At 43.7% G+C, this 60948-nt stretch overlaps 2 protein-coding genes across 6 annotated transcripts; one reads left to right on the top strand and one right to left on the bottom strand.

Moving 5' to 3' along the window:
* Positions 1-1032: 1032 nt before the first annotated feature.
* On the bottom strand, positions 1033-7677 carry si:dkey-171c9.3 (uncharacterized). Its single transcript, XM_066681780.1, has 4 exons — positions 7641-7677; positions 5348-5428; positions 3106-4965; positions 1033-1449 (listed from the first exon to the last, which is right to left on the bottom strand). The coding sequence occupies exons 2-4, from the start codon at positions 5426-5428 to the stop codon at positions 1300-1302; spliced, it is 2091 nt and encodes a 696-aa protein (XP_066537877.1). The 5' UTR covers positions 7641-7677; the 3' UTR covers positions 1033-1299.
* Positions 7678-17281: 9604 nt separating this feature from the next.
* ccnb3 (cyclin B3) lies at positions 17282-31319 on the top strand. Of its 5 annotated transcripts, none has more exons than XM_066681560.1 (13): positions 17282-17448; positions 18141-18240; positions 18327-18410; positions 18517-18546; positions 20480-20577; positions 20703-20802; positions 20897-20995; positions 22029-22121; positions 22338-22475; positions 23059-23214; positions 26330-26479; positions 27265-27395; positions 30865-31319. In XM_066681560.1, the coding sequence occupies exons 2-13, from the start codon at positions 18166-18168 to the stop codon at positions 30929-30931; spliced, it is 1221 nt and encodes a 406-aa protein (XP_066537657.1). In that variant the 5' UTR covers positions 17282-17448; positions 18141-18165; the 3' UTR covers positions 30932-31319. The 5 variants fall into 5 exon arrangements, with proteins under 5 accessions (XP_066537657.1, XP_066537656.1, XP_066537655.1 ...); XM_066681559.1 differs by having other exon boundaries at positions 18499-18546; XM_066681558.1 differs by having other exon boundaries at positions 18487-18546.
* Positions 31320-60948: the final 29629 nt, after the last annotated feature.

Here is a 60948-nt window from a genome sequence, read left to right as displayed (position 1 = left end):
GAGCCACGGTCGCCAAGAGTGGAAGAGAGTGGGAGGCAAGAGTTCACTAAAGCACATTCCTGCCATGTTAGGTATCTGTGCTCTGGGAGTATTAATGGGATGCTGTAAAAAGTCTGCTTTCACAGTCTCGTGATGTCGTCACAATATATTTCAGCAGTGCCTTTTCACGTCTGAACAGCGTTGCGTTATTATTGCTGATGTGTGGTATATCAATATCTATTTGCTCATATATATATATATGTATATGCTCATGTGATACAAATACTAGTGTGGTGCTGCTAGACGTGGTCCTATGACCCCTGACCTGAGATCAGTTGCAGTTTCTCTATAGTTATTGTCGTGATAGCAGTCTGATCTTACACAGTTAGCGTGCTCGTTGTGTGCCCTCAATCCATATTAATGCGTGAAACGAGAAACTGAAAAGCCATCTGCGTTGCATCCTTGTTCTGTCACTCCTTATTACTATAAGGTGAGGGTTACGTGGGCGGCCCCAATTTTGAGCAGATGTTCATCATGTTGTTGGCGCGAGACTCTGGTTTCCTCCCAGTTTGTGTCCAGATGGGTGTTACACTCAACTGAGACACAACTCTAAGTTTTTGTTAGAATGGTCAAAGTTAAAGTCTGGTGTAATAAACCTTTCTGGATCAGCGTTTTCTCCTTCGCAGCATTTGATTAATTCAAATCTACGCTCATGGCTCAGATGTAGTGTTGTCTTCCTCTGAAAACTAGATGGCATTTATACCACAGTGAATGTATGAGAACAATAGCAAGACGGCGTTGAACTGACAACTTGATTCAGTCCCAAACTGTCAGAAATGATGATTATGGGATGTAATATATGGTTCTAGGAAAAAGTGACTGCAGTATTTGTGATGAACTTTTAAAAAAAGAAAAAGACAAACCATAAATAAATAAACGTACACAAAGAAGGGAGGTTTGTTTCAAATAAAATGTAATTATTCAACATTATATTTTATTAAAGAAACAATTAAAAAGATACAAATAAAATAAGATAAATATTTAAAATACTTAAGTTATATATACGTATAAAAATATGTTGTTCTTTCATTACTTTTCTTATGCGCCCACATTTTGAAAAGCACTGCTACAAATAGCAGTATTTTCTCAAGTGCAAATTTAAGATGCGTATTAGCTGGTACCGTTTATTTCTATTACTACATCACATAACATTCCATGATCATTTTAACTGTAAGCATTTGACAGCTAAAGCCTATCTGTGATTGATTTACTCAGCTTCTTACATTTGTAACAAACCCTACTGCAGGATTCCTACTGCACTCAGAGCAGGAGGTGCCCCAGGAGAGACCTGTCGTTCTTATAATGCCCTCTGCTGGCAGCCTGCAGATCTTCACAATACTGGAGCAGAGATGCCATCAGATCTGCCACTGTCCATCCAAGAAACTGTGCTTTCAGAGACAGGCTTCCAAGCTACAGAGAAACACAAGCGTCAACAGTGTATTCCACCTGGACTACTATTTAAAACTGTATGTGTATATAGCATGGCTTAGAGGATAGTTGTCCTATTATACATTTCTCGTAAAAGGGAATGTACATTTTTACAGAAATGAATATGGTTCTCTAAATGATGCCATTGTACCATGTTTAAAAAGTAGTTTGAATACAAAAACCTTTAAAATCACAAATAACCCTCACTGTAAATACAAATTAAAGAGTCCTTCTTAGGAAGAGTATCATTAAACATTAAAATATTTGAAGGGAACGTTACTCTACTAGCGTTTTGCCTATAACCCTTTTGGCCTCTTCATTCCTTCCTCTCAAAATCTCATCATTTATCTTAGTTTCATAATAATTAGTAATTATTATTAGTAGTATTTATATATATATATTTTTATTCATTCATTTTCTGTAAAGTAAAACACATAAAACACTCACAGCCGATCCACCTACAAACCTGCGCTTTTGGACTGTGGGAGGAAAACAGAGCACCTGGAGGAAACCTACACAGACACTGAGAGAAAATCCCAACTCCTTACAGACATTGTGTCAATGCAGGGATTGACCCCACAAGCCTGGGGCCATGGAGCTGTGTGACAGGGACAATACATGCTGCACTGCACTGTCAGAAAAATGGTCACTGTTGTGGTACCCTCAGGGGAACATATTCTGGACGGTGGCGCAGCAGGTAGGTGTCGCAGTCACACAGCTCCAGGGACCTGGAGGTTGTGGGTTCGGTTCCCACTCCGGGTGACTGTCTGTGAGGAGTGTGCTGTGTTATCCCTGTGTCTGCGTGGGTTTCCTCCGGGTGACTGTCTGTGAGGAGTGTGGTGTGTTCTTTCTGTGTCTGCGTGGGTTTCCTCCGGGTGACTGTCTGTGAGGAGTGTGGTGTGTTCTCCCTGTGTCTGCGTGGGTTTCCTCCGGGTGACTGTCTGTGAGGAGTGTGGTGTGTTCTCCCTGTGTCTGCGTGGGTTTCCTCCGGATGACTGTCTGTGAGGAGTGTGGTGTGTTCTCCCTGTGTCTGCGTGGGTTTCCTCCGGGTGACTGTCTGTGAGGAGTGTGGTGTGTTCTCTCTGTGTCTGCGTGGGTTTCCTCCGGATGACTGTCTGTGAGGAGTGTGGTGTGTTCTCCCTGTGTCTGCGTGGGTTTCCTCCGGGTGACAGGAGGAATGATTCCAGGTAGGCTCTGGACCCACCGTGACCCTGAAGTGGTCACAGACAATGAATGAATGAATGATTATATACACTCCATTTCATCTCCAGGTCTAATAGATTGTACGTTTATTTTACACGGTTCTATAATGAAATTTTACAAATATTCGCCTCTCCTTCTGGAAAAGAGAATGTAATGTACCTTTAGGGAAAGCAACTGGACTTTAAAACCACTGCTGTACCTTTCAAGGTACATTTAAACTGCTTGTACCTTCAGTGATTAATAATGTACCATTCCCTTTTTTTTAAGAGTGTAGTATAATTTTATTTATTAGTTTTATGCTGAATGCAAAATATTCTCAAGAAGTCTATGATGTATTGGTTCTTTAAACTGCAGTTCTCATATGGCATTTTGAATTCTTAATATCCGAGTGTAGGTTTCAGTAGCTTTATTGATGATATCTGAATTTTTTCATACCTGTTGTTCGATATGGCTGTCAAGTACATCAAGCTGTAACACAAAGGTTCCAGCGAGGGATGCTGCAGCCCAGAGCAGGACACATTGTAACTCCTTTATATCCTGACCCAATTTATCCCATATAAAGCCTGTCAGAACAGTTTGTTCTGTACCTCGCTGAGAAACTCCTGATGAATCAAGTCTCTCTGAATCAACTGCTGGTTCATGGAAACTTAAAAGAGAGTTGGAGGCTTCTTGAACAGAGCACCTGAGAACTTCACATGCAGTTTTCTCAGCAAATGAGAGCTCAGTCATTGGCCTCTCAGTTCTGGAATCAAACGTGAGTTTTTTTTGCACCAAGCGTCCATTATAGCATTCAGAGTTTGTGATTGGTCGGGTCTTTGTGGTGTTCAGACAGAATTCATGACCCTGGTCAATTGCTTTTTCAAATGGCATTGGTTCTGATGCTTCATCTGGAATTTGTTGACTTGCGGCATGCTGTAATGCATTTTTTCCCAGCTCTGTGACTGCCTCTACCAAAGTGCTAGCAATTAGCCTGCCAGCTAAAGCTCTCATTGCCTCCATATCAGGGACATCTGGGCTTGACCTTGGCAACAAACTGTCACCTAATGCTAGGGTTGTCTTCCCAGTTCTAGCCTCCAAACATGAAGCCATTTCTTCAATTGGGCGTGACGTGTGAACGTGTTGCTCTTGTTTTCTGACAGCAATCTTGCTCCCCATCACCTCTGCTACAGACATTATTATGATCTCCTCTGTCAAATGGCTGGCCAGGAGCTGAACATCTCTGACAGGTGTTTCTCCATTTATTTTAGTACTTGGTTGAGCCGTGGTGATGCAGTCGATGATATTTGCAGACAGCCGGGCTGCATATTCTGACAATGTGGAAATTCCATTTTGAAGCCTGGCTTCATCTTCCCTTCCAGCTCCATCTTGCTCCTCCTCCAGGTCCCCATACTGTGAACAAGCCAGGGAGAGTGAGCGCATCAATCGGACCACAAACTCTGATTTATCTGTGGCATTCTCTGTCAGTTTGTCCTCTGATAAGGGCTCAGCCTGTTGATCTTTAGGGGTTGGAGGAGGTGGTGAGGGCAGGAATTCCTTTGCTAGTCCTCCTTTCAGCTTTCTGGTGAAACTTGCTCGACTCTTCATCATCTCTGGGAGCAATGGTGTGCTTGGAGGGGCATCAGGGTAATCAAGGGAGCCCATATTTGCCAAGTCATTCAGTGGGTTCGAGTAAGCAGTAAACTCAGTCTGTTGAACTGTAGAGCCCGTGTCCTCAAAAGGCCTATCATTGTTTGCACTTTCATTTTCCTCCATCTTAGAATCTCCTTCTATATCAGGCTCCTTTTGGTCGTACCAGTGAAGGGAAGAATGTTCACCATGGAGACCACTACTGCCACCATTTTTACCCATTTCTTCAGGTTTGTCTCCAGAGAGGACACAATGTCTAGATACCTCTGCCAATAAACTGTGAAATATTTCAGATGCTAACTTTGTAGCTAGCTTTTCCTGAGCACTGACTGTCCAGGAAGTGACTTCAGATGGATCAGTAGTGGTACACATTTTATCAGGATGGATCTTCATTACATCTTTGTTGGATTGGATTCCCATTTTCCCTAGTGATGTATCCAGTATATCTCTTGATAACATCTCAGCAAATTGGTCAGTAACATCTACCTGTACTGTCTGTACTGGCTTACATCCCAGATTCTCACCACTGTGTGCCAAATTCAAATCTGATCTCCTTTGCTGTGTTTCATCCAAAGCTCCCCTGTATGCCTCTAGTGTAAATAAAATTGATGACCATTCATAATCAGGTTGAGGGTATGACTGGGTATTAAACACCACTTCTCCTGGACCCTGGATGAATGAGACACATAATTGCAGATAAATATTCAGACAGTTTGAACGGTGCTGTTCGACTTCAATTGTATTGTGTGTATTGTGACAATAAATCAGAATTGAACAAAGCCATAATAAAACGAAGAATGTATTGGGTACTGTAGCTACATCTCTGTGAAAATTATAAATATCCATGTGTAAGCTAAGATTATCATAAAAATATTGCAATGTTAACATTATAAAAAGCAGCTGCCACATTCAAATTATACACTTTTTAGTTTTATTCATTTGTATTTATACTTTTATTATTTACAAATGTTATATTCTGACGGTGACAACAAGTATTCTGAAATCTGTTTATATGAAATCTAACTCAGAATGTAAATACATTTAGGCTTACCTGGACCTTTGATAGATCAGTGTTTGGGCCAATGTTCAGATGACATAGTTTAAATTTACTGCTTAACCACTCATCAGTCATCTATCAGAATAAAAATGAAGATTCAGTTAATGAACAAAATCATAATCAAACTGGACATCTTGAGTTTTGAATATAATCCAAAAAACTTCACTTAAGGAAAATGTTTTATTGACTTTTAGATAAATGCTTTGATTTTTTTAACAAGAAATTAATTTATTTGATGATTTCTGTTTTATGCTGAAAATTTCTCCTCAAGATAGCACAGTATTAAATGTGAACATCCCATATTTACAACATTTCCTATATTTCCAAACAACAAAAACATGGGACACTGTGCAAAATATAAATAAACAGAATACATGCAGACAGCAGATTTTTCTATGAAGTCCTTGTTTATTTCAGTAAAACAACACCAATCTAAAATCTGCATGTATTCCCACAGTATTGTCCTATAGTAAAGAGAAGTGCTAACCTTGTTCACACATTGAAAATATTGTAAAATACTGTAACAGGGACCTGAACCATTGAGCAGCTGAAATCCTCTTTAAGCATAAATGGGAAAATATTTCATTTTCAAAACTATAGCGAAGGGTCTCCTCAGTTCCCAAACATTTAGAGTGTTGTTAATAGTAGGGGTGGTGCATAACTCTGGTAAACATGCCCCACTACCGATGTTTTTTAAACATGGTGAAACAAAGTGACCATTTCAAAACATGCAAATATTCTTCAGATACAATTAAATCTCTGTTTCAACTTTTGAAGGGCTGTCTTTGCCTTTTTCAAATTAATAATGGTTATGAACATTTTTTATTTACATTGCACAGTGTCCCAACATTTCTGGAAATGGGATTTGAATTTTTAATGAAATATATATATATATATATATATATGTATTTATGTTTATACTATTATGGTTTAGACTTTTACTTTGTACTGTGTTAGTGCCATGTTGTGACTTGTTGTGACCATGCTGTGAGCAAAGTTTTAACACCAACTTCAGTCTAATTAAGAAGGAAACTACAAAACGGACTGTAGATCAGCGCAGCAAGCAGGCTGTGGACCTATTAGCAACACCCAGAACTAAAACTAATCACCGGATGAATTGGTGTATTTGCAGGAACTGGGTCATGTGACTGACAGGAAATAAAGTGGGTTTTGATGGCAACAGACGTTTCCTTTTGATACTTGTTACTGATTACACATAGTACTGTTCATTGGGGTCAAATATGTCAAATAGAATGCATTCAAGTTCAAAATCATAATACAGAGAGTGAAAGGATTTCAATATATTGCATTTATACTGGGTAATTAATGTTGCATTATTTAATGAAATAGCTTAGGACCCAGGTTAGATGCACATTTCTATGCGCACACACCCTCTACAGAGAACACAATTCAGAAAGTGCTAGTGCTAACCTATTGTTTGTTTGCTTCATTTTAAATGTATGGCACTTGTTGTATGTATTATCTTAAGAAATATTAGGTAACTGCAGAGGGTCTTTCAGATATTTACCTACTAATGTGCACTTGTTGGGCGATGGGAGTTTTGTTAAGTGGGCATCAACATTCAGAAAAAGATTCTAGATATGTGCTGCATGATTGAGATGTTACCAAGAAGTAACAAAAAATAACAGTGTTTTCCAAAGCAATACAATGCTCCAGGCAACCAAACAATAACGATATCAGAGACTCAGCAGTGTGTTCTTCCTGCTCTTTTTCAACACTAATGCTATCTCGAGGCAGACAAATAAAGATAATAAGAATGGGGGCATAAACCTGAAACACATCCGCCCTTTCCTTTTATGATAAAATAAAGAAAAATGATCAGGAGAAATGAGAGATGGAATGGTGAAAGACTGTTCAGCGAATCAGAGACATGAGAAAGTGGTTTGTTCCTCAGAAAAGACATATTGCAAGGACAGCTTGAAGGATTTCTTATAATAAAGATGCAGCGATTACTGATCTGAATGGCCACTGGGAGGGGTTTGACGTGTGAACATTACTCCAGGGGATCTGTGAAACATTACAAAAAAACTGCCTTTTGAATTTAGACTGTCTGCTCTAATCCACTCAGTCAAATAGTTTCAGAAGAGAGTCTGAGATAAAAGCCAAAGCCTAACTTCAAAGTACAAGAGGAAAAAATAGGCATGGTCAGGGCCTACTGCAGTGTAGAGGCTTAGCATTTAAGAAATAAAAGGACACAGAAAATAAGTAATTAATCTGATCTTATAAGGAATAAAAGTAACAGCTGGAAAATAAAGAGTATTCATACCTTCACTGAGATGAGTTCGAAATGTTTGATGCTTTTGCAAGTCTGAGCGGAAGTGAAAATGATGGGCTACAGTGGGTTTATGGGCTAGAGTTTACTTCCTCTCTGTGTGTGTGTGTGTGTGTGTGTGTGTGTGTGTGTGTGCATGCAAATGTGTGTGTGTGTGTGTGTGTGTGTTTTACATTCTTATGTAAACAGAGATTTTCCGAGAGATATAATGGAAAGTTATTTTTATTAGTTTGAAAAAAAAACATGTCTTCTATTTGTTTTTGAGAGTTGAATCCAACTGTGAATATGTTCAGAGAATAAATACGCTCAGCCTTCGGGGCAAGAAAAAATTAAGAGAGAGAGAGAGAGAGAGAGAGGAAAGGACAGATATAAGTCATATATTTGGAATAAAACAGTTAAATAATTATTCTAAAAATTACTTGGAAATATACCAAAAACATAAAAATATATAGCGTTTAGATTCTTAGAAATGTATTTTCTTGGAACAACATCATTTCAGTTAGAATGGTTCAATAAAATGACTGTCTGTGAGGAGTGTGGTGTGTTCTCCCTGTGTCTGCGTGGGTTTCCTCCGGGTGACTGTCTGTGAGGAGTGTGGTGTGTTCCCCCTGTGTCTGCGTGGGTTTCCTCCGGGTGACTGTCTGTGAGGAGTGTGGTGTGTTCTCCCTGTGTCTGCGTGGGTTTCCTCCGGATGACTGTCTGTGAGGAGTGTGCTGTGTTCTCCCTGTGTCTGCGTGGGTTTCCTCCGGGTGACTGTCTGTGAGGAGTGTGGTGTGTTCTCCTTGTGTCTGCGTGGGTTTCCTCCGGGTGACTGTCTGTGAGGAGTGTGGTGTGTTCTCCCTGTGTCTGCGTGGGTTTCCTCCGGGTGACTGTCTGTGAAGAGTGTGGTGTGTTCTCCCTGTGTCTGCGTGGGTTTCCTCCGGATGACTGTCTGTGAGGAGTGTGCTGTGTTCTTTCTGTGTCTGCGTGGGTTTCCTCCGGGTGACTGTCTGTGAGGAGTGTGGTGTGTTCTCCTTGTGTCTGCGTGGGTTTCCTCCGGGTGACTGTCTGTGAGGAGTGTGGTGTGTTCTCCCTGTGTCTGCGTGGGTTTCCTCCCGGTGACTGTCTGTGAGGAGTGTGGTGTGTTCTCCCTGTGTCTGCGTGGGTTTCTTCCGGGTGAGTGTCTGTGAGGAGTGTGGTGTGTTCTCCCTGTGTCTGCGTGGGTTTCCTCCGGGTGACTGTCTGTGAGGAGTGTGGTGTGTTCTCCTTGTGTCTGTGTGGGTTTCCTCCGGGTGACTGTCTGTGAGGAGTGTGGTGTGTTCTCCCTGTGTCTGCGTGGGTTTCCTCCCGGTGACTGTCTGTGAGGAGTGTGGTGTGTTCTCCCTGTATCTGCGTGGGTTTCCTCCGGGTGACTGTCTGTGAGGAGTGTGGTGTGTTCCTTCTGTGTCTGCGTGGGTTTCTTCTGGGTGACTGTCTGTGAGGAGTGTGATGTGTTCTCCCTGTGTCTGTGTGGGTTTCCTCCGGATGACTGTCTGTGAGGAGTGTGGTGTGTTCTCCCTGTGTCTGCGTGGGTTTCCTCCGGGTGACTGTCTGTGAGGAGTGTGGTGTGTTCTCCCTGTGTCTGCGTGGGTTTCCTCCGGATGACTGTCTGTGAGGAGTGTGATGTGTTCTCCCTGTGTCTGCGTGGGTTTCCTCCGGATGACTGTCTGTGAGGAGTGTGCTGTGTTCTTTCTGTGTCTGCGTGGGTTTCCTCCGGGTGACTGTCTGTGAGGAGTGTGGTGTGTTCTCCTTGTGTCTGCGTGGGTTTCCTCCGGGTGACTGTCTGTGAGGAGTGTGGTGTGTTCTCCCTGTGTCTGCGTGGGTTTCCTCCCGGTGACTGTCTGTGAGGAGTGTGGTGTGTTCTCCCTGTGTCTGCGTGGGTTTCCTCCGGGTGAGTGTCTGTGAGGAGTGTGGTGTGTTCTCCCTGTGTCTGCGTGGGTTTCCTCCGGGTGACTGTCTGTGAGGAGTGTGGTGTGTTCTCCTTGTGTCTGTGTGGGTTTCCTCCGGGTGACTGTCTGTGAGGAGTGTGGTGTGTTCTCCCTGTGTCTGCGTGGGTTTCCTCCCGGTGACTGTCTGTGAGGAGTGTGGTGTGTTCTCCCTGTATCTGCGTGGGTTTCCTCCGGGTGACTGTCTGTGAGGAGTGTGGTGTGTTCCTTCTGTGTCTGCGTGGGTTTCTTCTGGGTGACTGTCTGTGAGGAGTGTGATGTGTTCTCCCTGTGTCTGTGTGGGTTTCCTCCGGATGACTGTCTGTGAGGAGTGTGGTGTGTTCTCCCTGTGTCTGCGTGGGTTTCCTCCGGGTGACTGTCTGTGAGGAGTGTGGTGTGTTCTCCCTGTGTCTGCGTGGGTTTCCTCCGGATGACTGTCTGTGAGGAGTGTGATGTGTTCTCCCTGTGTCTGCGTGGGTTTCTTCTGGGTGACTGTCTGTGAGGAGTGTGATGTGTTCTCCCTGTGTCTGTGTGGGTTTCCTCCGGGTGACTGTCTGTGAGGAGTGTGGTGTGTTCTCCCTGTGTCTGCGTGGGTTTCCTCCGGGTGTCTGTCTGTGAGGAGTGTGGTGTGTTCTCCCTGTGTCTGCATGGGTTTCCTCCAGGTGACTGTCTGTGAGGAGTGTGGTGTGCTCTCCCTGTGTCTGCATGGGTTTCCTCCAGGTGACTGTCTGTGAGGAGTGTGGTATGTTCTACCTGTATCTGCGTGGGTTTCCTTCGGGAGCTCCGATATACTCCCATGATCCAAAATCACACGTTGGTAGGTGGGTTGGCGACTCAAAAGTGCGAGTGTGAGTGAATGTGTGTGTGTTGCTCTGTGAAGGACACCCCCTCCAGGGTGTGTTCCTGCCTTGCACCTAGTTCAATTCAAGGTAGGCTCTGGACCCACCACCGCCCTGAACTGGATAAGCGCTTACAGACAATGAATGAATGAATGAATAAATAAATTATGAAGGAGAAACTGAGAATTGCTTTCAGTTAATTTCTAGTAAGAGCCATGTCCAAATTACATGATATTCAGGATTTCTGGGTTAAGGAATGCTGAAAATTGCACATATTTTGAATATGCCCAATGTTAATCTAAGGAAATTAATCTACAAGAAGATTTCAAACACTGTTTATATATGCATCTCTCTTCTGAGTCTGCACTGAGCACCCAGCGCTCATTCCGCTCCTCGCACTTGCTTTGATACTTGCTCTCTTTCGAGGCCTGACATCATGCCAACACAGAGTAGCCACAGCTGCCATTGGCACTGACGCTATGCTCCCCCCGAGCCGACGGAATGCTGAAACAGGTGGTCCTGAGAAAATCCTCAGTTTGCTTGGCAATAAAACTTAAAATAGTGTCCGGAGAGGAGCCAAGCAAGAGCGACAATGACTTGTCTTGTGCTGTAGCTCTCTAAGAATCTCTGCCGCAGTGCAGCTCCAGTGGCAGGAGACCACAAGCACCTTATCCCCTTCTCATGCTCAGATGCCCTCTGTGGCTTCTCTTTTAGCAGGAGAGTTCTTGGACAATGATGAGGTTTTTACAACAGCCACAGATTCATTGTTCCCATCTGGAGAGTGTGATATGAACAAGGCTTTCATAGTCTCCCGCCCCACTCCTATTCCTGAGGACTCTGATGGTATGGCTGCAGCAGCTGGCTCAGGCACAGTGCCACTATTTGAACAGATATAGACCTAAATGCAGCAGAAAAAGTGACTGGCCTAAATGCAAAACACTTATGAGTTTTCCCCAGGCTTTTTGCACTATGGGGCAATATGGAGTAAACTTCCTGCCTTGGCCTGAATCACATGCCTATTGCAGACTATCGAATCACGTCCCTCGAGGTCTCACTGGACTAGGTGATACGTCCAGGGGCAGTGGCGCCAGAAGTTCTTTTTTGAAAATTTATTTGAGATGAATGAAATGTAATTTTGATGAGTCCAATGTGTCCACTCATCCATAATCATGCAGACATCCCAAATCTCCTGGAAATTCCGGGAGTTCTGGGAGTCTCCAGCATATTACAGGTGCTGGCCATAAAATTTAATATCATGAAAATATCATGATTTATTTCAGTAATTCATTCAAAATGTGAAACTAGTTTATTATACTCATTCATTACACATAGACTGACATATTTCAAGTGTTTATGTCTTTTAATTTGATGATTATAACCGACAGCTAATGAAAACCCAAGCACATTAATAGAGAGGCGAAGGGAAGCAAAAGATGTGGTAGAAAAAAGTGTAAAAGCAATAGGGATAACTGCACCTTGGAGAGGATTGTGAAACGAAACCCATTCAAAAATGTTGGGGAGATTCACAAAGACTGGACTGCAGCTGAAGTCAGTGCTTCAAGAACCACCACCACACAGACGTGTGCAAGACATGGGTTTCAGCTGTCGCATTCCTTGTGTCGAGCCACTCTTGAACAAGAGACAACATCAAAAGCATCTCGCTTCCACAAAGGACTGGACGGCTGCTGAGTGGTCCACTGTTATGTCTCTGATGAAATAAATTTTGCATTTCCTGTGGAAAGACAGAGGAGGAGAGGCACAGAATCCATGTTGCTTGAGGTCCAGTGTAAAGTTTCCACAGTCAGTGGTGGTTTGTGGTGCCATGTCATCTGCTGGTGTTGGTCCACTGTGTTTTCTGAGGTCCAAGGTCAACACAACTGTCTACCAGGAAGTTTTAGAGCACTTCATGCTTCCTGCTGCTGATCAACTTTATGGAGATGCAGATTTCATTTTCCAACCGGACTTGGCACCTGCGGACAGTGCCAAAGCTACCGGTACCTGGTTTAAGGACCATGGTCTCCCTGTTCCATGGGGTCAGGATCCCAGTCCAGGGGTACCTCCCTAAAATGAGTTTTTGCCACTTGGCATGTCTGCCCATGGTCCCTGACTTACCCACAGGGAACTCAAGGAACCCCACAACATGGCTCTGCTTCTAATTGACAGCCATCAGCTTCATGGGAATTCCCTTCCACCAATTAAAACCTAGGCAGCACACCCCACTGAAGCCAGAGGGCCACGAGTTGACCTGTATTCTGTACCCCAGCTAACCTCTTAGGTCACAGCCTTTTAAAAATTCACAAAACAAAATTAAAAAAAACATTCAACTACTCACTATATTAGAAATATATGGCTTAAATAAGTAACAGGGCTGTATACATGTGTATTTTGTCTGCTATTAAACAGAAATTCTAGACACGTATTGGTAAAACACTTGGCTTTTTAAAAGAACAAATGTCAGTCTTGATAAATTGTGTTTAAAGTAAATACCACTTGTTTTGAACCATTTTAAAAAATATATATATTTTGGAAGTTATGTCTTACCATGTCACATGACCATGGATTGGCTTTTTGGCCTGTGATTGACACGTTAGAAAAGTCAATAATCTGTTCTTCACCTATCAACTGCCCGATTATTTCAGAATCACTGGGTGCATTGAGTCCATTGCAAGGCAACACACACTCACACATTCACTCACACGTATGAACAACTTTGAGTAGCCAATCCACCTACCAGCATGTGTATTTGGACTGTGCGAGGAAACAGAGCCCCTGGAGGAAACCCAGGAAGACACAGGGACAACATACCAAACTCCTCACCGACAAATTAGGCACAAATTAAAATACCAATGCTTTTTTCAACATTGCATGTGAGAAAAAAAAATCTGAGAAAAACCCAAACAAGTTTACCTGCAAATTGCTGAATTCATAGTCTGTAAGTGCTTATCCAGTTCAGGGTCGCGGTGGGTCTGGAGCCTACCTGGAATCACTAGGTGCAAGACAGGAACACCCCCCTGGAGGGGGGCGCCAGTCCTTCACAGGGCGACACACACTCACACATTGACTCACACACTCACACCTACCTTTTGAGTTTTTTAAAAATATGTCAAATATAGAAACAGCACCTGATGTTCTCATATTCTCATCAAGAGTTTTATGGAGATATTCATTCAGACTCTTCTGAAGATGAGATTGATTTCCTCACAGTGTATCCACTCAGATCAAGGTCAGTCCTGATGTCACTCCTGCTCCTGGTGTGTGGATGGCTACACAGTGGTGGGTAAATCTACAGACAAGCAGGAGACAGGAAAAGTACCTCAGCATGGCCAGTGTTTTTGTGTGGTATGCTGCATTATCACTGAGCAAACAGAGGGATACTGACCTGTAGGAGGTGGACATGGTCCTCAGTATGTAAGGACATCTCCAGCTCAGCATCTCTCCTCTTCAGCGCAGTGATTTTCTGCTCCAGCTCTTTAATAAGACCTTCAACCGGCCTCTCTGCTGCTTTCTGCTTTTCTTCCATCACCTCAAGCAGTTCAGCCTGGCTTCTCTAAATGGAATGCATCAGAGCAGTGAAGACTTCAGTGCTGTGCGCAATCACTTTCTCTGTGCTTCCTGAAGGAGAGAGAGTACATCACTTTAAATTACAGGGAATGGTGTGCATGCTTAATGTCACAAGAAATGCAGAATTAAGTAGTTTCAGCGTTCCTCATGTTTCACCAACTTTTCTGAGCTCTAAAGTGTGTTTGATCACTTTGATCTGGTTCAGTCTTTCCTGGATCATCTGCTGCAGTTGTGTCTGTAGGAAAACAGTAAGCGCTTATAAACGTAATATGTAGCTTACTCCCTTGAGAATAATACAGAATCAGAAAGAGTTGTTTAGAGTTGATGGTAATGAGTGCTTTTCGCCGTTTTCACTGCACTCTCTTCCGTAGTTGGAACAGTGTTATGCTTTTTTGTGGTCTCCTTCAGTGCAGCACAGCCATACACTCGCCTAGTCATATCTACAGAAAAGCTCCAAGGATCTGTCATGATTCCGGCATATGTAGACCTCCAGGTTCTCCACTGGTTCAATTACCTTGTGCTTCTTGAGTTTTCCACTTGAATGAAGCTCTAAATGAGTTCACAATCGAAACAGGATTTCGGTGCCTGCATCTTCACATCGTTGCAGATATCACAAACAACCTCAGCCTGCTCAAGACCACTTTTCTTATTGGCACAATCTCTTTTAGTGTTGTAATGATCTTCAGTTCAGTGAAGACATCAGCAAGCTGGGCTGCACATTCTCTGAGCACTCTGCCAGGAATGTTGTCTGGTCCAGCAGCTTTCCGCGGGTCAACTCTGCATAGAGTTTTCCTCACGTCGGCTACAGTAAAAGACAGCACCTGGTCGCTGGGAGAAGGGGTGGACTTTCTCGCCGTTACATTGTTCTGTGCCTCAAACCGTGCGTAGAAATGGTTCAGCACGTCTGGTAGGGAAGCATCTCCGTCACAAACAGGTGGTGTAGTCTTGTAGCTGGTGATGCTTTGGATGCCCTGCCACATGCGCCGAGTGTCTCTACTGCTCTGGAAGTGGCTGTGGATGATCTGGCCGTGTGCACGCTTTGCCTCTCTGATAGCTCTGGAGAGTTTGGCCCTCGCTGTTCTCAGGGCCGCCTTATCGCCTGATTTGAAAGCAACGTCTCTAGCCTTCAGCAGCACACGCACCTCTGCATTCATCCACGGCTTCTGGTTGGAGCGGATGGTGATGGTCTTGGAGATGGTCACATCATCGATGCACTTCTCTATGTAGCTGGTCACTGATGATGCATACTCCTCCAGGTTGATTTTGTCGCTGTAAGTTGCAGCCTCTCTGAACATGTCCCAGTCAGTGCACTCGAAACAGTCCTGCAGAGTAGAGATTGCTTCTGATGGCCAGATTTTCACCTCTTTCAGGATAGGTTTCGATCGCCTGATGATGGGTCTGTATGCAGGAATTAGCATAACAGACATGTGATCTGAGTGTCCGAGGTGGGGGCGGGGCTCTGCTCTGTACGCGTCTGGAACGTTTGTGTAAACAAGATCCAGCGTGTTCGCTCCTCTCGTAGCAAAGTTCACATACTGGTGGAATTTAGGGAACACTTTCTTGAGATTTACATGATTAAAATCTCCAGCAACAATAAACAGACCATCCGGGTGTGTGTTTTGGAAGTCGCTTATGGCTTCGTATAATTCCCACAGCGCTTGTTTTGTATTTGAATCGGGAGGGATATAGGTTGCGATTAAGTAAACAACGGAGAATTCTCGAGGTAAATAAAAAGGTTTACATCTCACAGCCACAAACTCCACTAACGGTGAACAATAAGCAGAGACTAGCACAGAATTCTTACACCATTCAGTGTTAATATAGACACATAAACCACCACCGCGAGTCTTACCGCATAGCGCTGGGTCTCTGTCGGCTCGAAATGCGGCTAGCCCATCTAGCTGAATGGCGGCGTCGGGAATACTGTCGCTGAGCCATGTCTCCGTAAAAACAAAAACACAGCAGTCTCTGTATTCTCGCCGTGTAGTTCGCTGAAGTTTGATATAGTCCAGTTTATTATCCAGCGAGCAGACATTGGAGAGAAAGAGAGAAGGGATAGCTTGCCGGCTCGGGTTAGCTCTTAGCCTAGCACGGATCCCCCCTCGCTTGCCGCGCTTCTGTCTCCTCTCACACCGCTTGCGTCGTCTCCTTCCCCGGCCGCCGGCATCAGGAAACGTCGAGGCTTCAGGGCTAGGCCTCCGAAGCAAGCGGAGGTTCCGCAGCGTCTCCTGGAGGTCATCGCTGATACTGTAAATTTCCTGTTTGCGATATTGAAGCAGTGTCTGGCGGTGATGTATACGTACTGCAGGTGTTCCTGCGTCCATATATTATAAATAAAATGAAAAAAAAACGTTTTTTAAACAAACAAAAAACCCGCTTGGTTCCGGAGCGGCCGCTGCACACGTGTTGACGCGCGCGCCGCCAGCTCAGAATCCAAAGTACTGTGACACAAAGTATCTTTACCTATTTTAGCCTTTCATCAAAAAGTCTTTCAAGTGATTTCACTGTTGTAGGTATATTTCCAGTATCAGAGGAAAGTCATAAGAATTTTGAGAGTTAGTGTTAGAGAGTTAGGATTGGCTGTGGATCAAATACTCCCATCTTCTTGATCAATATTTCTTTTATCTTGACATATTCTGACACAGTCAAGTGTAAAATGACCTTGGCTTATTCAAATATTAAACATGCAAGATACCGTCTTTAAAATTTGTATTCAGAATTTAATATTTAAAATGTATTCTCAGACATATGTGATTACACTGTTGTTATTATTGGGCATAAGTTATAAATATCAGTACCGTTGTAGCAGGCAGACACAGTAGAGCCCTGCAGAGGTATTTTGTTTAATGTTTTGATATCTTTACCTATAACCTGCATGTTCATGTGTAGGACGCCTCTTGGGCGCAATGGTGGCGCTAGAGGTAGTGTCCCTGCCACTCAGCTCCAGAGTAACTTCCCCCGGCGCCCAGTGATCCCCCACCCCGACCCTGATCAGATTAAAGCGGTTACAGAATATAAATTAATGTAAAAAATAATGTTTTTACTTTTACATCCCATATATGTGTGAGTCTCATATAGTCTCATGAGTCTCATATAAAAGGGACAGAAAATGGACACCAAGCGCGTTTATAAAGTTCATTTATAAATCTGTGATGGAAACATATCACAGCCCCCACTATTGGTTACTAAGGCTTTTTGAAAATACTATTAACCCCGCCCCTAGCAACGGCATCCCAGCCCGAATCTGATTGGTTACACGGTCCACGCTCTCGACCAATTAGCGCGCGTGTGCAATTTTTGGATGCACGCTGCTGTGTAGTGGTGTTTGGGCGAAGCGAAGTTGACGCAGTCAATGGAAATATAAACTTAATTTTTCATTTTTGTTCACGTTTTCTGGCTGCTAGCCTTCTTCGTTGAAGTGTGGATTTTATATTTCGACTGTGTATTTACAGGACGAAGGTAAGACACCTTGCTGTTTTAAAAAGAAGCGGAATTTATTTCTCTTTGTTGAACGAGGCTGGAGTTCCACCTTAAGGAGTACACTGTTTAGGCAGTTCCACCTTAAGGAGTACACTGTTTAGGCAGTTCCACCTTAAGGAGTACACTGTTTAGGCAGTTCCACCCTTGCTGTGGTTGCCGTTTAAGGTGAAACAGAAAGTCCTTTAGCGTAGTAAAATTAGCATAGTTTTGCCTTAGCACCATTAGCAGCCCTATGTTTTGAGGTGGGAGTGTGGCCTGGTCGGAGGTGTAACTCGGCTGTTGCAGAAAGACTGGCGGTAGCTAACGTCACTCTCTCGAAAGCGGCTTTCTTTGTTTCAGAAGGAACTAAGCACTAGTCTCAGTATTGTAATAATGTAGGCTCGACTGTGTCCCACTGTATTCCACTCTTTCTTTAGCTTGTAAACATTGTAAGCAGTTCTGGAAACGTGTAAGAAAAGCAAGTGGCCTCCTGTAACGTAGCCACTTGTGTTTCTGTTATCGACAGTAAAAACATAAATTCTAATTTAAAAAATGAGATAATATTTAGAAGGTTTGCCTCATCTTGCATGTTCATGGCGTAAAATATTTAAGTATAACATTAAAAACGCCTATACACATTATTAATCAGAATTGAATTAAATCTGGTAATAAATGTTGTTTTTTTGTTTCAGGATAAAGAATAGAGTAAGAAAAAAAATGCCATTTTCAAGAGGAAAGAAACCCAAACTTAGCAAGTTAACAAAGCTATGTGATAAGGGATCAGAGAACCAGGTAAGAAATCCCAGAATTCCTTGCCACCAAGTCACAGAGAGACAGTAATGTTACACGTGAGCCACTGACTGTCTGTTGTGTTCCAGGAGGATGGTCCTCAGGTCAAGCGATCGACGTCCCCTCTTCAAGGGGCTCCAAAGAAAAGAACAGCGTTTATTGACATCAGTAATGTAAGTCTGACAGTCTAATAGATTTGCCAAGTGTGTGCTCAGTGTGTGCCTCATTTGTTTTCCTGTGGTTGACTAGGCTGTGTCTCAGTGTTTTTTGACTCTTCAGTTTGATGCTGATGAGGACAGTGTGCAGCGAGTAAGTGCAGATCCCGTGCCTGTTAACAATACCTCTTGTTCCTTTTCCAATGGAGGGTTTCTTTGTCTTTGGCAGACATTACACATCTCTCAGTTTGTATTATACAGATTAAAGCCTCTGAGGACACGTTTTGATGTATTGGATTTTTTTGTATAGTGCTAAAATCGGGTGTTATGCAAAGCATTCAGCAAAATTAAATAGAGAAAACAACGTAGAAATAATATTAATAATAAATGCTCCTCTTAAACTGGCAAAATGCACTCTTCAGACCTCTCTGAGAATGGTGTGGTTATTAATATTCTACTGAACATGTTAAAGAGTAAGACATTGACAAAAACATATATATATATTTTATCAGCACAACTGGATCTAATAAAAACATGCGGTTATGTATGGTGGGCAGCACGGTGGTGCAACAGGTAGTGTCGCAGTCACACAGCTCCAGGGACCTGTAGGTTGTGGGTTCGATTCCTGCTTCGGCTGACTGTCTGTGAGGAGTGTGGTGTGTTCTCCCTGTGTCTGCGTGGGTTTCCTCTGGGTGACTGTCTGTGAGGAGTGTGGTGTGTTCTCCCTGTGTCTACGTGGGTTTCCTCCGGGTGACTGTCTGTGAGGAGTGTGGTATGTTCTCCCTGTGTCTGCGTGGGTTTCATCTGGGTGACTGTCTGTGAGGAGTGTGGTATGTTCTCCCTGTGTCTGCGTGGGTTTCCTCCGGGTGACTGTCTGTGAGGAGTGTGGTGTGTTCTCTCTGTGTCTGCGTGGGTTTCCTTCGGGTGACTGTCTGTGAGGAGTGTGGTGTGTTCTCCCTGTGTCTGCGTGGGTTTCCTCCGGGTGACTGTCTGTGAGGAGTGTGGTATGTTCTCCCTGTGTCTGCGTGGGTTTCCTCCGGGTGACTGTCTGTGAGGAGTGTGGTGTGTTCTCTCTGTGTCTGCGTGGGTTTCCTTCGGGTGACTGTCTGTGAGGAGTGTGGTGTGTTCTCCCTGTGTCTTTGTGGGTTTCCTCCGGGTGACTGTCTGTGAGGAGTGTGGTGTTTTCTTCCTGTGTCTGCGTGGGTTTCCTCCGGGTGCTCTGGTTTCCTCCCACAGTCCAAAAACACACGTTGGTAGGTGGATTGGCGACTCAAAAGTGTCCATAGGTGTGAGTGTGTGTGTTGCCCTGTGAAGGACTGGCGCCCCCTCCAGGGTGTATTCCTGCCTTGCACCCAATGATTCCAGGTAGGCTCTGGACCCACCGTGACCCTGAACTGGATAAGGGTTACAGACAATGAATGATTATGTATGTTAGTAGATTTCCCCACTAAAGTGTATTTACTGAATGTTAAAGGAACACTGCAGTATTTTTAATTATTGTCAGCGCAGTTCACTCGAAGACGCCAGAGCCACGTTGGCTTTGTAACTCGTCAGAGTAAAACTTACATGAACTTTGCCCATTCTAGGACTGCACATACTACACCGAGAGGAGGTGAAATGCAGCAGATATCGATAATGAATTAAATAATCAGTATGTTTACATTGTGTAGGCCTTGAGGAGCCAGATTAACTCGATTAGAAAGAAATCTCAGAGTTCCCAGGGGCTTTAAAATATGTATGTACTTTAACACAACACATTTTGAGCTGTTCAGCTGTGTGGTGAAATAAAACAGCCTGTGAGAATCCTCATTTCCTCTAAATATTCACCAGAATGCACACACATTGTTTGTGCGTAATCACTGTTTTAATGTGGAACCTTTCTTGGGGACCCTGGGCTTTCTGCAGATGTGCATTCATATTATATTCATTGTGATGGGCCTGTTAGTTGGTGTCTAACTCGGTTCAGTTGTTATGTTAACTGATGTATATTGCTTTAGTCTCTGGTCTTTATGTGCATTGCTTTGTATGGGCCTTAAATCAAGTGCGAAAGAGAACATGCTAATCGTCGTCTTGTGTTTTATGATCAGAAGATTGAGATTAGTAATCCCATCAAGAAGAGAGTTCCTGTCAAAAAAGCGCAGAAGAAGACCTCAGTGGCTGCTAAGAATGAGGCCAACCTGAAGAAGTAAGTATTTTATAAATAATAATAAAAAAAATGGTTGATTAATATGTTAAACCCTATGTTAATTTTTCTATACCGTATACAAAGCCATGTGACTTCCAGTGAGATTTATTTTTATTTTTCTCCAGGTCTGCCTCAGTTTGTTCTGAGGTTGAGTCTGAGGATCTGCAGGTGGAAGTGTCTCTGGTTCCTAAGGCCCCCCTTCCCCCACACCTCTTACCCCCAAATGTAAGGCGAAGGAAATTGTAGTTGAGAGTGATAAGATATTCACATAGTACATTTCCACAGTGTACATTTTCAATTGTTTTTTTTTTCCCCCCAGATACCCCTCGAATTTGACATCGACTTGGATTCTTCAAATGACAGCTCACAGATACCAGAGTATGCCAAAGACATTTTTGACTACCTAAAGGGCAGAGAGGTAAGCTGTTCCAGGCAGTTAGCTTATAGGGCTATTGTCGTTTTAACAAAAAAGCTATTTTTATTTCACAGTTTTCATATTCTGATTAAGATTTAGGTTTAAGTTGGAGTTGACTTTTAGCCTAATTTTTAAATCAAATATGTTTGTTATGTTGCGACTGGCCTTGGAGGCAGAAGATCAGAGTCTGAGCTCCTTGAATACACTACATGACCCCCACCCCCCTTGATTTTTAACCCGGAGTGGGTGGTGGGGGGGTCGTGTAGTGTTCGAGAAGCTCAGACTTTGATCTTTTGCCTCTAAGGCCAGTCGCAGCATATCAAACATGTTTGATTTATTTTTTCCTCATTTTGGACGTAGTTGCATAGTGTAACCTCTTAACCAACACAAGGCTGAAAGACGCTGAACTATTTAAAGTGGAATAGGCAGGTAGTGTCGCAGTCGCACAGCTCCGGGGACCTGGAGATTGTGGGTTTGAGTCCCGCTACGGGTGACTGTCTGTGAGGAGTGTGGTGTGTTCTCCCTGTGTCTGCGTGGGTTTCCTCCGGGTGACTGTCTGTGAGGAGTGTGGTGTGTTCTCCCTGTGTCTGCGTGGGTTTCCTCCGGGTGACTGTCTGTGAGGAGTGTGGTGTGTTCTCCCTGTGTCTGCGTGGGTTTCCTCCGGGTGACTGTGAGGAGTGTGGTGTGTTCTCCCTGTGTCTGTGTGGGTTTCCGCCGGGTGCTCCGGTTTCCTCCCACAGTCCAGAAACACACGTTGGTAGGTGGATACGGGCAAAAGTGACCATAGGTGTGAGAGAATGTGTGAGTGTGTCTGTTGCCCAGTGAAGGACTGGCGCCCCCTCCAGGGTGTATTCCCACCTTGCTCACGGTGATTCCAGGTAGGCTCCGGACCCACCGCGACCCTGAACTGGATAGGTTGTTAGACAATGAATGTATTAAATACTGTTATACCCTTAAAGTGGGTACAAAGAAAGATAATTATTAATTGAATGGTCATATTCATGTCCCAAACCTAACACATGGTTTTGTTCCACAGGAGAAGTTTGAATTGCATGACTACATGGAGAGTCAGCCCAGCCTGAACCAGAGCATGAGGGCCATTCTTGTGGATTGGCTTGTAGAGGTGCAGGTGAGTGATTGAAGTGGAGCAATAATTGTTGCAATGTTGATGTATTCTGGTGTGGAGTATTGCTTTGCTGAGTGACGAGCTGTCTACATTGAGGCGCATACTACTGTGGAATGTGGTCTGAAAGTCTTTTATTATTTATACATATACTGCAATCATCTTTTTATTGTTTCTTGCTACTTCTTTGTCTCCCCTGCCCCTTCTCTCCACTTTCTGTAGGAGAATTTTGAATTGAATCATGAGACTCTTTACCTGGCAGTAAAGATGACAGATCATTACTTGGCTGTGGCTGAGGCTAGCAGAGAATCTCTCCAGCTCATTGGCTCCACGGCCATGCTCCTTGCCTGCAAGTTTGAGGTAAGAAATGCACAAGACTAGTTGATGTATAAGGCTGCACGTGTGCTGTGCTGTTGTAGAATTGTGGACAATTTTGTTGATAATGGCATAGTGATCAAGCCATAGCCCTAGATTACTGGATGACAACCATTTTGTCTCTTCTTGAATTTGACAGTACTACTTTTATCTCTCTTTGTCTCTTTCTCTTTCTGTCTCTTTTTCTCCCTCTTTTTCTATCTGTCTCTCTTTGTCTCTCTCTCTCTCTCTCTCTCTCGTTATGTAGCCTAGCTTTTTCAGCTACCAGTGGTTGTATTTTTGGCTTCAGGATTTTAGTGTTACCTCCTCAGACAGCTCTAACAGACGAATAGCTTTTGCCTACAGTATGTATAGGGAATGCTGAATGTGCCTTACACAAATTTGGGCTCAGTGGGATAAAAAAAGTAGTAAATAATCTCTTAACAGCAGTTAATCTCTCAGTGTAGTATGGGGTGTCTTAATAAACTCATTTACTTGTTGTCTTCTAAAATATCGACACTAACAGGAAAAGCCACACACGTTTGATGCGAGGATGTTATTAATATCAGATATTGTCCTTCTTTCTCAGGAGAGGCTCCCACCTTGTATCGATGATTTTCTGTATATCTGTGATGATGCGTATAAACGCTCACAGCTCATCGACATGGAAATGAAAATCTTGAAAGCACTGAACTTTGACATCAGCATTCCTGTTCCGTACCGATTTCTACGCCGCTACGCCAAGGTGAGTGAACGCATTCAGAAATGAACGTAGAGCACACGTCGGCCTCCGTATCTCATAACTGGATTAACATAATCATTAGCATTGCCATGTAGCATTATAGTATTTCAGATAGATTATATGACAGTGGGAGTTGGGTCTCTATACTGTAAATGGTTTAATTTTTAGGACTTTTTCCCTTTAGGATTTTACAAATTTTGGTCATAACAGATTTCCATCTCACTATCCTGAAGTTGAGTGCTGACACACTTTTCCATGACACGTGTGGGCAATGGTTGCTTGACACATGTAGGTGATCACACTGAGAAAATCTGAACACACTGTTCTACTCTGCGTTCATGACCTAACAGACACCCTTGATTAGCTAGCAGTGCTGTTTATTGACAGCAAGGGAAGGCACCGAGTCATTCTTCCCACACAATAACAGCACTGCCGGCTATACTCTTACAAACGCCCACCCACAAATGACTACGGCATCACTCGGAGCTCAACTTCATTTTGCTAGAACAGCAGCAGAACCCTTTTATGTAGTCCTTGTAGGCGTATGTTAAAATCTATGCTCAGTCATATCCTTTTTAATGAAATTAATTTTCCATGTCCTCATTGATAAAATGTAAGTCAATGGGAATATAGCGTTAATTCTGTGCTAAAATCTTGTGCTGGTGCGTGGATTTCTTTGTGCAAACAAGGCATTTCTTTGCATGTGGATGAAGCCAAAGTGGTACAGAAAGTTATTATGCTGTACATAACCTGCAAGCTCTCTGTTTGCCTCTCCACATCCCTGATGTGCGTACTTGCTCCACACCTACAACGTTTGTTTGTCACCAACCAGGAACATAAAAAAGGATGCTGCAAATTCCAGCTATTGAATGCATTTGAAACATGACTTACTGTGTAAAGCTGAAAGGGTTAACGTTTTTATGTCTAACCCTAACGTCAAATCTCAATAGGAAATGTGCAGTGTTCAAATCGCATGAGATGCAAGTTTATTCAATAACAACTTTATCAAGAACAATGTCTACATTTTTTTAAAAGTGCGGATGTTTGATTTATATATAAACAGAAATATTCTAGTAAGAGACAACCAAACACTGCTGTGTACATGACAACACCAACTAATCAGCATTGAACTGCTGAGCTGCATGCAGTGTTAAGAATTAAAGCAAATTTTTAACACCAACAGTGGATTAGAGAAACTGAGACAGCGAACACAAAACAGAACAGACAAAAGTGTTTATGAGGATAGTAGCAAACAATATTAATTTGTGTTTTCACAAGGTTCATTAAAAACTAATTATTTTTTATACAACATTACATATTTTTCATTCATTCATTATCTGTAAGCGCTTATCCAGTTCAGGGTCGCGGTGGGTCCAGAGCCTACCTTGAATTATTGGGCGCAAAGCCGGAATACACCCTGGAGGGGGCGCCAGTCCTTCACAGGGCAACACACACTCACACACACATTCACTCACACACTCACCTACGGACACTTTTGAGTCGCCAATCCACCTACCAACGTGTGTTTTTGGACTGTGGGAGGAAACCAGGGCACCCGGAGGAAACCCACGCAGACACAGGAAGAAAACACCACACTCCTCACAGACAGTCACCCGGAGGAAACCCACGCAGACACAGGGAGAACACACCACGCTCCTCACATACAGTCACCCGGAGGAAACCCACGCAGACACAGGGAGAACACACCACGCTCCTCACAGACAGTCACCCGGAGGAAACCCACGCAGACACAGGGAGAACACACCACACTCCTCACATACAGTCACCCGGAGGAAACCCACGCAGACACAGGGAGAACACACCACACTCCTCACAGACAGTCACCTGGAGGAAACCCACGCGGACACGGGGAGAACACACCACACTCCTCACAGACAGTCACCCGGAGGAAACCCACGCAGACACGGGGAGAACACACCACACTCCTCACAGACAGTCACCCGGACGAAAGCCACGCAGACACAGGGAGAACACACCACACTCCTCACATACAGTCACCCGGAGGAAACCCACGCAGACACAGGGAGAACACACCACACTCCTCACAGACAGTCACCCGGAGGAAACCCACGCGGACACGGGGAGAACACACCACACTCCTCACAGACAGTCACCCGGAGGAAACCCACGCAGACACGGGGAGAACACACCACACTCCTCACAGACAGTCACCCGGAGGAAACCCACGCGGACACAGAGAGAACACACCACACTCTCCTCACAGACAGTCACCCAGAGGAAAGCCACGCAGACACAGGGAGAACACACCACACTCCTCACAGACAGTCACCCGGAGGAAACCCACGTGGACACAGAGAGAACACACCACACTCTCCTCACAGACAGTCACCCGGAGGAAACCCACGCGGACACAGGGAGAACACACCACACTCCTCACAGACAGTCACCCGGAGGAAACCCAGAGTTACAGATAATGAATGAATGAAAAAATCTATAAAGTGCAACACTGACAATAGTTCTTTTCATAGTTTATTTAGGAACATGGAGCAGTGTTAAACCAATAAAAAAACAGGTCTGTGACAAGTAAAGGTATACTTTATATTTAACTGTAGTATTTGTAATGCTCTTGTAGAATCTGTGGAGGGAAGTTTGATGATGGTTGAGATCACGTGTGAACCCTGGGTTTGAACATTTTAACCAGAGAGCAAGGAACCTGCAGTCAATGCAGTGTTTTTCTGTAGCAGCTTGCAGTGCTGTCAGATTCAAAAAGACTAGAAATTATAAGCCTTTACATTACAGAAGACTTCAAAAAAGCTAAACTATTAGCAATGCTTATCCAGTGAATAGATAAATGTAGATAAGAGATTTCTGAAATTGTTACCTATAGGACCAAGTTGTGTAGGTGAATGTTTAGCACACTGCAGATCACAGCTTTTAAAATATGACATACCTTAAGGAAAAAAAAACTAGCATAGCAATTCAGACTGAAGATTTTTCTTCACCTGACAGGTTTTTACTAAGAGTTTACTCATGAACGGTGCGTTGCCTGAAGCTGAGATGCATCAGCAAATTTCCGATTGAGACTCATAGTTGTAGAAAGTAATTGTCTTTGTGTGTTCTTGTCTACTCTTTGTAGTGTGTAAACGCCGGCATGGACACACTGACTCTGGCCCGGTTCGTGTGTGAGCTCAGTCTGCTGGAGATGCAGTTTGTCCCAGTCCGAGCCTCTCTGTTGGCCTCTGCTTGCCTTCTCATTGCCTTGGTTACGAAGGACCTTGGGGGATGGGTGAGTTTTTATTTTATTTGTATTTACATGCTCACCCAACCAACCAGCAGAAGTATCGAACTAATCACATATTCTGAAACGTACATTGAGTATTGGGTTTGGGTGATATTGCAAAAGTCATACAATAAGACGTTTTATAACACTAAATCAAAACTACAATCTAAAATGCTGTATAATGATTTTTATTTAAAATCACACAAACTGTGCTGCACTGTGTTCATTACTGATCAGTGTTCATATTGACAATCCCTAAATACTACAGATTTTTATACTGCTTTTGTGTTCTTGTACAATGGCAGAGTGTGGATTAATCGGCGTCTCTGCTGGGAGGCAGTGTGTACTGATGTAGAACTGAATTAGCCTGACCCTAATGAAAATTCATTTATATTAACCTCTGTGAAGCTATGATGTATGCTAATTCCAGACTCCTCTGGTGCGCACACACACAGAGTGCAAATGGTCAGTGACAGATTAGCTTCTTACAGACACATCTAAGACATTTTTAGCGAATGAAAGTACGGGATTTATGTGACTTGCTAATAGTTTAATGTGCGTTTAATTGCTTTTGCGCTGTGAGCCTTTGGATTTGAAATAGAAGTGGGGTCACGATCAACATTAACAGCTCATTTTATTATTCTGTTTGGACATACATTAACCCTTTTTCATTTGTGTCTTATGGTTTTTATATCATGCTTTTATAATGTACAATAGTGAACTGGTGGAAAATGTTTGCAATATAAAGTATTTGGTAAGACGGAACATATAAAACTCACTCTTCCTCTCAGAATCCTTGTCTACAATTTCACACGGGCTACAGTGCAGAAGATCTGTCACCTGTGGCACGAAAGCTCCAGCATATGCTAAGCTGCACTCCTGACTGCAAACTTGCCACTGTCCGGAGCAAGTACTCCCACAAGTAAGACCGATTCTGTAATGTATTTCTGCTCTTGAGGTAATTTAAACAAATGGTCTGACACTTCAAGGTCTAGGTCATTATTTTAATGGTAATCAAAGGCCTCAAGCTTGATGTAAATGACATTGGCTTAAGAAGCTGGACCAAACTGTGATTAGTTGCGTTTTAGCAGCACTAGCTTATCTGCACAGTTGATAGCATTGACTAGAAAAGTAGCTCAATATTTAGTTATTAAGAACGGTACAACACCCCATATAATGAATACCGGTATTTTTAAGGAGGAGTGTTTTAAAATAAGAGCAGTATTTCCATCGAGTGCCACAAAGGGGCACCCACAGCGCTTCGCATCCTCTTCCTCCCTTAATGAATTTGCCGCTAGTTTTAGCGACCTTTCAGACCTTCTAGTGAGTTACTAGCACCAGTGACATTCTGTACAAACCTTAGCTACTTTTTATAGAAGAGAATTGCCGGTATCACAACTCATTACGACACCAGGAATGCCCGTGAGCCGGAGAGACGGCTCCCGCGACGTGGCTTGTCTGCTCCAGAGACTTAGCAGCACAGTCGCTTCGCACGGCAGGTCACGTAGATCAGAATGAGCTGCAAATGTAAAAAAAAAGGGCTGTCCAAGACACGTTTGCTACTTTTATGATGATTTTATTATTTTTCCTGAACTCCTGAACTTAGATAACATAATTGATTGAGGCATTCAGCTTTATTCAAACCGTAAACAAGTCTTATGACTGTATGACATATTTCTGAAGGGGCGATTGGACCCGTGTGTGGCGTCACACTTAACAAGCAGATACCAGCAATTTTACTGACCACCCTTAGCTTGTAGAGAACGTTTTCCTGTTTTAGGTTTTTGCTATGGTATAATTTGGTATATGGTATAATATAATTTTAGGCAGGTATTGTATAGAAAGTCATAAATTTGGTATCTTGACAACACTATTCTGCTCTCAGATTAAATTTTGCAGGATGTGTTCTCATCCGTGGATGGAGCTGTATAAATGCCCAAAAACATATTACTTACACATCACAGTATGGCCAAAATAAAGATTATTACTGTAACTTTTAACTAATTGGATTATGAATGTATTTGCAGTAGCAGGTGAACTTTGTGTGGTGTGATGTTGTTGGACTTCTGTGCTAGTCATGGTTTGTCCATAACGAACACCATGTTTGAACATAAGGTGGCTCATAAGTGTACTTGGTACTAGAGTACCTTGGGCCAAAGGTGAATGATTGACTTTGTGGTCGTGTCTTCTGACCTGAGGCCATATGTTTTGGATACTCGGGTAAAGAGATGGGCTGAGCTGTCAATCGAACCATCTGGTGGTGAGTTGGTTCTGATGGCGAAATGGAAAGCTGATGAAAAGCTGCTGGACAGACCTGGGAAACCCAAACGTATAGTGAGGGTGTGCTGGGAAAAGCTGGCAGATGACCCAGTCTGGATGGATTTCAACTCTCACCTCCGAGAGAACTTCTCACATGTTCCGGAGGAGGTGGGGTGAATGTAGTCTGAATGGACCCTGTTCTGGACTTCCATCGTGAAAGCGGCTGCGTATAGCTGCCAAGAACCCGTTGGTAAACGTAGGGGGTGAGGGAAGCTGTCAAGCGGAAGGAGGCTTTTCAAGCTTGGCTGGCTCAGGGAACTTCAGATTCAGTGGATGGGTACTGACAGGCGAAAAAGGCTGCAGCTGTGGCAAAATCCAGAACATGGGAGGAGTGTGGAGAGGCCATCTAGAATGACTTCCGGGCGGCCTATAAGTGGTTCTGGAAAACACTCCAACGGTTCAGGTGGGAGAGAGGGGACACTGTCCAAGCCATGCTCAGTTAGGCTGGTGAAGCTTTGAGAAAAAGCTTTGCAGTGGCAAAGCCCCAGGAGTGGGTGAGTTACTGAAGGCACCAGATACTGTGGGGCTGTCTTGGATGACACGCCTCTATAATATTGTATGGACCTCAGGAACGGTGCATTTGGATTGGCAAACGGGGGTGGTGGTTCCCATTTTTCTTCAATAAGGGGACAGGAGAAAGTGTGCTGTCACACTTCTTAGCCTCCCTGGGAAAGTCTGTGCCAAGCTGCTGGCAAGGAGAATCCGTCTGATAGTGGAAGGCGTATGACAGTGTTCCCGGAGAGATTCTGTGGGAGGTGCTTTGTGCGTATGGGCACCAGGGTCACTCCAGCGAGCCGTACGATCCTTGTACTCTCAGAGTTTGAGTTGTGCTTGCATCCTCTGCAGTAAGTCCAGCTTGTTCATTGTGGGCATTGGGCTCAGTCAGTGCTGTGCCTTGTCTCCACTCCTGTTCCTGATATTCTTGGACAGGGTGGTGAGGCGTAGCCTGGGACAGGAAGGCTTCTATCGAGGGGCTCGGGAGGTGGCATCTCTGCTTTTTGCGGACAAAGTTGTTCTGGCTACTTCACATGGAGCCCTCCAGTGTTCACTTGAACAGTTTTGCAGCTGAGTGTGAAACGGACGGTATGCTGATCAGCACCTCCAAGTCTGAGGCCATGGTTATCTCCCAGAAGCAGATGAAATGCTCCCTTCAGGTAGGGGGTTAGAACCTACCCCAAGTGAAGGCGTTTAAGTATCTCGGCTTCTTGTTCACGAGTGATGGGAAGAGGGATCCTGAGGTTGACCGTAGGTTAGGTGCAGCGTCTGCAGTGATGCGGTCACTGTACCAGACCATCGTGGTGAAGAGAGAGCTGAGCCATAAAGCAAAGCTCTCAATTTACCGGTCAGTCTACGTCCCCACTCTCACCTATGGTCATGAGCTCTGGGTAATGACAGAAAGAACGAGATCACGGATACAAGCGGCCGAAAAGAGCTTTCTCTGACAGGTTGCTGGGCGTACTCTACGTGATCGGGTGAGGAGCTCAGTGATTAAGGAGGAGCTCGGAGTAGAGTCGCTGCTCCTTCGCATTGAGAGGAGTCAGTTGAGGTGGTTTGGGCGTCTGATGAGGAAGTCCAGCTGGACTTGCGCCTCCCACTGGTTGTATACCAGGCACGTCCAACTGGAAGGAGGCCCCGGGGTAGACCCAGGACACACTGGAGGGATTATATCTCCCGGCTGGCCTGGGAACACCTGGGGATCCCTAGGAGGAGTTGGTGGAAGTTGCGGGGGATGGAGCTTGGCTTCTTTGCTCGCCCTGTTGCCTCTGCGACCTTGAAATTGATTTAAATGTTTTACTGTTTGTTTGTGTTATGATTTTTGAAATTCAAGTTGACTTCTTAAATAAGACCATAAGCACTGGGGTCAGCAGCAGAAGAATCAGACACAGTTCATAAGACAGTCGTCAAGTTGATGTCTTACTGAGATTCATTCATAATTACCTGTTGTCTATTCTGTGCGGGTGTCTGGAATTTTGAGCTCTGACTTGCAAAGCAGTTCATTCATTCCCCAGGTGAGAGTTGACGTGGCAGTTGTGCGTGTTTTTAATCCAATATCCAATTTGTTTTTCTCACAGGGTTTTCTTTGAAGTTGCTCTGATTCCCACTGTGAGCTTGCAGAAGTTGGAGATGTTTCTAAAGTGAGTTGAAGAAGAAGAAGAATAATCTATAAACCATGTACATAGTTGTATATTCTTATTGTTATAAAATAAAATTCTGCTGTTAAGCACGAGTTACTAAACGACCATGTTTTAAGGTTTGCTCTTGGCAGCATTCTTAATGACGTTTTAAGAGAAGTTTTGAACCAAAAAAAGAACACTGATTTCTGTGATACAATGCATCGATATGTTACAGTGCATTTTGAGATCGTGTAAGAAAACTTGAATTGCTAAATTCAGTATTAAACCATATTATTAAACTATGTATGATTAAGGGTGTAAATATTGGTTATGTTTGTCTTCAGTTTTGTACCAACACTTGAGTATTGCAAGTCTGTGTAAATGCTATTTTTAACAGTTGGCAGTTGATTAAAATGAATAATGTGAACTTATGTTGTGGTGGCTTTAATTTAAAGGGTTCATTTGGAAGAAAAGATTCAGTTCTGTTCTCAATTGTAATTTGGGCTGGATTTCATTTCCAGTGACTGACCACTAGAGGGCAATATGTTTGCAAATGAAGTTCTTGGCTTTTTGACCTATACTTTGGAGTCCTTGCTCATACTTCTCTCACACATCTGACCAAATGGTTTTAATGATTACACTTTAAAGAATGAATTCCCTATCACCAAATAGGCGCTAATTACAAATGCTATTAATATTTTGTCTAAAAGGGGAGGCAGGGGGTGGTATAGCTTTGCACTTCATATGAGCCTGTATGTTTTTATCCTGTTCCACTGCTTGATACGGGGTTCTGTGGCTCAGCTGTGGAGTTTGCAGTGTGTTAAACCACTTGCAGGTTTATTGAGTGTGTTACAGTCCACTAAAAAGACTTTCCTGCCTTTGGGCTACTGTTTGACATTTTCTGCTCTGTTCTGTGGTCAGTTTGGTGATTAACAGTTACTGCACTTAGATTGGAGCAGGGCACGCTTTCTGGAGATCAGAGAAAGTTAATGTTCTGATTTTTATCAGGGTTCACACCACTCCAGGTTGGTTTAATCCCCGCAGTTGTGTTGCTCTTACGTAGTTTTGGTGTTTATTTGCTATTCTGGTTGGCAGCTGGGTTAAATCTCCAATCCAGAAGTTGGTTGTTCATAGATCTTGTACCTTGTTTATATGCAGTAAATATAAGGATAAACTATATATTTGATGATTTATATAAGGACCTGTTTGTGAAAACATATTCCATTCAGATTTATTGGCTTATATTTTGGCTTCAAACAACTGAACGACCTAACTAATGCAAATTAGCTTATCTGTTATTTCGCGATGGTTGTCACCAACCTTGTTATTCCACATTTAGAGTTCAGGTCGAGATAAATCCTTGTTTGCAAATGAAAACATTTCTGATTTATTATGATTAAGCAGAGTCAAGTAATAAAGAAACTACATTAAAGAACATAAATCAATGATTCAATAGTTTCATCGTCATATGCACAGGGATGTGAGGGGAATACAATCGTTTTACTTTGTTCCTTCTGAAAAGTAATAAATATATAAATACAAAATGGAAGCAAGAAATAAGATATATCTAGGAAGTATGTTATGTTATGCGTTTGCATTGAAATTAACTGTAATGTGTATTATTAAATATGAAGTACTCACTGAAATGAAGTGGTTAAGAGCAGTATGACATTTTGCCAAAAAATCTCCAGTCAAGTATTATGTGCATAATGTGCACTCAAAAATCCAAAATCATGTTGACGTTTATCACACAGTTGGACAAATACTAGTCTCAGTTATGGATGCTCTGCGCACAGGAGGGTCTGATACTTTCAGAGCATTAAGCTGGTCTCACTGTCAGGATTCTGCCAGTTGCATTCTGTTTGCTCTCTGCCGCCTCTAAGATGTCATGTCAAAATAGCAGGCTTGTGATTGGTCCTTTTTGCATGTCAGTCAAATTTCAAATTCCCTGCAGTAGTAGGTGGTTCTAAAGGTCAGTTTATCAGCAACATCACAGAAGCAGGCAAAAACTAGTAAAATTACAGTCCTATACAGTCATTTTGGACATTTTTTGGGACAATGACGATGCTAACTAGCATTTTATTTTACAGTGGAACCTCTACCTACAAACTTGATCCGTTCCGTGACCCAGATCGTAAGTGGAAAAGTTTCCCCAAGTCAGGTCATTTTCCCCATTTAAAATAATGGAAAAGCAATTACTGCGTTCCAGCCCCCACCCCGAAAGTCACCCTTTTTGCACTGATATATGTTTACAACACTCTCAAATTAGTAAAAAATACATGTAGCGTTACTAAAAATAAAAGAGAAATACAGTGGAAACAGTAATAAAAAAGAAATAATAAAGTTGTAAGTGGTTACACAGCGCTACCTTGAAGATGTGACGACTGGCTGGAGGAGTAACACAGGCACTGGCTGTATGACGGGAGGTGGGATGTGGGTGGAATAACGGAGAGTAGGTGGTGAATGTGGGGAGACGAAGCGTAGATACGGCTTAACTTAGCACGAATTTCGATGTCTGCTGTTTACACTAATGCTAAATTGCTAAAGCTACAATTTGCTAATCTTAAAAGCTCACTCAAGTCTGGGGGCGCTGGGAGACTCGCCTATTGGGGTCAGTGGCCATTTCCAGCCGCCGGCTCGGAGGAGGCTCGGGGTCGTTTCTAGAGTCGTGGTTCGTTGGTGGAGGCAACAAATATTCAAATGCCCGGTTCATATCTTGGAAAGTTCGTTAGTAGAGGTTCCACTGTATTTATTTTTGTTTTGAAGTAAAAGTAGAAGACTTGATATCCGTGGAGAACATGCTGTTGAGGATTATGACCCTGATTAGCACCTGAACTGTTGATGATTTGAAATGGTGTACGTTGGGTGAACTGTCATAGTACTGTAGCACATTAAAGTGATCCATTTGAGAGGCAGAATCCAGGCCTTTGTTTAACAGAAAACCAATGCTATTGTGCAAGTTGGTTGTTTGGTTTTGTGACGTTTAAATGTCAGGAACCCTGTGAAAGTGGGACATGATTCGCAATCTAGGCCCCCTGGTTATGTGAGGTGACGACAATTTTACACACAAGGCTCCACAATACACCGCATCTCTGCCTGTTTCATATTTTCCAAAATGTGTAATTGTGATTATTATTTTAATAGCATGTGTCCTCTAGTTGTTTGGCCTCTTACATTAAAATTGATTGTTTTCCTACGCTTTACTAATTTTCACCACGTAAACATTTTCTCCTCCTTATCTCGGCTAAAACAGGCACTGCGCACAAATAATTTTCCTATTATTTACTCAAGGATTCCTTTGGGTGACAAATCAAAAGCACAATCATCCTCCTTAAAATTAATGCGTATTGAATCAGTTTTATGTAGAAAGCCAAGGAGGAAATCACTGTGAGAAACTGCATACAGAGAGAAGAGCACTTTTGTAGGACAAATTGCTTGATGAGGCAGGCTAGCCATTATCTATCTGTGACTGAAAAAGCATCCCCATAAATGACAGTAAAAATGCCAGACCTGGTTTATAACGCGAGAGGACAAATCTGTGAGGAGCTTTGGCTATTTTAAAACAAGTGATTTGGGATGTTGTGACAGGTTGCTGTATCTTGGCATGTGGTGTACTAATGGCTCTGTGCTGTATAGCTAAGGTTGGGTAAGTGTTTGTTGCATAAGAGTGTATGCCATGCATCTGTTTGAATGACCTTGATGTGCTTTGTAGTGGAAACAACAATAATCCTTTTATACACCACTGTAATGGTGTGGGGTGCACTATAGGCACATCCACACCATCTAGCAATTTTCTCTCACTGCCCCCCACCCCACCCATATTCATATAGAAGATCATCGGTGGAGTGACCTTGAGGATGGGACAGAGAGAGGGAATTGTTTTCTTAAGCTTGCTTTTTTTTTCCTCTGTTCCGGGCGTAGGATGAAGGGAAGAATCTATACATATATGGTTGTCTGTGTGTTAATGAGTGATATGAGTTGATGTGAGTTGCAGATTAAGCACTTTATTGGTCTGTGTGTGCAGGGGTTAGTGAGGGCACACAGTCTTTAAACATAAGGCAAAGTTATACAGGGTGGGCCGTTTATATGGATACACCTTAATAAAATGGGAATGGTCGGTGATATTAACTTCCTGTTTATGGTGCATTAGTATATGGGAGGGGGGAAACGTTTCAAGATGGGTGGTGACCATGGCGGCCATTTTGAAGTCGGCCATTTTGGATCCAACTTTTGTTTTTGCAATGGGAAGAGGGTCATGCGACACATCAAACTTATTGGGAATTTCACAAGAAAATTGTGTAAAATTGCACCTGAAACTACGGATACTGGAAGCCTGTGCTAGCATTTCTCCTGCGGTGTTGCTATCAGTGTGTGGAGAGTGGGAGAAGAGGGTTGCATTGACAGTGCAACACAATGGGCAGCACTTTGAACACATTTTATAAGTGGTCAGAAACCTGTAAATAACTCATGAAAGAATAAAGTTACGTTACAACCAAGCACACCATTGTTTTCTTGTGAAATTCCCAATAAGTTTGATGTGTCACATGACCCTCTTCCCATTGCAAAAACAGAAGTGGGATCCAACATGGCCGCCTTCAAAATGGCCGCCATGGTCACCACCCATCTTGAAAAGTCCCTCCCCTCCCATATACTAATGTACCACAAACAGGAAGTTAATATCACCAACCTTTTCCATTTTATTAAGGTGTATCCATATAAATGGCCCACCCTGTATAACCAAATCAATATTAATTTACAAAACTATTCAGAGTCCTTTTCTAAAGCAGCGATATAGTTATGCTGTAAGTGTGCGCACAGGGAATCCAATTCAGGCATTGACTTGTGTTGTGTGTCTGTAGGCTGTCTATGTGCACATTTAAAAGATGAGTGTAACAGTGTTTATGGCTGGAACATGTTGGAATTTAGCATTAAAAGAGAATAACGTTCACTGATTCCAAAGAACTGGGAAATAGTGCTCATAGCACTCAACATGACCTCAGTTTAAGGGGGATGCCCTGTACGTCAATGAAACATATAATTTTCATATTCATATGTTTTTGTCCATTTTGATTCCTATGTCCTTTGCCAATCAAACGTTGTCCACACTAGCTGTGGAGCACAGGGCTTAATTTGAATATCGTACAGGAAACTGAGTTCTGCTCAGTATCTGGATGCAGAAGCTGTATTTGATAAGGTCAAGTGGAAACCCGCGTCTATTAGATGATGATCAAATCATTAAGATCAGATTATGGAGATCTGGTGTTAATGCCAAGTGTAAACAGGGTCATCGGTACCAGCATCCATCCAAACCTCTACATGGACGGCTGCACAGATATATAACAAATATTTTTCAGGAAATACAGTAACACTGAGTGTCATATTGCTGTAGAAGTGAAGCATATTTTCTAGAGGTCCAGTTATGGGCCTGGCTTAATGAAGTTAGGGGAGAGACTTATGTTCAGCAAAGGGGCTGGACATGAATGAAATGATAGATGAGTTTGTTGATCAGAAGGTGTGGAGAGAGTACAGCTGAAATAATTGAGCTTGATGTTTGGGCTATTTACATGAGATTAGGACATGCTGGTTCTCCAGGTTATTAATGGGCTGCTGTGTCAGTTATTTGTGTTTAGAGTGGGCCAGCTGTTTACATTGTTTTAGCATGCACCTGATGCTTTATTAAAACGGGTTCTGCAATGTTTAGAGATGGGTTATAAGTATGGCGTCAAAATAGGTTCTAAAGTTCTGAGAACCAAGAAAACGGAATCCATAATCAATAAATGTCATTTTGTAATTGAGTCATTAATATTCAGAGTCATAAAAACTGTATATATGTATATTTCTGTATATAATCGTCTATACATCGTATATACAATCGTATATACGTTTTGAGTTTAACATTCTTGAAGAATCCATTTTCACTTTCATTCCACCTTTTTTCGGTTGCACTCAGTCTCACTTTCGCCTCCAGAGGTTTCTCGCTTTTGACGGGGGTCGGGATCTAGACAGTCATTGGCTGCTAGACAGTTAAGCCCCGCCCACCCATTTAATGTAGCACACCCCGCTACGTCAACGAGAGCGCGCCAATCTAACCCTGACTGGAAAAAGACCGACCGACAAACACAGGCAACATATCAACTATTTTTAACGATTATGTCGCTAAACTATTTTTTTAATGCTTAGAGTCATTTTACAATCAGGGTTAGGGTGTGCGGAATCTAATGGGTGGGCGGGGCTTAACTTCTAGCAGCCAATGACTGTCTAGACCCTGACCCCCGTCAAAAGTCAAACGCGAGAAATTTCTGGAGGCAAAAGCGAGACTGAGAGAAGCGCAACCGAGAAAAGTTGGAATGGACGCAAAAGCGGATTCTTCAAAGAAATATTCTGTTCAAAACCAATGACAGTTTTCTCAATTGTAAAGTGGCTTTTATTGGTTATGGATTCTGTATTTTGGTTCTCAGAACTTTAGAACCTGTTTTGACGCCATAAATAAGGTTTATTTTATATCTAATTAAAATTCAGATGAATTTGTACTTTGTCTAAGAATCTTATTCACACTCAGCCACAAGATTAAAACCACTGACAGTGTCCAGGTCATGGGCACACACTGCTCACTGATGCTCACGGGAAGCAAAGGTGAGGCTGTTGGATCCCATCCCTCAGTGGAGTTACTGTAGCGCAACCTGCTGCAAAACGTTAATGCCGGCTCTGACAGAAAGTCGTTACAACACATGGTACACTGCAGTTTGTGCTAGAGTAGCTCTTCTGTATGATTGGACCAGGCGGTCTAGACTTCACCGCCCTCACACATCAATGAGCCTTGAGTGCCCATGACTCTGGTTCACTGGTTGTCCTTCTTTTGGGCCACTGCAGTTAACCTCTGCATAACCAGGAACAGCTACAAGACGGCCCTTTTGGAGATGCTCTGAACAAAACATGTACATCACACTTTAGCTCGAGTTGCTAAGCTCCATATGCTTTTCCTGATTAAAGCACATCAAAAACGTACTCTTCAAAGGTATCTTTGTAATGAGATAATTTAATGTTATTCATTTACCCAAGTCACTGGTTTTAATCTAATGGCCGATCAGTGTGAGTTTGAGGGAGATATTGCCTTTCACTTTGCCTCAGTTCCACTTTAGTCATTCATATTTCATTGCTAATTCTACATCCTTTTCTTCTTTAATTTAAAGCTTTGATTTTACTTATGCTCTCCACGTTCTAACTGTAACATTTTCATTCAACCCACGAGGATCCATTAAAAAAAAAGAGAAGGCTAGAGTCTGAAAAGTTTGTCTTGTGAAATAGGCTGAACCCACTAAGAAGTTCTGAGGCACTGATACGTTGGACAGCAGCTTGGCCGGATAGTCTTCTGTATTGCACTATTTGGAAAGCTGTTATACTATATCTTGGGACATTTCTGTAAGGATTTGATGTCATTCCACCACAAGAGCTTAGTAGTGGGGTTAGTATAGTGTCGGGTATTGGTGTGTAGGTCCATCACTTTAGAGAATGCAGCTCCACTGCTCCACATTCCAGTACAGGCTTGGCATTGAGCACAGTGGCCTTAAGCTCATTTGCAAAAGCTCCAGAACATCCCATTTCATTACATGCTTGTCTGTGGAGATTATGCAAACCACATTGTCCACAGTAGGTACACCTTCCATTAAAACCAATGTAACAGCTTGACAGACAGAACTGACTGCTTTTGTAGCCAGTTAGAAATTCTACCCCCTTGTCATAGTAGAAAGCTTCCTCTGCAATGCTGTTGGGGTTTATCCACGATGTTCAAATGAGGATCTGAGGTTGGTACAGGTACGTTTTCCTTTTAAAATGTCTTTCATGCAGATGGTGTTTGCCCAGGCAATCGGAGAATGCAGTTCCCCTGCTCCACAGCTGAGTACTGAGGAGCGTATACAGCCCTCTCGCCAGCGCTTGGCATTGGGTGTGTTGTCTTAAATCTCATCTCTATTATATAATAAGTTGTTTGATGCTTTTCTTCTGAGATTACACAAGCTGGGTCCAGAATGGGTGCACCTTAAAGTAGCGGAAATCAATAATTATAAGGGGGTGCCTACAAACATAATGTATATTTGAATGAGGCACTTTGCAGGGAGTGGAGCTCATTGCTCATTTCTGTGAGGGTTTTCCAGGCTTGCCGATGCTGCGCTGCGCTGGCACTCGTGTAGACGTGATTAGTTTGGCAGACGGCAGCCTGTGCCGCCTGCACTGTTAATCAGCTCCCCCCAGCCCCTGCTTTGGAGAGTGGGTGGCCAAATGACAAGTAAACAATGCGTTAATTGTTAATGGATGTATTGCGGTGGAACAGAGCAGCGTAGCACTGGGGCTCTGCAGAGATGTGACGGATGGAGGGCGGCCACACTCACTCACCAGCCTTATTGTTTCTGATGCTACTTCTGCTTCCGCCGTACACTGAATTTTCCCAAGGTGTTCGGGGTGGGGGGTACGCCTCATTGCCTGGGCAGAATCACACCAATTAAATGGGGAGTGAGAGTGTGAGCAGTGAGCGTGTGAAAGAGTACATGGGGTCTTTAGTTAAGGACTCTTCTTCCAGCTTGCCCCTCACGTGCACGTGCGCTAACAACCATTCAAGACACAGTAGATCACTAACACTGCCACAGGAGAAAGTAAAACTCCATCCTTGCTTCAGATAGTTCACAGATGTGTTCTTTTCATCCTTCCACTGTGAATGTCTAGCTGTCAAGAGACCATTAATGAGAACAGAAAAACACACAAATGTACAGATCAAAAATATTCTTAGAACTGTCTGTCCCAGATCCCAGACCTCAACCCGGAGGAAACCCACGAAGACACAGGGAGAACACACCACACTCCTCACAGACAATCACCCGGAGGAAACCCACTCCTCACAGACAATCACCCGGAGGAAACCCACGCAGACACAGGGAGAACACACCACACTCCTCACAGTCGCCCGGAGGAAACCCACGCAGACACAGGGAGAACACACCACACTCCTCACAGACAGTCACCCGGAGGAAACCCACGCAGACACAGAGAGAACACATCACACTTCTCACGGACAGTCACCCGGAGGAAACCCACGCAGACACAGAGAGAACACATCACACTTCTCACGGACAGTCACCCGGAGGAAACCCACGCGGACACAGGGAGTCAATCCCACAACCTCCAGGTCCCTCTAGCTGTGTGACTGTGACACTTCCTGCTGCACCACCGTGCCACCCAATATCACGAAATGTGTTCAATTATTTGGATCATAAAGAGCATATTTTTTTTTACTGAAAAGCAAAATTAAATTTAACTGCAATTTTTTGGCTGTACCCTTCATCTGTAACCTCAATATTTTCAAAATTCAGATCTTATTGTCCTGAAAACAATCACACACACACACACACACTCAGCTATCAGACAGGCCCCTAGTGGGACACCATTATTGTATTTCCTAAAACATCACTCAACATTTACAAGGAAGTAATTAATTTCTGCTCTGACACTTCCCTGGCTCCTTGTGTCTTTTCTTCTCTTGTCATATTGCATTGACAGACTTGTTTCAGAGTCTCAGACCTTTTTTCTTTTTACCTATCATTCCACTACACACACACACACACACATTTCCACACTTCTCAATCATTTCTTTTCATTTTCAGTATGAAACACTGCATTATCTGTGGGTCCTTGTGCTGCGACAGTATGCTCAGTTACAGAGCTGGTTGCATTTACGTATGCAAAGCAGATATTAAAATATGGAAACGATACGTCTGCCAGCGTCGATCAGAGCTGGTCACTTTGTATCAGAGCTTATTCCATTGGGCCTGTCTTTACTGGGCACATGAAAGAGGCACAAAGCAGAAAGAACATGCCACTGGCTCGAGACAGAAAGCGTGCCTCTGCGTGAATGCGAATGTAGTAGAGCTCAGATCAGACCTGCAAGGGAGAGTGTGATGTGTTTACCTGTTTCTCTGTCACTCCACCAGAAATGTTGATGTTTGCTCAGGTTAGAAAAAGAAGAAAAACCCAACAACAAACACGACATGGTTGAATGTTTAGAAAGTCCATCATCCACAATTCGTCCCCTGAGTGTGTTTGTACATATCTTGGTATTGAGAACGGTGACCAGACTCATGAGCAACTGCTATAAAGCCTTTCTATGGCTTTCTACTAGAACTTTTAAAGGCTTTCACTAAGACCATTGGCGGGTCATTGTGAGAGCTGCAGTGACATTGACAGTGGTGGTGTGTTAGTGTGTGTTGTGCTGGTGCTAGTGGATCAGACACAGCAGTGCTGCTGGGGTTTTTAAACCCCTCAGTGTCACTGCTGGACTGAGAATAGTCCACCGACCAAAAACATCCAGCCGATAGCGTCCTGTGTCACTAATGAAGCAAGACCAATACTAACAGTGCAGCAACAGACGAGCTACTGTCTCTGACTTTACATCTACAAGGTGAAACACACCACCACCAGATCAGTGTCATTGCAGCACTGAGAATGATCCACCACCCAAACTATACCTGCATTTTTTGAGCTAACAAAATACACATAGCAACATCCATCCATCCATTATCTGTAACCGCTTATTCAATTCAGGGTCAAGGTGGGTCCAGAGCCAACCTGGAATCATTGGGCGCAAGGCGGGAATACACCCTGGAGGGGGCACCAGTCCTTCAACACAGACACTCACACTCACACCTACAAACTTTTTTTTAGTCGCCAATCCACCTACCAACATGTGATTTTGGACTGTGGGAGGAAACCCACGCAGACACAGCGAGAACACACCACACTCCTCACAGACAGTCATCCTGAGGAAACCCACGCAGACACAGGGAGAACACACCACACTCCTCACAGACAGTCACCCGGAGGAAACCCACGCAGATACAGGGAGAACACACCACACACCTCACAGACAGTCATCCGGAGGAAACCCATGCAGACACAGGGAGAACACACCACACTCCTCACAAACAGTCACCCGGAGGAAACCCACGCAGACACAGGGAGAACACACCACACTCCTCACAGACAGTCACCCGGAGGAAACCCACGCAGACACAGGGAGAACACACCACACTCCTCACAGACAGTCACCCGGAGGAAACCCATGCAGACACATTGAGAACACACCACACTCCTCACAGACAGTCACCCGGAGGAAACCCACGCAGATACAGGGAGATCACACCACACTCCTCACAGACAGTCACCCGGAGGAAACCCACACAGACACAGGGAGAACACACCACACTCCTCACAGACAGTCACCCAGAGGAAACCCACGCAGACACAGGGAGAATACACCACACTCCTCACAGACAGTCACCCGGAGGAAACCCATGCAGACACAGGGAGAACACACCACACTCCTCACAGACAGTCACCCAGAGGAAACCCACGCAGACACAGGGAGAATACACCACACTCCTCACAGACAGTCACCCAGAGGAAACCCACGCAGACACAGGGAGAACACACCACACTCCTCACAGACAGTCAGCCGAAGCAGGAATCGAACCCACAACCTACAGGTCCCTGGAGCTGTGTGACTGCGACACTACCTGTTGCACCACCGTGCTGCCCACCATACATAACCGCATGTTCACCTATGTTAAGAGGCACTGATAAAATGGACGATGAGTGTAGAAATGATGTGGCTTTAATGTTATGGCTGATTGGTGCATACGTTGTTGCTGTTGGATCAGATGTTTTTATCTCCCCTCCAGCTTCAAGAGAAGGAATGAACAGTCTGAAGTCTGACATAAGTCCTTTATAACATTCTTTCTTCTCCATTTCTTCAAATGCTGCTCTCATATGAACTCTGATGAACATGAAGAGGCAGTTTAACACTGCCGCGTTTACTTGGCTCACTCGTTCTCAACCTACTGACCTTCCATCCCACCTCCTTTACCTGTGTTTATTACCCATCATTTCCTCTGGCCATCTTTCTCTTATCTGTCCTGGTTCCCTGTCAATTTCTCTGACTTTCACTCTTGGAAGAAGAAGAAGGCCATTAAGGTGCTTCAATTTAAAGGGGTCTGCAGTGATTTAGAATCTTTTAGAATCATAATTTCTGCAAAGGCCTTGTGTCCCTCAATAAAAGACTCCTTCAGACTTTGAACGTGTCTTTATTGCACTGTTTCCTAAATTTTTACCATTACATAACCTCAGACATCAAACCTCTCCTTCTTGATTAGAGGGCAGAGGGCTCTAGACAACATCCTACCAACCCACGTTTACACACACAATAAATGACTATGTACATGAAAACACTTCTTTAAAACACTTCTTCAAAATCTCTGCATCTTTGATTCTTTAAAATGGAAAATACATTTAATGAAGTGTTTTAAAGGAATGCCACAGGAACAAAAATATACGTCAGTGCTCAATCCATGTAAATGAATTGAAATCTTATCATCTTTATACAGTTCTTATTTAATTTTTCGCTAGCCTGTTATTAGTTAATATCATTGAGGTTAGTGAGACTTTTCTTAACAGTTTGTGCTTGTTTCTCTTCTTTGGAGTCTGGTGTGTTCTCCCTGTGTCTGTGTGGGTTTCCTCCGGGTGACTGTCTGTGAGGAGTGTGGTGTGTTCTCCCTGTGTCTGTGTGGGTTTCCTCCGGGTGACTGTCTGTGAGGAGTGTGGTGTGTTCTCCCTGTGTCTGTGTGGGTTTCCTCCGGGTGACTGTCTGTGAGGAGTGTGGTGTGTTCTCCCTGTGTCTGTGTGGGTTTCCTCCGGGTGACTGTCTGTGAGGAGTGTGGTGTGTTCTCCCTGTGTCTGCGTGGGTTTCCTCCGGGTGACTGTGTGTGAGGAGTGTGGTGTGGTCTCTCTGTGTCTGCGTGGGTTTCCTCCGGGTGACTGTCTGTGAGGAGTGTGGTGTGTTCTCTCTGTGTCTGCGTGGGTTTCCTCCGGGTGACTGTCTGTGAGGAGTGTGGTGTGTTCTCCCTGTGTCTGCGTGGGTTTCCTCCGGGTGACTGTCTGTGAGGAGTGTGGTGTGTTCTCCCTGTGTCTGCGTGGGTTTCCTCCTGGTGACTGTCTGTGAGGAGTGTGGTGTGTTCTCCTTGTGTCTGCGTGGGTTTCCTCCGGGTGACTGTCTGTGAGGAGTGTGGTGTGTTCTCCCTGTGTCTGCGTGGGTTTCCTCTGGGTGACTGTCTGTGAGGAGTATGGTGTGTTCTCTCTGTGTCTGTGTGGGTTTCCTCCGGGTGACTGTCTGTGAGGAGTGTGGTGTGTTCTCTCTGTGTCTGCGTGGGTTTCCTCCAGGTGCTCCGGTTTCCTCCCACAGTCCAAAAACACAGGTTGGTAGGTGGATTGGCGACTCAAAAGTGTCCGTAGGTGTGAGTGTGATGCCCTGTGATGGACTGGCGCCCCCTCCAGGGTGTGTTCCTGTTTTGTGCCCAATGATTCCAGGTAGGTTCTGGACGCACCGTGACCCTGAACTGGATAAGCAGTTACACATAATGGATGGATGGATATGGCTTCCCTCATGTGGGGGACCTGTTTTTGGAGTATACTTTGGAGTATTATGTGCTTCATTTGCTTCTTGTACCAGTTGCTCCTTATAGAAAAGAAATGTAAATAATTTCGACATGTTTTGTGGTTAAAAAAAACTGGCTGTGGGGCAGTCACACAGACCCAGGGACCTGGAGGTTGTGGGTTCGAGTCCCGCTCCGGGTGACTGTCTGTGAGGAGGTGTGATCTACCCGTGACCTGGATAAGGGGTTACAGACAATGAATGAATGCTCCTTTAAGCCCCCTGTACTTTTGCTACCTTAACACTGGGTGTATACAGAATCTCTAATACATCCAGGCCACTAGATGTCAGTATGTAAGTATTTTGTTTGTGTGAGAAAACAGCTGATTGCTCTTTTAATAAACAGAGATCAAACTTCACAGACCCCGAGTTGAAAACCATTGCTTGTTTCTCCTCATTAGAGCTGTTCAGCCCCATCTCTCCATCACCATCCGCAAAACAGAGAGAGAAAGAGACGGACAGGCCATGAGAGGGAGACACCCTTCACTCCTAATGCATTAGTCATCAGATCACTCCAGTGCAGTGCTTTGGGGAAAGGACTTTCAATGAGAGAATGATACAGTCTGGAAAAATACATCACCCTTGAGTGCAGTTTCTCAGTCTTAATGATAAAACCAGACTGAAAAACATCTAACTGTCGAAAAATGTATGCAGAATAGCAATGAGGTACTGATGGGGAGTGTGTCTTTTCTTTTTGCCACAGTTACATCCTCTGTTCTTCTGGTACAGATTTACACAAGACTTTGGAGCAATGCTGTGAGTATTTGATAGCATTCAACCACAGTCGTATCAAAAAGGTTAGCTGCTGATGATGGATGATTAGTTCTGCCTCACAAACACCATCACAACTCATCTCAACGGCACTGAAACTCTGTCACTGCAGAGGGCACAGCTCCACCTCTCCACAGCACAACACCGGGGCATATAATAGCTCTCTTTCTGACTCTTGGCATTTAACATGGTGACATTAGGCTCATGTTTGCCTGCTCTAGTGCATCCCATTCTAATATTTATGCAATTATGCATTATTTCTTCCGGGTGACTGTCTGTGAGGAGTGTGGTGTGTTCTCCCTGTGTCTGCGTGGGTTTCCTCCGGGTGACTGTCTGTGAGGAGAGTGGTGTGTTCTCCTTGTGTCTGGTAGATGTCCTCTGGGTGCTCCGGTTTCCTCCCACGCTCCAAAAACACACGTTGGTAGGAGGATTGGCAACTCAAAAGTGTCTGTAGGTGTGAGTGAATGTGCGTGCTGCCCTGTGAAGGACTGGCGCCCCCTCCAGGGTGTATTCCCACCCTGTGCCAATGATTGGAGGTAGGCTCTGGGCCCACCGCGACCCTGAACTGGATAAGGGTTACAGACAATGAATGAATGAATGAATTGTGTCAGCTGAGCTACAGCACTCATACACAGCAGAGAGCAGCTTCCAGGAACAATACTAAAAAGGCTGAGGATGTGAGGAGAAAGTGACTGAAAGCATCACATGATGGATAAACAAAAAGAAGGAATACATTAAGGAGCATGCAAATTTTAGGTAAAGAAGAGCATCCACAGGAAACACAAAAGAGAGAACTGCTGAAATGTTTGAGAGAGAAAGTAGGGCAAAAGTTAGCGTCAGATTGATATTGGTGTTCAAGGGGAAAAAGATGGAGAGAGAGAGAGTTCTTATTTTTCTCTGGAAATTACTGCAACTAAAGGCTGTAGACTAGTAGAGTACTATCTTAACTTACCCTTTGATTTGTTATTACTGAGTTTTTACTTGCACAGAAACATAAGCCCTCACTCTCCGCTTATAAACACCACACAATCCAATAAAGCAGACACAGGTTCCATTAATGTCGCTTCTTGGTTGAACACACTGTGACAATAAGAACTGAATTTATTGCTGTTCCCTGCTCCGCCGCCTTAAAATTACAGTAGAGAAGTCACCACTCATCCTCATTTAAAGTCTTCCACATGTTTACTCAGTTTTCTGAGGTTTTAATAAAAGGTCTGTGGTCAAACAACAACTCACTGTTCTCCCCCTGTCTAAACAGCACTGTGCAGAAAGGTTAGTTAGTGTCCGTTCTACTTCAAAGGCAAGGAGCCCGGGAATGTGGAGCAAGGAGCAGAAGCTCAAGCTTTTAGTCATTTTCTCTTGGTTCTCTTTCTTCTCTATTCTTGTTTTCTCAGTATTTCCCAATTTGTATTCTATCTTCTGTAAGTTTGATGCCAAGTGTAGTGTTTCCTTTCTTACCCAAGTAAAATAAAACTGGCTCTTATCACTAAAATGAACTTTGGGACAGTTTCCCTCCAACCACACATCATGCTCATTAGCTCCTGGATTTCAGTCCTCTCAGACGGTGAGGCACACTGTGCAGAAACAGAACTTTGCCTGTTTAGCACTGAATTGATGAGCAATTCCAGCTGCAGTTTTAAACGTACTCCCCATTGAGAGGCTCCATATCGCTCTGTTCTCTAGCACATTTGTCTTATGTGGACAGCCAGTGTTTTTTTCTAAGACTTGAATAAATTAGTTTAGTTTTAAAGCTATATTCTACAAGTCACTCTCTTTGAAAGACCAACATCAACCCTTTAGCCTTCATTTGAACAGCTTTGTCTTAGTGTCTCAGTCTCCTTGGAGTGACCTGCCATCTTTCAAAATGTTTAGAGGTGTTAACAGGGTTTGTCAAATTATTAAGAAAATTATCACCAGGGCCAGACTTACAGTAAATGTGAAGTAATCTTCTCTGATTTTGATCACAGCTTTTTTTCAGATTTCACAAGTTTTTATATTGTGATGTAATATACAGGGTGGGCCATTTATATGGATACACCTTAATAAAATGGGAATGGTTGGTGATATTAACTTCCTGTTTGTGGTGCATTAGTATATGGGAGGGGGGAAACTTTTCAAGATGGGTGGTGACCATTTTGAAATCGGTCATTTTGGATCCAATTTTTGTTTTTTCAATGGGAAGAGGGTCATGTGACACATCAAACTTATTTGGAATTTCACAATAAAAACAATGATGCACTTGGTTTTAACGTAACTTTATTTTTTCATGAGTTATTTGCAAGTTTCTGACCACTTATAAAATGTGTTCAAAGTGCTGCCCATTGTGTTGGATTGTCTTCTCCCACTCTTCACACACTGATAGCAACACCGCAGGAGAAATGCTAGCACAGGTTTCCAGTATCCGTAGTTTCAGGTGCAATTTTACACAATTTTCTTGTGAAATTCCCAATAAGTTTGATGTGTCACATGACCCATTCCCATTGAAAAAACAAAAGTTGGATCAAAAATGGCCGACTTCAAAATGGCCGCCATGGTCACCACCCATCTTGAAAAGTTTCCCCCCTCCCATATACTAATGTGCCACAAACAGGAAGTTAATATCACCAACCGTTCCCATTTTATTAAGGAGTTTTCCATATAAATGGCCCACCCTGGAGATTATAAATGATGAATATGCACTTCATCTCAATCCCTATTCATTTATCTACAACATAATAAACTAAACAGTGACTTTGCTATTTATGTACATTATCTCCTAATTTGGAACACTCCGCCATGTTTCAGAGATATTTGCTGCTCTTGTGGTGTAGGAAGGCTGTAAATAAATGTAAATGCATATTCAAAATCATTCTGGAGAAGAATGAACAAAGTTGATGGGAATGTTTAATCACAAAGAGAGATTTGCTCGTTTTTTTTACATTTTAATTTATTTTCTGGCATTTCTGGTGAAAAATCAAATGTCTTATTGTTATAGAGTGCAAATTATCGTTTTGACATGAATCACGTCAAGCTCGCAGTTTGGGAATGACAGATTTATAAAAAAATAAAAAAATAAAGAACATAAAAGAGCAGAAAATCTCTATCAATGAAAAGATTGTTTTTTGTTTCCAGTCTGAATGTGTGTGAACATACACTGTTTGTGACACATCTTCATTCCAACTCCATCACTCAAGAAATTGTTTCGTTCCTGCGCAGCCTGACGCATGGTGACCTAAGACCATAGCATGCATCCTGTTTGACAAGGGTAACTCCTTTAAAATGCCCTTGATTTCAAAAGAAATGCTGCATGAGCAGGACTCCTGAAACCTTTAGATGCATAGTTTAAGGGACTTCATCATTGAGACAAGGTGGCACCGTGGCGCAACATCAAGTGTCGCAGTCACACAGCTCCAGGGTTCTGGAGGTTGTGGGTTTCCTCCGGGTAACTGTCTGTGAGGAGTGTGGTGTGTTCTCCCTGTGTCTGCGTGGGTTTCCTCTGGGAGACTGTCTGTGAGTAGTGTGGTGTGTTCTCTCTGTGTCTGCGTGGGTTTCCTCCGGGTGACTGTCTGTGAGTAGTGTGGTGTGTTCTCTCTGTGTCTGCGTGGGTTTCCTCCGGGTGACTGTCTGTGAGGCGTTGGTGTGTTCTCCCTGTGTCTGCGTGGGTTTCCTCTGGGAGACTGTCTGTGAGGAGTGTGGTGTGTTCTCCCTGTGTCTGCATGGGTTTCCTCCGGGTGACTGTCTGTGAGGAGTGTGGTGTGTTCTCCCTGTGTCTGCGTGGGTTTCCTCCAGGTGACTGTCTGTGAGGAGTGTGGTGTGTTCTCCCTGTGTCTGCATGGGTTTCCTCCGGGTGACTGTCTGTGAGGAGTGTGGTGTGTTCTCCCTGTGTCTGCGTGGGTTTCCTTTGGGAGACTGTCTGTGAGGAGTGTGGTGTGTTCTCCCTGTGTCTGTGTGGGTTTCCTCCAGGTGCTCTGGTTTCCTCCCACGGTCCAAAACACACGTTGGTAGGTGGATTGGTGACTCAAAAGTGTCCGTAGGTGTGAGTGTGTGAGTGAATGTGTGAGTTTGTGTTGCCTTGTGAACGACTGGCGCCCCCTCCAGGGTGTATTCCCGCCTTGCGCCCAATGATTCCAGGTAGGCTCTGGTAGGCGACCCTGAACTGGATAAGGGTTACAGATAATGAATGAATGAATGATTATTGAGACAGAACTTCAGTGCTATGAAAGTACACATATCTGTGCTTTGTCTCATCTGTATTAAATTCCCTTAACCATTATTATCTCTCTCTCTCTCTCTCTCTCTCTCTCTGTAATTGACTGTGCGAATGTCTTACTTCACAGTCTTTACACCAGCAACAATCAATACGGCCTGCAGCTTGCCGCTAATGGTTGCTGCAGAAGCACATTATTCCTGAAAGCAGTTATAAGAGCCGCAAAAACAGTAAAACAACGATGACAGTACAGTGAGTTTTATTTTAGAAGACACATGATTTTTGACAATAAAAAATTAGACTTCTTCTACAGTTATTATTGGTATTCAATAGGGAAGACTGCATCAGTGATGGAAATCAAAGGAAAAAAAAAATACATGTTCAATGTAACTTTTATAACTTAACAATGAATTTGAGGCTTCGTTGCTTTTGATGAAAAATGTGATGTCTTATGAGCAGCTGTAGCCTTGGGGCGAACTGGCGTTGTGACTGGAACATAGCAGGTTTGATCCCATGAACAAACAGAACACGACTGAATTGCCCTTGGGCAAGGCACCTAAACCCTGGGTACCTACTGCTCTGGGCTCACTGCCCCCTGGTGTGTGTGTGTTCACTAGAGTGTGTGTTTCACTGCAAAGGTGGGTTAAATGCAGAGGTGGAATTCCCCGGTGGTCAATGAGCGTGGTCCTTTGTCAAACTCAGGGGGGATAAATAGAGCGCATTATTATTAAATAAAATTAAACATACATTAAAAAAAACTGAATGTACTGCATTACTTTATCTGAAATCTGAACAGGCTTAACCTCTCTCAGCATTCAGTCCGTCAGCCAAATTTACCTGATGTACACTATATGTTCAAGGGTTTATGGACCCCTTAGTGAGTGCAACCACTTTAAAAACATCCACTGATCTCCATAGAGAAGCACAGATTAATAGAATGGGAGCAGCTGAATATGAGCCTAAAGCTGCTATGGCCAACAGCTAGCATTAGCATCAGTTTCTGAGATTTGTAAAAATGTGATCCGGAACTAATCATTCAGTGTGAGCACCTGAGCTCACTAAGGTTTACTTGGCTAAATGCCATCAACCCTCACAGTAATGTTTCAACATTTAATGCACGGTTCTTCTAGACGTAAAGGAGCTGTTACTGTAGTAAAGGGGGAAAGATAACCATATGTTTGTGAAGTATTAGCTTGTGTTGATGGAGCTGTTCCTTTAGTAACATGGATAGGACCCTTCCAAAGTGCTACCATGCATTTATATGTGTGTGTGGGGCAGAGACTGGGCTGAGACATTGCCTCGAGGCTCGCCTTAGGCTGAGACAGATCGACCAGTGGTGGGCCAAACCCTCACCAGGAGACCAGAGACGGATCTGTCCCACTTCTCATACATCATGGCAACAAATTCACTCTTCCACACTGTCCAACTTTTAAAAGTGTTTCTCGATTTGCTGAGAGTGTGGCTTTTGTCTGTTTATTGTGTGGTTCTTAGTCCAAATCAGAGTACATACAAATGTAGAGTCCTTATGCTAGTGTTATAGAAAGCCTACTCCTTCGATGTTGTTTACTTGTGTACTGACTCTGACCCGTGTCAGGAGCAGAGCAGGCATTTCCCCGTCGGGATATGTGTAATCCATGCTAGCTTAGGCCAGCTGCAGCCTCGCTGAGCTTCTAATACTGAGCTTTGCTGAGGTGGGTGCTACCCCCTTGACTCTGACCGTCGTGCATTCTCCTATTCCATTATTTACCGTCTAAAAAACCTGGACAGAAAAAGCCAGCAATGAGATAAAGCACCTAATTATCTCATAAAGTACATGGATGCAGTTAAATAGATGCTTTACTGAATAAGTTGACATTTCTTAAAGCGAAAGTAATGAAAGAATGTCACATTTCCTCTCCATCTGGTCTTAACAAACACAGCAGCAGATGACAGTCATCAATGTTATGTCATGACAGCTGTTTCCTGGGGTTCAGTGGGCGACGGAGATGTGCGACAGTAAGAATATACGGTTGACAGAAGGCTGCCGAATGTCTCTACTTTGAGCTGGTAAAAGTTTCTGAAGGTTAATATAGGTTTATTAAGGCTGAAGTTTGGGATCCTTCCACATTTGATTTAAGCTATAAGTGTAGTTTTCTCTGTGTGTATTTCAGCTGAATGCACAATGAGATGCTAGGTTTCAAGTAATGAACTGTGGCCCTGTCCAAGGTGTGCTTCTGCCTTGCACCTGAATCCGTGCTTGTTTCCTCAAATTATTCATTCATTCATTCATTATCTGTAACCGCTTATCCAGTTCAGGGTCGCGGTGGGTCCAGAGCCTACCTGGGATCATTGGGCGCAAGGCGGGAATACACCCTGGAGGGGGCGTCAGTCCTTCACAGGGCAACACAGACACACACACATTCACACCTACGGACACTTTGGAGTCGCCAATCCTCCTACCAATGTGTGTTTTTGGACTGTGGGAGGAAACCAGAGCACCCGGAAGAAACCCACGCAGACACAGGGAGAACACACCACACTCCTCACATAGAGTCACCCGTAAGAAACCCACGCAGACACAGGGAGAACACACCACACTCCTCACAGACAGTCACCCGGAGGAAACCCACGCAGACACAGGGAGAACACACCACACTCCTCACAGACAGTCACCCGGAGGAAACCCACGCAGACACAGGGAGAACACATCACACTCCTCACAGACAGTCACCCAGAGGAAACCCACGCAGACACAGGGAGAACACAACACACTCCTCACAGACAGTCACCCGGAGGAAACCCACGCAGACACAGGGAGAACACACCACACTCCTCACAGACAGTCACCCGGAGGAGACCCACGCGGACACAGGGAGAACACACCACACTCCTCACAGACAGTCACCCGGAGGAGACCCACGCAGACACAGGGAGAACACACCACACTCCTCACAGACAGTCACCCGGAGGAAACCCACGCGGACACAGGGAGAACACACCACACTCCTCACAGACAGTCACCCAGAGGAGACCCACGCAGACACAGGGAGAACACACCACACTCCTCACAGACAGTCACCCGGAGGAAACCCACGCAGACACAGGGAGAACACACCACACTCCTCACAGACAGTCACCCGGAGGAGACCCACGCGGACACAGGGAGAACACACCACACTCCTCACAGACAGTCACCCGGAGGAGACCCACGCAGACACAGGGAGAACACACCACACTCCTCACAGACAGTCACCCGGAGGAAACCCACGCGGACACAGGGAGAACACACCACACTCCTCACAGACAGTCACCCGGAGCGGGAATCGAACCCACAACCTCCAGGTCCCTGGAGCTGTGTGACTGCGACACCTACCTGCTGCGTCACCATGCCGCCCCTCAAGTTATTCACTTGAGTTCATTTATGGAAATTGAGGAAAATTATTTTGAAACAGAGTCATTCATAGATGGTTAGAGTTGATCCCAATTTGAGGCTTTTACATTTTTTGGTGCGGTTGAGAACGCATTGTTAGACTACACTGTTGCCTTTGCGTCCTGTTGGATTGTTGTTGTCAGTCTGTGCCTCCTCCCCCTCTTCTGTTTTCCTGCAGTAATGGTGTTTGTGCCTCCTCTCGCGCTTTTCTCTGACGACTTGACGCTGATGGAAACTGTGGGAAACATCCGTCCTGCTGATAACGTTCCCCTGTTTCTGTCAGTATCTGCTGCCCAAGTGACCACAGGCCAGTGGTCTGATAGAATCCCTGCAGGAGTGTGTGTCTATATGTGTGTGTGTGTGTGTGTGAGAGAGAGAGAGAGTGAGAGAGAGGGAGACAAAGGAGTGAGTGGGCAAATGGACAGTCCTTAAGTTCTGTCCAATGTTCATTTCTGCTCAATAAACATGCCCTGCTGCGGCATCCGGAAGGATGTGGGAGAGTTGTGGGTGTCAGTTTGTTACTCTCAGTCCTGCTCATACATTATTCACATTGTGTTTGTGTATGAATGTCTGTGTGTGTATGTGTGTGTATACTCATTATCTCTCGCTGTGCAGATGTGGTGCTGATTTCAGCCGTTTTATTACCGTTTCAGCGGGAAACCTAAGAGCTGGGGCACTTCCTCGGAACACCTCTGGACATCGTATTATACAAAGACATACACAGACACCTTTATGAGCCTAATGATGTACTTCCTGAGACACTGAGACAATCAAGAAGATTATGGAATCAACTTGGGGGGGAAAGAGAAACGGAAAAACATAGTTTGAAACAGTAATCACCGTGTTTTTGGACCCCACTCTAGGACAGAGTTACATTATTTGAATAAAAGTTGTGGGTATGGACAGTTACCTTGCTGCAGTTTCTCTTCTTAAGGAACATTTCTGTGAGGATTTGTCTGCAATCAACCATGGGAACTCTGTGCTGATGAGGTATTATACGTTCTGAATCTATTTAAGGTGCTGTATTTTGTCCCCAGTAGCCCACACTTTGCCTTGAACATGTGCAGCTCTGCTCTAGAAAATCAGTGAATGTTGTATTGGTCTGTGCTTTTTTTAATGAAGAATGTTTTCCAAGCAACCCATGCTCTGAATGATTACTACATGAAAGCTGCAAAATAAGAAGCTGACATTTACTACGCTCATATTCTAGATTAGGAGTGGGTGATATGCTTCAGAAGGCATATGACGGATTAAATTGTAGTGTTCTGATATCGCCGTAGACCCGTGCACTAAGAGGCATCAGGCTCTTGAAGGGTCGTCCCATTTTACACCCTTTAACATAAACAAGAGATGGGGGTAAACATAAAATGGGGGATTCACCCTTAAAGTTAGAACAGCAGGAGCTAGGCTATCTACACATCGTCTGAGTCACACGTTGTGTTTTTAAAATTCAGTTATTTAATTAATATTATTCAATTATTATTATTATTTTCCTATGCTACAATACAAACTCTGCTCTAGCCTTTGCTTGACATTGAACATGATGAACAGGCACGGTGGCTTAGTGGTGAGCACGTTCGCCTCTCAGCGCTGGGATCTTGGGTTCAAGTCCCATCTGGGTGGAGTTTCCATGTTCTCCCTGTGTCTGCGTGGGTTTCCTCCAGGTGACTGTCTGTGAGGAGTGTGGTGTGTTCTCCCTGTGTCTGTGTGGGTTTCCTCCAGGTGACTGTCTGTGAGGCGTGTGGTGTGTTCTCTCTGTGTCTGCGTGGGTTTACTCCAGGTGACTGTCTGTGAGGAGTGTGGTGTGTTCTCTCTGTGTCTGTGTGGGTTTCCTCCAGGAGACTGTCTGTGAGGAGTGTGGTGTGTTCTCCCTGTGTCTGCGTGGGTTTCCTCCGGGTGACTGTCTGTGAGGAGTGTGGTGTGTTCTCTCTGTGTCTGCGTGGGTTTCCTCCAGGTGACTGTCTGTGAGGAGTGCGGTGTGTTCTCCCTGTGTCTACGTGGGTTTCCTCCGGGTGACTGTCTGTGAGGAGTGTGGTGTGTTCTCCCTGTGTCTGCGTGGGTTTCCTCCGGGTGACTGTCTGTGAGGATTGTGGTGTGTTCTCTCTGTGTCTGCGTGGGTTTCCTCCGGGTGACTGTCTGTGAGGAGTGTGGTGTGTTCTCCCTGTGTCTGCGTGGGTTTCCTCCGGGTGACTGTCTGTGAGGAGTGTGGTGTGTTCTCCCTGTGTCTGCGTGGGTTTCCTCTGGGTGCTCCGGTTTCCTCCCACAGTCCAAAAACACACGTTGGTAGGTGCATTGGTGACTCAGAAAGTGTCCGTAGGTGTGAGTATGTGTCTATGTTGCCCTGTGAAGGACTGGCGCCCCCTCCAGGGTGCTCTGGACCCACCGCGACCCTGAACTGGATAAGCAGTTACAGATAATGAATGAATGAAGTCACATTACAAGATATAACTTTGTTTCACTATTGGCCTTTTGTGAAGATGCTGTTTAATTGTGTATGCTGACTAATGATAGGCAGCCATTAGTGCCCAAAAAATATAGCTGAATGATGTACAGTAGCGTGTGTGATCCACTTAGCAGAGGGACAGACAGAATACGGTCAACTCCTTCAAATAGAAGTAGTTGTATTCTATGACCTAGTATCAGTCTCTGACAGACACTGTCCTGTTCTTTTCTCAGATCAGCGGAAAAGAGAATGAAAATCAGTCAGAGGAAGCCTTTATTTCTAGCCGTGTTTCTCCAGTGGAAGTGCATTATTTCAATGAGCGAATGTCGAAAAGAGCCAGGAGGTGGTCTGTGAATGTGCAGCATTATTTCTGTGGTTGAAAGTATCACCTTGAGATTGATCTGCCACTAGAGTGTAATAGGGAGGCGGCACTGACTGTACATTGGTGTGCGCCATCAGGCTGTGCTGATCAGAAAGATTTAGTGTCACTGACATCCATCTGAGTGAATAAGCTCTGCCTAGCATGACCTTTGCAAACGCTACTTTCGTGGATTTAGACAGTTGTGCTCTCCTCATTCTCGTGTCTTCCTTTACATAAGAGGTTATTCTCGCTCTTAAGCTGGAACAGAAAATGGATCACTGACATTGCTTTACATCAAGAGAGGTATACTATATGAAAGTAGTGGACCACAGGGCAAATTTGAGAGAGTTTTGGGGCCCTTTCTTTGACAGCCTTGGTTAGGTAAACTCCTGAATTAGCAAGTACTACTGTTTACCATCCTCATGTATTTCTCAAGAACATGAAAATCTCATTGAAGTTTGGATTTGTGTTGTTTAGGTTTTTATTTTCTCTTTGTAAATGTGTGTAGAATTAACTGTGTATTTACATTTGAAGAGTTATAACACCTCACACATTCTGCCAAGTTGCTAGCGTCAAGAACTATAAAATTGCTGGATACAGGCCTTGGATACAGGCCACAAAGCTAAGGAATACTTCAGTGTGGAGCCCATGTGCCAGGATATATGTGTAGAATGATCTTGAGGAAGGTCAGGGTCACTGTCCATTATGTAGTGAGTGATGTGCAGGGCCTAATGCTTCATTCAAGAATGTTGTATCGTGTAGATAACCATTAGCCTTTTCAAACGCACACATAGTTATAAAAACCAGGGCAACGTAATAAATGATTTTATAAGGGGTAGAGATGATAAATCAGTAGAATATGGAGGTTTAATACCGCGAGGAACGTTTTATTGCTCAGATGTTGCTCTATAATGGCTCAGGAGACTTAATGGTTTTTCTCATGAGAAACACTTAGACAAAAAGTCTTGAGACACCAGAAAGACAATGGGGAGATAGAGGTTTAGTGTGTGTTGGCAAATTTGAGCATGATGTGTGATTTTAATGAGGACTTTGCTAAAACTCAAGAGGAAACACATCTGAGATCTGGTCTTTTTCTCAAGAGCAGCAGGAAACTTCTCTTAAATCTCTGTAGTTTCTCTGAGACAATGGAAAGATAAATGAGACTTTTGCCTCCAGCCTTTTCTAAGAGAACTTATGCCTGCTTGGCACCTGTGGACACTGATTTCAACTGCTAATGAGAAGATCTAATAGAAAATAAAGGGATGTACATGCATATGGATGCCCATGTAAAAAAAATATATATATATATATATATCGTAAATAACAGCGTATAGAGCCATTGGAACCCATTGTGACACTACATCTGACAGCATGGTGATGAAAAATAATGAAAGCTCACAGGAGTGTGAATGAAGAACAGCAAGCACGCATTGTATATAAATCTCCCAAGTGGAGCCATTAGCCGCTATGCCTCCGCTGTGGAAAATCAAAACCAATTAACACAGATCCCCACCACGTATGAAATCCATGCGCCGACTGAGAGACAAACCCACAAAAGTTTTGTTTAAAAGGGTTTGTGTTTGACATCACATTTGCATTGATGATGTTTGTCTGACTCAACGACTCGGATTACGTCTGGATATGTGGAGAATGTGCTAATTTGTTGAGCAAGTACGACTTTTATCTGGAGCGTGTTTTTGTGTATTATTACGATGTTTTACTGACTGTAACTGCCACATTCTTAAAAATGAAGGAGCCAAAAGCCTACCCCAGAAAGTCTTTTGGTGTCACATGGTGGGTGTAGGGGAGGTCAAAGAGCGAGGAACAGGAAGGAGGTAATCACAGGAGACTTTAATAATAACCAAAAGGAAACTAGACAGAGGGGTTAAACACAAAGACAACTAAACAAGACTATTTAACTCACTGAACAATAACAATACAAAGACCTTGAAACAAACAATGAACACTAAACAAGGCTAAACACAAACTAAACAAGAACTGAAAAGAACAAAGGGGCTAACACTAAACAAGGCTAAACACAAACTAAACAACTGAAAAGAACAAAGGGGCTAACACTAAAAAAGGCTAAACACAGAAACTAAACAAGAACAGGCTAAACACTTAACAGAGAGTATAAACACAAAAACAGAGGCTAAACTAAAAACAAGAAGGCTAAACACAAAGGCTAGGATATTAAACACAAGGGCTACACACTAAACAAGAAGGCTAAACAGAGCTGAACACAGGAAAAACTAAAGAGCAAGAAACTTAAGCAAGGCCATGAAACCACTTTAATTAAAATATTGGAAATCTTAGCTAACTGTAAATAAATAGAAGTACTTTACTCACTCAAATCAACATTTTTCAGGAGTCAAATGTGTGTAGATTAATATCCAAGACTTGCTTGACTTTGAAAGAAAATATGTTTTTAGATAAAAAACGCTTTTGTTTAAGTAGGTGCTAATACTGCTAAGATTAGTGGCGCCCCCTAACTTAGGCCACCTCCCCTGCTTGTGACAGTCAAACGAGACATTTGCCAACACATCCAGTGGATTTGAGAAGTTCACAATGAGATTACGTTTGTCCTGTGTTGGTATCCGTACTCTACATGTAAGGATTACAATGGCAGTAGATTTTTCACCTCAGCGAAAAGGAAGCTAACCGCTAAGCTAACTTTTACACTGAGGGAAATATCTGTCGCGAAATGGAAATGTGTTGTGTTCCACATGCAGTTTTGCACACAAATAATTACAACACTGTTAGAGATACTTAAATATAGTTTAGATGTGTGATTTCTTGCAAAACTGATGTTTAAATGCCCTACTAAGGCTTAAACTTACATTTTATTGTTATACCCAATGCGATTGGCGAAGAGAGATAGCAGAATTGCACCATATACGGCAGTGGCCAGAATTAGGGGGAAGTATGATACATCTACCACAAGGAACCACTGACCTGGACCCAGGCACCAGAGGGAGGAGCCAAGGCGGAGACAAGGAAGACAGGAACCAAACAAAGAGCCATGTGCTTATAAATACATGACAAAGAAAGGAAACATGACATTTGGTTCCCAAAAGCATTGTTAACCAAACCTGGTCTTAGAGGCTTGCTGTTTTGCACAATTTAGTGCTTAGAGAAGCTGAATGATTTCTGTGAAATAAAACACATAAATGTCTGTAATATGTTTTTCAATTTTATTGAGCTTTGCTGAATCTCACTTGAGACGCATTCTGAGAATTTGACAACGATACATCTGCTGCCTGTAGAAACACCACAGAAAGTTTACGTTAGTGCATGAATTTTGATGTGTGACTATCAGTTTACTTATTCAATATGAAGTTTGTAACATTCATTCAGAATGAAAAACAAAAATACATCATATAAATGCAAAAACGGCACTGAGAAAAACACACACACTAGTGATTAGGGGCAATAAATGAACACATACACACAGAGCAGCAGGCAGCCACCTCAGAGCGCAGGGAGCATTTGGGCGTTAGGTGCCTCACTCAAGGGCATTTCAGCTATGAATAGTGATAGAGGAAAAGCAATGTTCCTTCGCTCCTCCCACACTGAGTCCAGGGGCACAAATCAGTGACCTATTGGTTTCAAACCCACTTCTCAAGCCTTTAGGTAATGACTGCCCACTCTTTACTGGCACAGAGGCAGTGCACCTGCTCAGTAACTGTTTTATCGCCAGACTCAAATGGTTGCTTGATGTCTTTTAACTCTGTAAGTTTCTAAAATCATGTTTATTTTAGGATGGAAAAATGTACAATAATTCTCGTTTCTTGCATATTTGATGGCACTTTTGTCTTATGGAATAATTATGAATAAATGTACACTGTATATAAATAACGCATCACTGCTGTGTAAAGTTCTGGGTTGTAAACAATCCTCAAAGGAGTGGAGACATATTTGGTCACTGTCTAACATTATCCTTTGAACCAGCCCTCGTGTATTTGACCAGCGTTAGAGAAATGTCATGATGGCTTTCATTCCCTCCGATCTGTTCATCGTGTACCTGTACAACTTCATATGGTGGGAATTCAAGGCTTGTTTTTGTTGCTGATATGATTCACGATTGGGCGGTGCACTCCAAAAGCTGGCAGTGAATTTGATAACCTCCAAAATGCTAAAATGATTTAGCTGCTCTGGCCACTTTGTAGCGTGCAGACTGTAATGTAGCCCTAATGGCCTTGATTTGATGTTCCTGCTGTCACTGGCCCGGCGATAAGGCCCAGCGAGCCTGCTGTGGAACATCTTGCTCCCTGTAGCTGCACGTGGAGAATGGCTCAAAACATATGGATTACCGCTTCCACTCACCTGCTGTTGGAATATCAGTCATGGACCAAAAGAATGGAGTAAAGGGTTATCAGTGCGGAGGAGAAACTGTGGGATCACTGAGAGATTGAGATTCGGGCCTGAGATGGAGTTTCTGTGAGGAGTTCTTGGACTGATCTTACCTCTGAGTTTTGGCATCTCTCTGCTATGTTGAAATTCCACTGTATCCACTTGTAATTGTGGATAAAGCTCAGTTGAGCCTGGGACGGAGGGATTTAAAGGGGACGTCTACGATTGTGGGGAAATGCTGTTCTCTCTGGTTTGATCATCTTTTACGATGGAACTCTATGTTTCAGGAGAAAAAACATGCTATTTGTTTGTCTCTGAAGTTGAACCTCTCTGTAAGTTTTTATTCACTGTTTGAATTACCACAGAGACTCATTGGTAACTCGTGTTGTTTAGTTTTGTAGCACTTTGCAGTACGCAGTTAGCCATCTTTCGAATTGAAGACATTTCCACATTAAGTAATACTGTGAAAATATGCTAATTTCATGTTCATGCTACGCCACCTATGGCGCAGGAATGGAGCAATGTCCTCATCTCAGTTTGTGCTTTTAAAGGTTTGGAGGTCTATTTCCTGTCTAAAAAATAGAAGCCTATCCTTTGCTAAGAGAGAGAGAGAGAGAGACAGAGAGAGATAGCTCGAGGTAGCAGCTAGGTAGGTTTGTGTGTGTGAGTGAATGTATGAGTGTGTGTTGCCCTGTGAAGGACTGGCGCCCCCTTCAGGGTGTATTCCTGCCTTGCGCCCAATGATTCCAAGTAGGCTCTGGACCCACTGCGATCCCCTGAACTGGATAAGGGTTACAGATAATGAATGAATGAATAATGTCACCTCAATGTTTGACTTGAGCTTCACAGCCCCATGCATAGGTTAGAATTACCGCATATGTCCATACATCCACAGAAATAACTACAAATATCTAACAAGTGCTAACTGGAAATTAGCATTATGCTAGTGGCTAAATTAACAATTTGAATTGAATATTCACACAAGGGTTCC

Source organism: Hoplias malabaricus, chromosome 9 (assembly GCF_029633855.1).
Source record: "Hoplias malabaricus isolate fHopMal1 chromosome 9, fHopMal1.hap1, whole genome shotgun sequence".
Lineage (NCBI taxonomy): Eukaryota > Metazoa > Chordata > Actinopteri > Characiformes > Erythrinidae > Hoplias > Hoplias malabaricus.
This window is presented reverse-complemented; position numbering and strand designations above follow the sequence as displayed.

Coding starts and splice junctions, on each gene's coding strand:
- si:dkey-171c9.3 (XM_066681780.1), bottom strand. CDS start 5,428: ATGACTGATGAGTGGTTAAGCAGTAAATTTAAACTATGTCATCTGAAC. Junction 4,966..5,347: donor CTGATCTATCAAAGGTCCAG/GTAAGCCTAAAT, acceptor TCATTCATCCAG/GGTCCAGGAGAAGTGGTGTT. Junction 1,450..3,105: donor ACAGCCATATCGAACAACAG/GTATGAAAAAAT, acceptor GTTTCTCTGTAG/CTTGGAAGCCTGTCTCTGAA.
- ccnb3 (XM_066681558.1), top strand. CDS start 18,166: ATGCCATTTTCAAGAGGAAAGAAACCCAAACTTAGCAAGTTAACAAAG. Junction 22,122..22,337: donor ATTGGCTTGTAGAGGTGCAG/GTGAGTGATTGA, acceptor CACTTTCTGTAG/GAGAATTTTGAATTGAATCA. Junction 27,396..30,864: donor CGGAGCAAGTACTCCCACAA/GTAAGACCGATT, acceptor TTTTTCTCACAG/GGTTTTCTTTGAAGTTGCTC.